A 72,089-nucleotide genomic window follows, 5' to 3' on the forward strand; every position below is an offset into this window, starting at 1 on the left:
ATTCCTCTCTTAGCTGAAAAACTTAGCTTTTAAACCAGTTTGACCATGCAATCTTGATTGCACATTAATAGGATAGCTCCTACTTGAATCTTGAAGTGGAATTGTTGGTTTTCTCTTATTTTGAATTTTTTTTCAAAAATTAAAATCAAATTTCATTGTTAATTCATTAATTAAACTGAAATTTCATTAATTTTTTCAAAATTAATTCAATAATTAATTTTTAAATAAAATTAATAATTAATTAAATAATTTAATTAATCTTATTAATTTAACATCAAATATTAAACTAATTAAATACCAATTTAACAACCATGAATCTCTATTCATGTAATTAAAATTAAAATTATATTTATACATTATCCGATTCTCCAATTTTGTTTAATTTGGTAATTAAACGTGTTTATATCACATATAATTACTAATTCCCTTAATTCGAATTTGAACTTTTCAATGCTCTTCTAAGGTTTGTTCCGTTTGTGAGCTAGTAAGGGAGCCTAATGGACCTACAGATGCTCCAACGATCTAGGATTAACTGGCTAAACTCTTTAACCTAATTAACCACCATTTATTAACTATCGGGTCACTCCACTAAAGCCCAATAATTGCACTCCCCTCACTGTAGATATTTTGTGTCCACTCGATATACCATAATTAGTAAGTTAACTTTTCACAGGTTTTTCGTAATAACGGTTGGGCCAATGGCTATTTTACCCCCAAGATTATATCTTGTTCCTTAAGTCCCACTGATCCTTTAATGAACAATTGGTTTGTGATCCAATCACTAAACTGAGTCCATCTCGGGCCATTGAGAGGGGTAGAGCCTCTTGTTCAAGACATGGAGTTAGTATTTAAGAGAGTAACCTCTATACTATCCCTAATAGCGGATAGGAGTGAGTTCCATCTTGCACCATATGTCCCCAACTATCTACCTGATTTTACCCCTTAAATGGGAGGCTTATTGAGCCGGAGCTGTTTAGCCAACCGTCACCCCTGCAAATCTAAGCATAATTCTGAATAAACATGAGTTCATAGTTAGCTTAGGATTAAGGTCAAGTTACCTAGGTCATCGCTTTGAAATAGTCAGTCTTAAACAGTAAGCAGCGTTATAAAGTAAGAATGACTTGTTTTTTGGTCCGGTCTTACACAAACTCATTGCATAGGATGCCCTCACTCTCATGTCTCCACATGAACGATTTAGGATCACATCATTTGTACTAAATACAAAGTAGGTCACATCCAATAATGTCACCAGAATAAGGTATCCAACCTTATTCATATACTATAGACCGTTTTAGCTATCTACTCGAATTTGATCCATCTTTATGTCTCCACATAAAGTCTGAGTATTCATATAATAGCCATGGATCTTAGCTTATTGGATTTAGTCTTTACAAGTGTAATTTACATATTGAATAAACGTCAATAATGCCTTTATTGTATATAGAATATGTTTAATAGTACAAACTACGAGTTTTATGACATATAACCCAATAGTAAGTCAATATGCAGAACCTAAAAACTTAGGTTTTAGATACCAACCATAACGACCCGACCATTCGAGTGCTGTGACAAGGGTCATTACTCGTGACTAAATACTTTCATTCAAACATTTTGACCAATAAGGTACAAATTTATTGAAACAAAGTTGACTATTTCAAACTAAAATTTTAAATTAATAAGTATATCAAATAAATAAAACATTTGTTCGGGGTCCCCCTAAAAACATAAATTTAAAACTGGAAAACATCAAAGATCTTGAAAGTTTAACATAAAAAGTTCTAGAATTTCAAATAGCAAGACTCGTTTCAAACATGAAAATTATGAAAACATGGGCAGAAGCTTCTATCTGGTCCCAATAACACAATTACGGATTCTTCTTGTCATTCGCCAGTCCGTCCTTTCTCTTATCTGAAAAACATATCATGAAAGAGTGAGTATGAAATATTCAGTAAGTGACCTACTAGTGGGCCCTCTAGGTAACATGTTAAACATTTTATCTAGGCAACGATGTACACCCATATCATATCAGTCGTAGTGAACCCGAAGGTCACATATCAGTCATAAATGTGATCCTGAAGGAACACACATCAGTCATAGGTATATATCCGAAGGTATACATATCAATCGTAGATGTGTCCCGAGGGAGTACACGTCAATCATAGATGTATAGCCGAAGATACACAAATCAATTGTAGGTGTGTCCTGAGGGAGCACATGTCAGTCATAGGTGTATACCCGAAGGTACAAAAATCAGTCGTAGGTGTGTCTCGAGGGAGCACACATGAGTCAAGGTGTATATCATAAGGTACACAAATCAGTCGTAGGTGTGTCCCGAGGGAGTACACGTCAGTTATTGGTGTATATCCTGAAGGAATAAACAATCAGTCGTAAGGTGTACACTGCCCAAATAAAAAGGTTAACATGCACCATATATACCTAACATGCATCAGTCCACATTTAAAACTTTGATCATAAATACAGTCGTCGACACTTAAACCAAAATTTGATGGGTATTCAAGATCTTCCAAGAAAACCCATAAAACACCAAATAACTTACCCAAAATTTCAATTATAATGATAATGACGATAACGACGGTGGCAGTGGCGGCAACCATAGACGGGCGGTGGGCGTTGTTGTCGGACGACGCAAATTGTCTAGGCTAGCGGCTGGTAGTGAGGATCTTGCATAAGGAGAATTTGCAAGTGTAAGAGAGTAGGGGGTTTACAGTTTTACAGATTCTATTCAGCAGCAATTACGGACAAACTAGAGCATCAAGCAACAATCCAACCATTCAAAACGAGGCCCTATATGGGCAAATTTCAGCACGATCCAACTGTTCAAACTCCAACAATCAACAATTTTGTGGAAGTTGTCACTGAAAAACCGAACTGTTGTCTTTCTCTCTGATTTTCTACCACTTTTCACTCTCCTTTAATTCAAATATCCCAATTCTTTTATTTTATAAAAAAAGGTTTTAAAAGGACAAATCAAATATTTGATCGTGCAAATTTTAATTATATGTTCCATGCACTAAAAATTTTGGTACACTTTTACTTCTTAGTATGTGGTGGAAAAATATAAATTTTCTGCAAGAAAACAAGCAAGATCACAAAATATTTGTAACTTGAACAATCCAATATGTAACAAATTGCATAAAAATAATCTAAGGATTACCAGAGGAAGGAGAAAGATGCAATGTAATGTAATTTGCTCAAGAGTTTGAAAGGTTTAGCATTCTTGCAACTCAGTTTCTTCCAAAAATCAATCCTGCTTTATATAAGCGATCAAATAACTGTAAAATCATACATTAAGAGTTTACAACATTGTGGTCCAATATTATCACTTTGACCTTATATAAAGAAGAGAAAAGGAGATCATTAGAGTAGAGAGAGACACCATCCAAGCAACCATAATAACTCAATACTCCATTGATATTACAAACACCAAAAAAAAAATCGAAATTAAAGGGGTAAGGTTTTATGAAAATCAAAAATCAAGAAAATCCTGATCACCATAAATTATTAGCTTCCAAAAGCCCAATCAATCATTATGATACTCTAAATTAATAGCAAAACAAGATTGAAAATGAAACTCACAGAAATTTTCGAAACCGACAAATGAAATAACAAAATTTTGCTAAAACGACAAGTGAACCAACCTTGCAGAAAAAAAACTCGTGAAATGAAACTCACCAAGAGAAAAACCTTGTCAAATTGAAAAATCGGTCAGGGATTTCATACACACAAATACTTCCTCTCTTTTTTTTTTTTGTCACGTTCTTATTTCTTGTGAGGCACAGACACAGATACGACTATACGATATGAATACGATATGACGATCCGTCAATTTTTAAAAAATTAAGATACGAATATGTCTAATGATACGTCATTTTATATATATATATTTCCAAAAAACGAGGATACTGATACATTGAAAATAGATTTTCTTTTTCTTTAAAAAAATCTAGGATATAGATAAATTTAGCATACAAGTTAATAACAATAGCACAAAATAGAATGTAAACACTAACAATAGCACAAAATAGAATAAAACACTGAAATACAATACGGAAAAAAAGCAACTAAGATGTTGAAATACAATAGTTAATAAAATATAATAGAAAAGTGACTCATATTGCAAAGAAGAAGAAAAATAAGATTAAAGGGAGAAGTATGTAGATAAACGAAGAACTTCTTCATTGAATTGTTGAAGATATCAAAATGGTTTATATTTTGGTGGATTTTGTGGGGATTCAAATGTGAAGGTGAAGATTAGATGATTCTATTATAGGGTTTGATCCGTTATTTTTTTATATTTTTTTATTTTCTAGTTTTGGACTCGAATAGTGAACTTTTTAAATAGCTTACCTAGTTTTAAATTAGAAAATATTATATGAATTGCTTGTCTTTTTTATTTAAAAAAAAGTACGCATAGAAATAGATACGTCAAATCGCGTGTTAAAGGTATCCGATATGTCTGATACGGATTTTTTGCCTCACATGAAGTATCTGTGCTTCATAGGTTATTTTTCTTTCTAGAACAAGCAACTTCACATTTTATTATACAAAATTTTCAAATAAAAGATGCAAAGCAATTACTCTGCATGGGAAAAGAGCATATTTCTACAGCAACCATGTTGAAAGTTTTTTATTCTCGTTCAGAAGATCAATTAACATAAATTAGACCTTGAAATGATATTCATGGAAATGATTAACAATCATACGAGAATGAATAGAGAAATACAACTGAAAACTAGAAATACTTATGAGTTCTTTAATCATGTTCTTATTTCTTTCCAGAAAATCTAATTAATCAGGAAACAGATCAACTAACTGAACCAAACACCAATTTCGACCTAACATCAGTTCAAAGATTATCATTATCATCTCTCTTTTTTCTATAAATCACATAATTTTTCTACTTCCACAAACATTAAACACATCAAAATATGCTGCCTAGATAAATGTTATCAATTCTTTCATAAAACATACCTGTTCAACATCCCACAAAGAAAGGCCAGAGCTCTCAAGTTTATTAGTAGGTTTGAAATACATCAAAGTATACTTTCTTGGGATTCCAAGTCTACAAATAGGTATTTCCATGAAACCACACTCAGTGGCAAACATTAAATGATATTTGACATAAGATTCTATATTTTAGTACTAAAGATATGGAAAGCCACTATCAACTAAATGGAAAAATGATGTTTTTAAGATGAAATTTCGAGATTTAACTAAAAGAAAAAAAAAAAAAAAAATTCTCCATGGTATCCATCAACATTTCATCTTTCAAAACTAACACACTTTTTGAAAAGTTGTTAAACTAGTTTTTTTCGATGGATCTCGAGTGAAATCGATCACCGAGATAGGAAGATCGCATAATATTTTGGAAAAATTACTAAGTGTAGTCCCCTACCAAGAAAGACCAAAAGAACCAAAATAATCGATAAGTTAGAAAAAATTAATTTTTTTAACCAAATCTCGCTCGTCAATCTAGTCCGAGATGGACCAAAAAGCTATCTGAACGAGTTTTGATTGACGCCATGTTGGCCTTTACATCATTTGAACGGCAATCTGACATATCAAAAGGTTCATTTTTTAATTCAAACTCCACAAACATGAATCAATAGAACAAAAATCTTTGATTAACATTTCTAAGCACCATCAATTCATCCCATTTCCCAATGAATTTAATTAAAGTAAACCATATTTAAAAGGAGCTCGGTAAGTAAAATTATTGTCAAGCAACCTTGGTTGTCAATTCTAATTTTTTAAATCATATACTTAAAAGACAACCTTGCAAACCAAGAACCAAGAACCACAGAGAATATTCTTAAAAGAATGAAATACTTAGGAGAAGTATGTTAAGTTTAGAAAATATTATAGAAATCAAGTGAGGGTCTATTGCAAAATGGTAATCACATTAGAACTGCTAAATTGGAAACAAAAGACATTATTAATAACTACTAATGACCATCTGACTTAAATAATTTTTCAAGATGTTAGCTCCATTGACATTTAGAGCATAAGTAATGAGAGATTACAGAAAATAGTCTAGGCTACTATACGATTAGTCATTGAGACACAATTAAACTATAGTTTGAAGAACTTATCGGTTTTATCCATCCCTAACGATACCACTCATTCAAAAGTAGAAAAACTAAATCTTGAACATAAACCATTAATGGCTCCCAATTTGAAAATAATAAAAACTAAACAATCTCTGATATCGAACCTTAACCCCCTAAAATGAAAATGACAGCACTCCCTCTTCAAAATCAACTCTTTGTCTCACAAAATTGAAACAAAACAATCTTTGGAATCTAAATCATATGTGAAAGAACTCTTATTCAAGAGAGTCAGTGAGTGGAAGCAAAATCTTTTCAAGTCCATTGTGAAAGAATGAAATATTTACAAACAATCACAGTTATGCATCTTAGAGAAAATTACAGCATGCTTTCTTAATTTAAATACTAATGACATCGAGAGACATACCTTTGAAAAACTCTTCTTCACGTGTTCCCTTGATCTACATGGTCAGGCGTCTCAGCAAACTCTAAACGATCACGAACGCAACGATCACCCAGTATAATCACGAACTGTCTGATCCTCGAACGACAACCCTCGACACTACTACTAGATTACCTTGGTATTCTCGGAGAGAGAATCCAGGAGTTATGGGCTCAGTGTGAATTTGGTAGAGGGAAGGAGGATGTATACGTCAAGTAAAACGATCGAGTAAGTGGGAGAAAGGTTTAGTCTATCATATAGATAGTGGGTACTCTATCATTTAGTAAGTGAGGAGCAATCATCTAGCGAACTTCACTCGGTCATTTAGTCTCTCAAAAGCGCTATCGTATAGCTTTCTTTCACTCGATCGATTGTGTGCGATAATAATGCGATCTTTTAAAAAAACGAAAACTCTTTTCATTTTATTCTTCAGTTATTAAAACTAAAAATAACCTCTCCCACTTGCACAGTTAATGGAGAAAAGAAAATAACCAACTAAAACAATTATCTCATAATTTGTTTTTATTATAAATAAATATAATATCTAATTTATCATATTATATTTATAACCTATAGTTTTAATATCACATCATATGTAATATTTAAACCATAGTTCTTTTCTCCTTTATTTAATATAAATCATATTTATATCAATTCCTCCAATTAATGTATCTAATACATCAAATCAATTATATCACATATAATGGAACCAATTTAATTATATCATATATAAACAAATTCCCTCTTGTTAATTTGAACACTTCAAACTGACCCAAAAATTGATTCTCAACTTGAATCCATTGAGCTACCAAGGGGACCTTATGGACCTATGGCTTAAAGTTCCAACGGTACGTGAATAACTGACTAAACTCTATAATCACGATATCCACGATCTACTAACAGCCAGGCACTCCAATAGAGACCGACAACTGCACTTTTCTCATTACAGACATATTTCTATATCCATTGGATATAACTAATCAACAATATGATAACCCTTCACAGATCGCTCGTAAGTACAGCTAGGCCAATTTACCGTTTTGTCCTATAGTTACATCTAACTCCTTAAGTACGACTGATTCCTCTAATGAACAATACATCATAGTCCTACTATGAGTGAATACTTCTTGGGGCATGAGAAAGTGTGTGGCGCCACATTGTTCAAGCCTTAGAATCAGCTCTTAAGGGAGTAATCTATCTATTTACCCTTACTTCGGGGAAGGCGTGAATTCCATTTTGTGTAGCTAAGTTCTAAGCTCCCCAATCAGATGAATCCCCAAAGTGGTAGGTTTGAGTTGGCAATCTGGCCACTCGAACCCATGCAAATCAAAGGACCACCCTCATAGGCAGGAGTTCCCAACTCACTAGGATTAAGGTCATGTTACCTATGGTCATCTTAGTGAAATGAAAGTCTCTATCATGAACAACGTTATATAACAAGACTAACAATTTCGTGATCCAGTCTTATATAAACTTATTTTTATAGGATACCCCCGCTAGCATGTCTCCACATTAATGATTAGGATTAAACAATCTGTAGCACTTTGCAACATTTGTAACATCTACAAAGCGGATCGTATCCGTAGTGTCATTAGAATAAGGTTTCCCTCCTTTATCCATATATTACAGACCATTTGGGTTATCACTTAAGGCATGATCTACTTGTATGTCTCTACATACATGCTTAAGTTACAACGACAACCAGGTAACTTAGTTTATTGGTTTGTAGTTAATGCAGCTAAAATATCTCATATTTCATAGACAACAGTGAAGAAAATATCTCATATTATTATATCACAAGTGTTTGTTCATACATGTGTTTATAAACTACAGGACCCTACGAGATTTAAGGCATCAACCCAAACAATCTTTCACTTATCCTAAAGCGAGTGGGTGTATAAGATAAATACAAGTACAAAACAATAAACTAGGATACTAAGGCCCAGTACAAAATCTCCCACTTTCCTTAGTTCAGCCGCGGACGGTCCCGTAGACCCGTGCTCTGTAGGTGACCCTAAAAAACTGTAGCCGTGAGAGCCTTCGTAAAGGGTCAACAACATTGTGCTCCGAAGCTATGTTCGTAACCATCACGTCCCCTCGATGCACAATCTCGTGGATGAGATGATACTTCCGCTCTATTGGATTTTATGTCCTAAAAATCGTGGTTTGTAAACAATAAAACTTATTCTGAAAATTCAATAAGTTGTTATTGAATATATGTATTGCTTATTAGAAATCCAATAAACTTAAAAGTCCATTGACTATTACATGAGTACTTGAACTTTATGTGGAGACATAAAAGTGGATCAGGTTCGAGTAAATAGTCAAAATGATCTATAGTATATGAATAAGGTTGGGTACCTTATTCTAGTAATACTATTGGATGCGGCTTACTCCATAGTTGTTACAAAAAGTTATAAAGTGCTACAAACGAAGTGATCCTAATTCGTACATGTTATGACATGAGGAGTGGGGGCGTCCTGTACAAATGGGTTTGTATAAGATCAGACCACAAAATCAGTCACTCTTACTTTATAACATTGTTTACTGTTTAAGACTACTATTTCAAAGCGATGACCTAGGTAACTTAACTTTAATCCTGAGCTAATTATGAACTCTTGTTTATTTGAGATTATCCTTAGATTTGCATAGGTGAGGGTTAGCTCAACAGCGCCGGCTTAATAAACTCCCATTTCAAAGGTAAGACTAGGTAGATAACTAAGGATATAGGGTACAAGAAGGAATTTACTCCTACTTGCTTTTAGGGATAGTAGGGAGGTTGTTCCCTTAAGTGCTGATTCTGGGTTTTGAACAAGGGGCCCCACCCTCTCATTGGCCTGAGAGGGACTCGGTTAATTGATTAGATCACAAATCAATTCTTCATTAGAGGATCAGAGGGACTTAAGGAACAAGAGGTAATCTCGGGGGTAAAATAAACATTTAACCTAACCGTTATTACGAACAACCTGCGAAGGGTCAACTTACTAATCATGGTTATATCGAGTGAACATAATATATATACAGTGAGGGGAGTTCAACTATGGCTTTAGTGGAGTGACCCATTAGTTAACGAATGTGGGTTAATTCGATGTAATGAGTTTAGCTAATTAATCTCGGATATTTGGAGCTCATGATCTGTAGGTTCACAAGGTCCCCCTACTAGCTCGTAAATGAATTAGCTTTAGAGTAGCGTGATAAGTTAATTTGAAACACTCAAATTAGAATTAAAGGAATTAGTAATTATATGAGATATAATTACACGTTTAATTTTAAGAATTAAACGAAATTAGAGAATTAATATTTAAATAGGATTTAAATATATGGAGGTGGATTTGTGTAAAATTAATTTAATATGTGATATTAAATTAATTAGAATTGTTTAAATTGTTTAAATAATCATTTATTAATTTTATTAGAAAAATTAATTTCGTAAAATTAATAATATTTTAATTTTTGAAAACAAATTGATTTTTGAAATCAATGGAAAAATTGAAAAAGAGAAAATCAAAAAATGGAATTTCGGTTTTTTCCATTATCATATTCAAAGTAGCTCACACAAAACCCATCTCTTTAGGCTTCAATAACTCCAAGCATGAGCTGAATCTCATCCAGCCATTTTCTTTGCATGATAGTCTACAATATATTGAGAAGATTGGAGTGGAATTGAGGCATACAATCTATAGAATTTTTGTTGAAAATTTTGTGTTGAAGGAGTTCTTCAAGTGGGTTGCTGCTATGAGTTCTTCTACAAGTTCCCTTCGTTCAAACTTATTTTAAGTCCCACAACTCAATCTAGAGCTCCAAGAGAATATTGAGAAAGATCTTTAGGTGGTCTACAATAAGATTTGGAAAAATTTGCATCTGGGAATCAAGATTTCAAAGGTATGACTTGAAACCCACTTGTTTCAGTATGAGCATGCTTTAGTTATTGCCAAAATTAATGAATTAGAGTACTTATTGATCATTGTTACTTCTGTTGCTTGCTGATACACTCCAACAATTGGTATCAGAGCATCATATAAGCATTCAATTTAGTTTAATTTTGGTGCGGTGGGTGTTTTTCATGAGTTATATGAAACTGGTGCACTGATATGATTTTTTGAGTTTTGGCATTAATTTCTCTTTGATTTCTTAATGAAATTTAGAATTGGATCTTGTTTGATGAGCTTATATGTGTTCTCAAGAGTTTGTAAGTTATTTGGAGTTATTAGAGTTAAAATTAAGATGTAATTGAAGAAAAAAGTGAAGAAGGCCGAGTTGCAGATTCCAGTTTATTAGCCTCTGCTCAAATCTGGGCATTGAAGTGTTGCGTGCTACACGATCGTATAGCTTCAGATGCTAAATAATGACAAGAAATGCTAGACGATCGTGTAGCTATGGGCGTTGATTGTTGAAGTGATGTGCGCTAGACGATCGTGTAGCTACGGGAGCTAAACAATGTGAAAAGGCGCTATATGATAACACTCCATGATCGTGTAGCTTTATGCGGTAGCTAAACAATGTGAAGAGGTGCTATGCATAACACTACACGATCATGTAGCTTTGTGCGCGCGATAAATGATCAAGAAGAGGCAATGTACGATGGCGCTAAGCGATTGTGTAGTTTTGAGCGGCATTAAACGATGGCATTATACGATAGATGGATGACACTACACGATCGTGTAGCTTGGTCAGGCGCTATACGATGGTGCTACACGATCAGGCAAACACTAGACGATCACTCTACATGATGAGCCTCAGCGAGATTTCGAGCATGGAGCGAGAGCAGCCAGTTTTCTTGAGGTTCTGTCCGGTTCAGCCTCAAAAGGTTTTTGGCTGGTTCGATTCAGACTTTTCTTGTCCAGTTCAAGCTGTTTGGGTTCAGTTTGGAGCAGTTCGAGCAGTTCAGTAGCGGTTTTGAAGCTGATTTGTAATCATTAGGCTTTCGTTTGCTTGTTTATGCCAAAACTAAAATCATATCAGTTTGTCTTTAATTATTTATGCATTTGATGTATGTTATAATTAAATAAATCTTGTATGTGCATACAGTATGCCATGTAGATTTAAAATCCCATTATAGGAAGCATGTTACATGCATTGAAAGTATGTTATAAAATGTTATAATGTATAGTATGCATGTTTAGTGTTTCTTATATTTAATATAATTGTTACATTAAATATTGAATGCCTTTGATGTATGTTGTGGATTTTTAGCATGTCTAAAATTTTGTAAGTTGTTATAAAATTAGGTTAGACATTTAAAATCCATAACAAAGAACAACTGCATGCTCACGTAGGTTAACCACTCGTTTTAATAGTTAAAATAGATCTTTAAACTTGTAAAACTCAGGTTACAAACTCAACCAGTATATAATCCTGTCTAAGGCTGGGGGTACTTAAGTTGATGGTCTACGGAACACCTTTTACCTGGGGATCATGGCCGAATTATTAAGTGTTGTTAACCGGTTTTATGAGCATACGTGTGCAATATGAGGTAATAAAACGTGAGCAATATGAGGTAATAAAACATGAGCAATGTGAGTGTTGTTAACCGGTTTTATGAGCATACTTGGATAAACCACTTAGACTTATGGTTGTTTTTATTAGCCGAAAAGAACCTAAGTAAATTTACCCAATTAATATAACACTTCAGTGGGAGTTTAATAACTTCTATATGATAAAGTTATTAGAAAAATTCAGTGGGAGATTAATAACATATACGATACATTATTTTTGGCTCTCACGTCCCTAAGAGTTCACAATCCAGATTTAAGCAGTACTTCGTGTCACCCTGGGGTTGACCTCCATACGAAAAATATTTTTTGCATAAATCTAGATTTTGGTGAATAAGGGGAAGTTGTTCAAACATAAATAAAATATATGATATATAGATTTCAACTACCATGTCTCCACATAGTTTACACCATGAGATTCATATGACGCTTCGTGTCACCCTAGGAGTGACCTCCATACAGAAAGTGTTTGTATGAGTCAATAACTAGGTAAACGGGAGAACTAGTTCATAGTAAGTGGGTGAGGGATATGTGTCAACATAACCTGCAGTCTCTTCCGTTGATTGGACTGTGAGATTCCTATGTTGCGCCTACTGGTATGCTTTAAGCAGCCCTTTGCTAGTCGTTTAACGACGGCTATCCCCACGGAGGGTTGTAACATAGAATTCGACAAGCTCTAGAAATGGATAGGATTTCTTAGGTCCATTCATAACCTTGACTCTCCACTTCGGTAGCATAGTTGGGGCCGTCTAACGTCTGAAAACGGAGGGTTACAATTACAGAATTATTAAAGTGTTAGTAATTTCTGACCAAAAGCAGTAGCTAAATGACTATCGAAATATGAGTTATTCTGCAGATAGTATTTAGTTAAGAATGTCATGTTGTAGTATCATTAGAAAAGAATAAATCTTGGGTATATTATTACTTTGCTAAAACTTGATTGGGTTTAAAAGCAATTCACTTATAGAATTTGTTTATAATTTCAGAATGATGAGTTCCTTAGTACAATTGTTGGCGTCTAATAAACTGACTGGGGATAATTATGCAACTTGGAAATCAAATTTGAATACTATACTGGTGATAGACGATTTACAGTTCATCTTAACAGAAGATTGTCCACCCATTTCGAGCTCTAACACAAATTGAATTGTTGAGGATGCGTATGATAGATGAATCAGGGCAAATGATAAAGTTCGTGCTTATATCCTCGCCAGCATATCTGATATTTTGGCGAAGAAACATGAGGATGTAGGCACTGCCAAAGAGATTATGGAATTTCTACGAGGGATGTTCAGGCAACCGTCCTTCTCCCTAAGGCATGATGCTATAAAGTACGTTTACAACTGCCACATGAAAAAAGAGGGCTTCTGTTCGTGAACATGTCCTGGACATGATGGTCCTCTAAAAAGCCTGATATTGCTTCCTCTTTACAGAGTAAGAGTATTCCTGTGAAGAAGAGCAAAGAGAAAGGGAAGAAGAAACCCGTTGGAAAGAAAGACAAGAACAACGCTGTAGACAAATAAAAGTGTTTTCCCTGCAACGAAGATGGACACTGAAAGAGAAACTACTCTCAGTATCTTGCTGAGAAGAGAGCCGAGAAAGCTAAACAGGCAAACTAGTTCCTGAGGACCGTTTGCTCAGCTTTACTGTGGGAGATGTTGCTACTTGATCTTACTTGCTTTTGTTATCTTGTAAAGAACAAAATGTATATATTTTTGTTGTAAATGAAATGTTCAATTTAAAAAATTATGTTTGTTCTATCTCATAGCAACTTTTGTTAAAAATTAAACTGTTAAAATCCATTTGCAAATATTCAGATATTTAAAACGGCTACAAATCGATTAGATCAAAGTATAGAAATTTTAAAGATTTCTAGATCTATTTAATAAAGAGTTATTGAATTAACACTGTTAACAAGAGTTGTTAAGATAGGTCAGATGCGTCTTACTCAAAGAGTTGATAGTACCTCAATGTAATGGGAGGAAAGTATGACTTCCTAGTCATTATTGAGAATAAGATGCATTCCCCATTTTTTTTTATAAATAAAAAGTCTATTGTACACTAACATGTTTACAATGATTCTCTCGGCTAAAGTGTTTAAGAATCATCTAGTAAGACTAGGAATACTAGGTAAATAATCTAGGGCAAGTGGAAGAAATATTGGGTATGGGATGCCGAATGGTAAACCATGGGTATGGAATGCCCTAGTTTATTGTATTTCTCTATAAAACTTAGAAACTCAGTCTTATATATTCAAATATATAAGTTACTACTGGAGTTTTAGTCCAAATGGTAGTTTGTTGGGTATTATGTCCTAAAACTCGTGGTTTGTAAACAATAAAACTTATTCTGAAAATTCAATAAGTTGTTATTGAATATATGTATTGCTTATTAGAAATCAAATAAACTTAAAAGTCCATTGACTATTACATGAGTACTTGAACTTTATGTGGAGACATAAAAGTGGATCAGGTTCGAGTAAATAGTCAAAATGATCTATAGTATATGAATAAGGTTGGGTACCTTATTCAGGTAACACTATTGGATGCGCTTACTCCATAGTTGTTACAAAGAGTTGTAAAGTGCTACAAACGAAGTGATTCTAATTCGTACATGTTATGACATGAGGAGTGGGGGCGTCCTGTACAAATGGGTTTGTACAAGATCAGACCACAAAATCAGTCACTCTTACTTTATAACGTTGTTTACTGTTTAAGACTGACTATTTCAAAGCGATGCCTAGGTAACTTAACTTTAATCCTGAGCTAATTATGAACTCTTGTTTATTTGAGATTATCCTTAGATTTGCATAGGTGAGGGTTGGCTCAACGGCGCCGGCTTAATAAACTCCCATTTCAAAGGTAAGACTGGGTAGACAAACTCCCATTGCATAGGTGAGGGTTGACTCAACAGCGCCGGCTTAGATTATTTATTAATTTTATTAGAAAAATTAATTTACGAAAATTAATTTTTTAAAATTAATAATATTTTAATTTTTGAAAACAAATTGATTTTTGAAATCAATTGAAAAATTGAAAAAAGAGAAAATCAAAAAATGGAATTTTTGTTTTTTCCATTATCATCTTCAAAATAGCTCACACAAATCCCATTTCTTTAGGCTTTAATAACTCCAAGTATGAGCTGCATCTCATGCAGTCATCTTCTTTGCATGATAGTCTACAATATATTGAGAAGATTGGAGTGGAATTGAGGCATGTAATCTATAGAATTTTTGCTGAAAAATTCATGTTGAAGAAGGAGTTCTTCAAGTGGGTTGCTGTTATGAGTTCTTCTCCAAGTTCCCTTCGTTCAAGCTTATTTTAGTCCCACAACTCAATCTAGAGCTCCAAAAGAATAGCGGGGAAGATCTAGAGGTAGTCTACAACAAGATTTGGAGAAATTTGCATCTGGGAATCAAGATTTCAAAAGTTTTACAAAGATATGACTTGAAACCCACTTGTTTCGGTATGAACATGCTTTAGTTACTGCCAAAATTAATGAATTAGAGTGCTTATTAATCTTTGTTATTTCTACTGCTTACTAATACACTTCAACACATTCTATATGTTTATCGCATTTGTGACTCCTAGGCTGCCTAAAGTTCGCCACAACCACTATTATCACAATAAATTGGCCTAGACATGTTTGTAACAACTTTCAAATCAGTCAGGAACTTCCTGAGCCAAACGGCTTCCTTAGCAACTTCATAAGCAGCTACATACTCGGCCTCCATCATGGATCAGCGTTGCACCCCTGCTTAGTGCTTCGTCATATTACAATCCCTCCATTAAAAGTGAACACTAATCCTGAAGTGGATTTCCGAGAATCCTTATCTTTCTGAAAATCAAAGTCCATGTAACCAGTAAGGATCAAATCCTTAGATCCATACACAAGCATGTAGTCCCTTATTCTCTGAAGATACTTGAGGATGTTCGTGACGGAAATCTAGTGACCCTATCCTGGATTAGATTGATATTTACTGACTATCCTCACATCGTAGCAGATGTCAGGTCTAGTACATAACATCACATACATCAAATTGTCAACGACAGAAGCATAGGGGACCCGTCTCATTTCCTCAACCTCTTGAGGTATCTTCGGACACTGTTCCTTAGACAATGTAACTCCATGCTGAAAATGCAGTAGGCCCCTTTTGGAGTTCTGCATCGAGCATTTGATAAAATCTTGTCAATATACTATGCATGAGACAGTGCTAGCACTTTGTTCTTTCGATCCCGAAAGATCTAAATACCTAAAATAAATTGAGTCTTTCCCAAATCTTTCATTTGGAATTGGGTCACTAGCCAATTCTTAACTGAAATCAATAAATCTACATCATTCCCAATAAGTAGGATATCGTTTACATACAACACTAAGAAAACTACTGAACTGTTAATGATTTTCTTGTAGACACAAGACTCATCAACGTTTTGATCAAAGCCGTAAGATTTGATCGCAGTATCAAACCTTATGTTCCAAGATTGAGACACCCGTTTCAGTCCATAAATGGACCGATTCAGTTTGCAAAACCTTTTGCTCTTGATCTTGGGCTATGAATCCCTAGGGCTGCATCATATAAATGGTCTCCTCAAGATTACTATTTAGAAAGGCAGTCTTGACATCTATTTGCCATATCTCATAGTGATAATATGAGGTAATGGATAGGAGGATGCAGATAGACATCAAGTCAACTTCCTCCACCTAGGTATAACCCTTTGCTACAAGTTTAACCTTGAAGGTTTGCACCTTCCCATCAGTACCTCGTTTCCTCTTATAGATCCTGGTAGAGCAATCAACTATTAACTGACTGGTCATAGGTTCAAATCCCTTTTCGACATGAAATTATTTATTGAGCTTGGTGTGTTATCATAAGTACCAAAGTGGTTATGGGAGTGATACGCTTTGGTTACTGGTGAACGCTCTTTCTGTTTCTATATATATGGGTCTGTGCAGTATTTCCACGATATCAGTTCCAGTGTGATCTACGCCTGTTAGACTGTCAGGCTATAGTTAAGTCTTCTCCTGATGCCTAGCTGGGAGTGGGTGGAGGGCTCACACAAGTAAGTGAAGAACCCCTATAGGGCCTTGAAGAAGAATAGATTTTAGGAACTACTTAACCTAGTTTGGTGAATCAGTCAATTTTCTCCCATTCAGACAGCCTTAATTAGCTACATCCCTCAAGGTTTAACATCTAGAAAGTAGCTTTTAGAATGTTATGTTATGTCTAGAACTGGCTGAAATATTATCAAAAAAGATCTGAGCGGTCTCGTTGCAAAAAAATTGCACCTAAGGCAAGCCCAAAAGAAGATTTTCCTCTTCCTCACATTGATGTTCTAGTGGACTACACTACTGAACATGGGATGCCTAGCTGGGAGCTTATCCGGGAATGATTGATCAACGACTAGCTTCTACTCTTATTCGTTCCGGAAGGGAAAAAAAAATATATCCCCATCATGGTGAACCTCTCATTGTGATTGGGATTCCAGGAGAAGGTGAATCGGGCGAATAAGGCTAAGGCGCATTTGGGTATCGTCATTCCATCCGCCTATTCTCTTCTTCTTTGAGCTTCGCTATATAGCACTATTTATCCCCTAAAGTGTTTTCCCTCTGCTAACGTGAGTAATAGCGAAACAGTTGCCTAACCGATCACGACATATTGTTGATATTGATTGAGTTTAAGGGACTTTCGTTGACTGAATCAAAATCTCGAATGTTTCACTTGCCCTACCGCTTTCATTGCCCTTAAAGACTCAAGATCTACAGCTGCCTTCTCTTTCCTTTTCATTACAAACAAAATATCATTTCCTGAGAAGACGCTAGCCTTTGGCAAATAAAACTGATACCCATTGTAGGCTTTTGCCAGATTGAGCATCAATTTCTCAGTTTTAGCACACTGTATGATTGATCTTGACTCGAGAGATCGAGACATAAAGGTGCAATAAAGTCCTCGGTGCTTTGGGCGTGGCACTAGTCTGACTGTGTTTTCCTAGCCTTTGGCAATGCAGCACTATGGTCATCTCCTTCTCTTGAACTGTATAGTGGCGCTCGATATCATTCATAGATAGTAGGTTGCTTCCAAGCTCAAACCATTGGAAATGGAATTGCAACTTTCTTCAGCACACAACTAGAGGATTTTGGCAGAAAATGGATTCTTTTATATTTGCATGGCTCTAATTTAATAGTCTTAGTAAGAGTGGGAAGGGTTAAGGATTTACCCGGTGTGAGATACATTCAATCGTTGTAAGTAAGAGAATGTACCCATTCCATTTCATGTTTTATTCAAAACTCGAATAGGGTGAAAACTTGAACTAAGCACATACATACTTTTTTTTTTAAAAAAAAAAGGTAAAGCCAACAGACAGTGAAGAACAAGTATCCCATTCCCTTGATTGTAGACTTGTTTGATCAACTTGGGGAAGCGAGTGTGAGACTGAGCATTTCGAATGATAAAGACAAAAAAGTGTTTAAAACATAGATAGAGAACTTTTTGGTAGAAACAAAATGATCCCTCGGCTTCAACCACCGATACAGTTACCATGCTTACCAACTCTGACCATTGCTGCTTATAGATATGGGGGGTAGGCAATTCAGTTGAAAGTGGTAAATGATCGATTCCTCTCTTATTGTCTTGGCACGAAGGCCATGACAATCACTGATTAGGAACGAAGGGAGGCTCACTCTTAAGTCGGCTATCAGATAAACACTAGAATAAGTGATATTCACTAGGACAAAAGCCCCTTATCTCCAAAAGCTTCTATGCAACCCATGTAGCTATTTATTGGTGCCTTTGCTTCCTACGCCTTCCCTTTCACCGGTCATGGAGCTCTCAACTAAGTTGTTCAGGTTCTGGAATTCCATCTGATGTTGGGGGTTTTAATTCGAAGGTTATAAAATGTATGTGGTACACCTTTTAGGTGTTGAATACTCGTATAACCTTTATATTCATCTCGTTCCATAAAAGAACCTTGATTCATTCCCATTGTACTCGCCTGCCTATCTTCTTTGCGTTACGCTGCTGTTCTTAGTGCTACTTCCCTTGTTTACAACCTATCGGTTTAACCCCATCAAGTTGATTTACAAGATCCCATACTAAGTTGAAGTACATAGACTCCATCTCAAGATCCATGGCTTTGACACATTCATCACAGTCAACGTCCTTCATTCCTTCTTGTAAGACAACGGATCCTCAACTTGACATCGGCTACCATAGCCAGGATTTCAGTGAAACCCATATAGCGAACAGATGGGTTGCAACCCTCCCACGACGTCGTGGTTCCTTCAACTCTTCAGATGAATTTGACCTACTAGATGAACTTCCATCAACAACTATTGTTGATGTAGCAGGCTCTTCAACAACTCTTATTCAAGTTTCAGTAGTTTCATTGGAAAGTTCATGCAACACGATTTTAATACGTGGACTGTGCTCCCTCATATGATCCTCCTCAAGGAAGATAACATTTGTCGACACAAACACTTTGTTTTCCTTAGGATCATGAAAGTAACTCCCTCATGTCCCTTTGGGGTAGCCTACAAATAGGCACAGCCTCGAACTTAGTTCTAGTTTCTTAGGATTAGCTCAAGCACATGTGCTGGTCAACCTCTGATGCGGAAGTGAGCAAATTAACTTTACATTCGTTCCACAACTCCAAAGGTGTTCTGGTAACACTCTTGGATGGAACACAGTTGAGGATATAAGTTGTAGTCTCCACTGCAAAACCCCAAAACGAGTCTGGTAAGGAAGGTAACTCATGATCGACCGAACCATGTCCAACAAGATTCCATTTCCTCTCTCCAATACACCATTCTATTGAGGTGTACTAGGCGCCGAGAGTTGGGAAACGATTCCATGTTCTATCATATAGTTTTGGAACTTAGAATCCAAAAAATCTCCATCTCGATCTGATCGAAGTGTTTTAATCTGTTTATCCAATGCATTTTCAACTTCAGCCTTGAACTCTTTGAATTTTTCAAAGGATTCTGACTTTTTTTGCATCAAATAAACATACCCATACCTCGAATAATCATAGTAAAAGTGATGAAATACTCGTAGTCTCCCTTTGCTCGCACATTCATCGGACCATAAAGGTCTGAATACACTAACTCTAGATACTTTTTGACTCAATAACCTTTTCCAGTAAAAGGCCTTTTAGTCATCTTGCCTTCAAGGTATGACTCGCAAACAGGTAAAGAATTTTCTTCTAACTTGTTTAGAAGGTCATTCTTCACCAACCTCTCAATCCTATTAAGATTGATGTGTCTTAATCGAATATGCCAAAGTTGGGCATTTTCCTTAGGAGAAACCTTAAGTCGTTTATTTTGAGTTACGAAAGTTCTAAACATCTTTATGTTATGAAGAGAATTTTTTGCTAACGGACTTAGTACAAACAAATTGTTTTCCAGTTTTACTGAATAAATCTCAACACCATCTTTCAGAATTAACACTTTATTCACCGAAAAGTTGAGAGTATATTTACATTCAATCAAACACTTTACATAAATTAAGTTCTTCTTTAACTCATGAACTACATATACATCATTCAAAATGATAAATTTATTCTGTAAAGTCAACTGGAGCCCTCCCACTACTACGACTGGGACGACGTGCCGAGTGCCTACTTGCATCGTCATCTCACTAGCCTTAAGCTGCCGCTAGGATCTAATCCCCTGAAAATAAGAACAAACATGATTAGTGGCCCCAGAGTCTATAATCCAGCCAGAATCATCATTTTCCACTAAACAGGTTTCCAAAACTAGTAAATCATATTTACTTTATTTTTCCTTGGCCTTAGCCTTCTTCTTCTTCTTTAACCAGTGAGGACAGTTCCACTTCCAGTGCCCATCCTGGTTGCAATGAAAACATTTTCATTTTTCAACCGGCATTGGTTTCCTACCCCACTGTGCAGCAGGTTGTGGGTTAGTCGGTGCCTTCCCTTTCCCCTTGCCACCCTTCTGTAGGAATGTATCAATAGTAGCGGAAGCACAAGGATCATCTAAGCATTCAAATTGACTAATTTTGGAAAAATATAAAGCATGCTTTTGCAGAAAAAGTGAGTTTCAAGACATACCTCTTGCAGAACTTCTTCAAAGCTCCTTCACCAACTGCAATCTTCTCCAAATCTTGTTGTTGACCATCTCAAGATTTTCCCCACTATTCTCTTGGTACTCTAGATTGAGTTATGGGACTCAAAACAAGTTTGAATCAAGGGATAAAGGAGAAAAGCTCACTGCAGCAACCTTGTTGAAGAACCCTTTCTTCAACCCGAATTTTCTCTAAAATTCTCTATAGATTGGATGCCTGATTTTCACTCCAATCCCTTCATTATATTGCAGATCAATATGCAAAGAGAAGAGTTGCATGAGTTGCAGCTCATGCTTGGAGAAGACAAGGCAAAGACATTGCTTCATGTGTGAGCTACTTAGGTGATGGATAATGGAAAAATCTTTTTTTTTTCCATTTTGTGTGTTTTGTTTGTTTTTCCTTTTTCAATTTTATCATAAATTAATTATTAAATAAAACTTAATTAATTTAATATCAAATATTAAATTAATTTTAACATATATCCATCTTTATATATTTAAATCATATTTAAATATATAAATTCTCCTATTCCGTTTAATTCTAAAATTAAACATATAATTATATCTCATAGAATTACTAATTCCCTTAATTCTAATTGGAACGTTTCAAATTAACTTATCACACTATTCTAGAGCTAGTCCGTTACGAGCTAGTAAAGGGACCTTGTGGACCTATAGATCATGGGCTCCAATGATCCGAGTTTAATTGGCTAAACTCATTAACCAAATTAATCTCCATTCGTTAACTAATAGGTCATTCCACTAAAGCCCATAGTTGCACTCCCCTCACTGTATGTCCACATGATTTAACCATAATCAGCAAGTTGACCCTTCACAGGTTGTTCGTAATAACAGTTGGGTCAAATATTTGTTTTACCCTCAAGATTATGTCTTATTCCTCAAGTCCCTATTGATCCTCTAATGAACATCTAGTTTGTGATCCAATCACCAAACCAAACTCTCTCAGCCCAGTGAGAGGTGGGGCCCCTTGTTCAAGACCTGGATTCAGTACTTGAGAGAACAACCTTTCTCCTATCCGTAAATCGGGTAGGTGTGAACTTTATCTTGCACCCTATATCCCCAGCTATCTATCCGGTCTTACCCTTGAAATGGGAGTCTTATTGAGTCGACGCTGTTGAGCTCAACTATGCAAATCTAAGGGAAATCTCGAATAAACAAGAGTTCATAGTTAGCTCAGGATTAAGATTAAGTTACCTAGGTCATCTAGGTGAAATAGTCAGTCTTAAACAGTAAACAACATTATAAAGTAAGAATGACTTATTTATTGGTTCTAATCTTATGCAAACTCATTGCATAGGACACCTTCACTCCTCATGTCATAACATGTATGAATTAGGATCACATCGTATGTAATACTTTACAACTCTTTGTAACAACTACAGAGCAGGCTGCATCCAACATGTACTATAGATCATTTTGACTATTTACTCAAACCCGATCCACTCTTATGTCTCAACATAAAGTTCAAGTACTCATACAATAGTCATGAGTCTTAGTTTATTGGATTTAGACTTTCATACATTTTATGAGATCAATAACAAGTATATTGATTATAGAAAATGTTTATTATTTTACAAACTGCGAGTTTTTAGGACATAAAACCCAATAATACTCCCACTTGGACTAAAACTCCAGTGGATCAATATATACAAATTTATACAATGTTAAGTTTATATGGAGAGAATAAAATGTACAAATACAATAAACTAGGGTATCACAATACCCATCACCTTTTTCTTCTTCCATTTGGTAATGTTAGACATAAAAGGTGCAAACTTATTTCTTGAGGTCGAACTTCGATGGTACTTCTTAGATGATGAAGCAACATTTGCCTCACCAACCTTCTTCTCCTCGCTTTTCAGCAAGAATTGGAATGTTTGCAACTTGTTAAGGAGAGTTGTAAGGGTATAATCAACTTTGTTCAACGCAACATTGCTGACAAAGTGAATGAAGCTATCTGGCAACGTGTGCAAAATAAAGATAACCAGGTTGCCTTCATCGATGCGGGCCTCATTCATCTCCGCCACATTGAAGTGGACCATGATGTTCAGAACGTGTTCTCAAATAGATGTACCCTCCTCCATTTTGGAGCTGAAGATGAATTTCAGAGCTTCGTGCTTGAACTGTCCAGACGATTGTCCGAACATTCCCTACAAGGACTCCATGATCCCACGCACAGAGACCATAGGCTTATGTTTCTTAGCCAAGATGTCATTCAGACTGACCAAGATGTAAGTTGGGCCTTCTCGTTTTCCCGTGTCCATTTCTCATATGCCTCCTGAATATTTCGAATGGCGGTCTGAGTTGGAATAGAAGGACACTCTTCCATAAGGACGAACCTCAGGTCATCGATGATAAGAATGGTATTAATCATGTTTTTCCAACCAACGTAGTTTTTGCCAATTAGTTTATCAACACTTATTAGAGCTAACGTGGCTATTGCCATTTTAAAGTTGCTAAAAAACATGAACAAACTTAATAAGTCTATGCATTACTACTTTTAACACTAATTTTAGTTTTAGCAAAATAGTTCTAATGTACCCTAAGTGAAATGACATCTATTTTGCAATGATGCCCTAGCGAGGCAGGACAAAAGTCACCGGTGGGGTGAACAAGTGCTCATTCACTGGGATGAGACATTCTCAACCATTAGACAGAAATAACTCTTGTAACTGACTCTAATGGTCACCATTTTTCGGTACAGAACTGTTAATCTTTAACAATTCTGCATGACTGTAACCCCTCATTTTAGTCCTTAGAGTCTCGCCCTAATGCACCCACCATAAGGAAAAGATAGTTAGGACAAGAGACTAAACCGACCATATCCTATACACGAGATCAGATAAAGAGTCGTGCAAAACTGCCATCCTTTAGGGGGAACTCCCAGGGTGCCTCGAGGCGATGCATAAAACGTTGTCCAACCTAATGAGAGAGACCGTGGGATATGTTGTTGCACATCCCGCTCCCACTTACTATGAACATTCTCTCCATTTACCTTGGTATTGACCTACCCAAATACCATCTTTTAGAAGAATACTCCCAGGATATCTTGAGGCCGAGGATAGATCTCACGGTGTGAACATTAAGGAGAAACGTGAAGAGGTTTAAATGAAGTATCATATACCCCAAGTACCTTCTACTCAATATTCTACTTAGGGATTCATTAACTTAGACAATCCGGCTACTGATTTTATCTAAGTGTGAGTTTAATTTGCTAAAAAAAAACTATTGCTTTTGATAGTTGAACAAGTTCGAATCAAGTCTCATTAAACACTTTAACAGACTATCATCAAATTTGCATGCATGCATCAAATCTATCTAATTCACTATTCCAGTAGGTTCCTAGGTAGGGGTGTTATATTTCCGTCAGCTTAAATACCCAGCCTAGACAGAACACGTCTTAGACAAAAAGTCCCTAATAGATAGATTTGGTACATATTTAATCTTCTATTAGTCAATTTAATTCTATTAAACTGATTAAAAGATTAAACTCAAGTTTCTAATCTCATTAGAACCGTGATCTTAGATCTATCTCAATCAAATTTTAAAACTCTTTTAAAACATAATTCAACCTAAGTTTGCATGCATGTCTTTCTTATTGATTTTAGTTCTAAATTCCATTATAACTCTTATAAAAGGAAACAACCAAAATCATCCATATTGCTAAGCTAGACGAGGTATTTATAACTCTTATAAATTTAACCTATGTGTCATGTTTCATGCAATGTTCATCCATTACTATATATAACTCTTATACAAAAAGTAATGAACTAAACATACATACTTCCATACACCTTTATACTATAACACTTATAATATAAAGATGAAGCATGAATATGCTTAATGCATGCATAAATATAACTCTTATATTATATGATGCATGAGCATACTCTTGAAGTAATTTAATCATGAAAGCTACTATATCATAATTCTTACAATATAGAAATGATGCATGACAAATGCATAACCTATGGTGGGATTTAAAGTATATGGCATACTATATGATATATAATTTAAACATACATCTCATGTACATTCACCAAAAAGGACTGGGATGATTGACCTAAAAATCGGAAATAAAAACTATCTACTACATTAAACCATTGAGTAAATCGGTTCAAACAGGCGAACCAGGTCTTGAACCACTCAAGCAAAGCCTCGCTCTCTGATCGTGTAGCTTTTCCTTGTGATCGTCTTGTAAAGTTGGTCAAGTAACCCCAATCGTGTAGCAACGATCGAGTACCTTTGACTATGCAATGAAGCGTGAAGGCCACTCAACCGTACAACGTACCAAGTATTAACACTTACCTAAATGATCGAGTAAATGACAACTATGCGATGAAGTATGATCGTCTAGACGATCGATGAGCAAGCGCCAAGTAACACTTACCGAGTGATCGTGTAGCCAGTGATTATGCGATGAAGCATGCTGGCCCATACGATTGTTTAGTGCATGCGCCTACCATGCAACGAGTATCCCATACTCAACGATTGTTTATCCCCATCGTTTACACGATCGAGTAGCCAATGCAAACTGATTAAGTAAACACTTTACTCGTTTGTTTAGCATCAGCCATACGATCGTTTAGTAAATGCTACACGATCGAGTTAGAACTTTTCTACTCGATTGTTTAGTCAAATCTAAATGATTGTTTAGCCTGGGCTACAAGATCTGAACAACTCTTGGTCTTCTTCTTCCTTGAAATAAACTGCAACTCCATGCCTTGAAGCTTCATCACGAGCGACTTTTACAGACTCAAACTCTTTGAATTACAGACTCAATAGCAAATTAATATGCCCAAAAACACAGGGGCCCTTGCAATTAACTTTGAAATGTAAAAGAAATTAATAACCAGAGGCAATCATCCCAGAAACTCCATTAATCCACATCCACAAATACATTTAATATTTAAACATAATGTAGACATGCTTAAAACCCACCAAGAATTTAAATGCAATTCAATACATTAATGGATTTGGAATATCAGAACAACCTGGCTTTTATACCAATTGAAGGAACTCTTATTCCAGAGAACTAGTGAGTAGAAGTAAGATCTTTCTAAGCCCATTGTGAAAGAATAAAACATTTACAAACAAACAACCACAGTTATGCATCTTAGAGAAAATTACAACATGCTTTCTTAACTTAAATACAAAGGACATCGAGAGACATACCTTTGAAGAACTCTTCTTCACGTGTTCCCTCGATCTACACTGGTCAGACGTCTTAGCAAATTCTAAACGATCACGAATGCAACGAACCCAGTGTAATCATGAACTGTCTGATCCTCGAACGATAACCCTTGACACTGTCACTCGGTTACCTTAGTATTCTCGGAGAGAGAATCCAGGAGGTGTGGGCTCTGTGTGAATTTGGTAGAGGGAAGGAGGATGTATACGATCGAGCTAAATGATCGAGTAAGTGGGAGAAAGTAAACGAGAAGCAATCGTCTAGCAAACTTCGCTCGGTCGTTTAGTCTCTCGAAAGGGCTATCATATGGTTTTCTTTCACTCGATCGATTGTGTGCGATCTTTTAGAAAAATGAAAATTCTTTTCATTTTATTCTTCAGTTATTAAAATTGAAAATAGCCTTCCACTTGTACGATTAATGGAGAAAAGAAAACAAACAACTAAAACAATTATCTCATAATTGTTTTTATTATAAATAAATATATTAACTAATTCATCATATTATATTTATAACCTATAGTTTTAATATCACATCATATGCAATATTTAAACCATAGTTCTTTTCTCCTTTATTTAATATAAATCATATTTATATCAATTCTTCCAATTAATGTGTACATCAAATAAATTATATCATATATAATTGAACCAATTTAATTATATCATATATAATCAAATTCCCTCATGTTAATTTGAACACTTCAAACTAACCCAAAAACTTATTCTCAACTTGAATCCATTGAGCTACCAAGGGGACCTTATGGACCTGTAGCTTGAAGCTCCAACGGTACGTGAATAACTGACTAAACTCTTTAACCATGATATCCACCATCCGTTAACTGTCGGGCACTCCAATAAAGACCAATAGCTGCACTCTTCTCACTACAGATATATTTCTATGTCCACTGGATATAACCAATCAATAGTACGATAACCCTTCACAGATCGCTTGTAAGTACAGTTGGGCCAATTTACCATTTTGCCCCTGTAGTTACATCTAACTCCTTAAGTACCACTAATTCCTCTAATGAACAATACAACAAGTCTTACTATGAGTGAACACTTCTCGGGACATGAGAAAGTGTGTGGCGCCACATTATTCAAGCCCTAGAATCAGCCCTTAAGGGAGCAATCTATCTATTTACCCTTGCTTCGGGTAAGGAGTGAATTTCATCTTATGTAGCTGAGTTTCTAGCTCCCCAATCAGACGAATCCCCAAAATGGTTGGTTTATGCAAATCAAAGAACCGTCCTCATAGGCAAAAGTTCCCAACTCACTCAAGATTAAGGTCATGTTACCTAGGGTCATCTTAGTGAAATGAAAGTCTCTATCATGAATGGCGTTACATAATAAGACGAAACATTTCATGATCCGGTCTTATACAAACTCCTTTGTATAGGATACCCCCGCTCGTATGTCTCCACAGGAATGATCAGGATCAGACCATCTGTACCACTTTACAACACTTGTAACATCTACAAAGCGGGTCGTATCCGTAGTGTCACCAGAATAAGATTTTCCTCCTTTATCCATATACTACAGACCATTTGGGTCATCACTTAAGGCATGATCTACTTGTATGTGGCTATATATTTTCATAAATTTCTTTAAATTTCATTTTTTCAAAAAAGTCTTTTAGTGTTTTTTTGGACAATTTTACATTTTTTTCATTTATTTATATCCAATTTATATATATATATATATATTCCTATTTACGAAGCTATCTTAATGATGAACAGAGAAAATGTATTTAATATAATTTTTCTTATTTTTCAATTGGAGAGAAAAAATACATTTATTTTTTTTTCATTTTTCAATTTGAAGAGAGAAAATGCATTTAATATAATTTTATTTTCTATTTACGTTGGTTTTCACGTATCAACTTATTGTTTTTTTTACGGACTCATGTTTATTTTAGATATACCTTAGAACATTTTGTTAGATATTTGGAAATATTCTAACCAATATATGAAATATATTATAGTTTATAAATTAGAAATTGACTCAATACTTGACATAAATCACAGTATAAATCAATATATGAAATATACCAAGGTATATAAATCTTCATAAATTTCATTTATATCACAACCTATATATCATATAAAACATTTTGGTAATAAAAAATTACGACAATCAAAATTTGTATATATCATAATACATTAAGTCTAAAAAAAAAACCTCTCGTTTATATCAAATAAACAAGCATATATATCACAATATATATCAAATTTCCTACAAAAGCTAACAAAAAAAAAAAAAAGAAAAGAAAAAGTACATATATATCACCGTATATATAAAAATAGGAAAAAAAATAAAACTAAAAGTTGAATCAGGTTCGTCGCTCGTCTGCACTGAATCCACCGTGTCGTTCGTTTGCTCTGAGTCCGCCATCGTCGTTCATTCGCTCCAAGTCCATCGTCGATGTTCTTTTGCTCCAAGTTTGTTCGCTTAGAGTTCGCCCATGTCATCCGCATGTCGATTGCCCCACGTTGTTCGTGTTGTCCCGTGCTCGCTCCGCGTCTTCAAGCTCCCGCTTGCAACTCACACCGTCGGAAAGAGACAAGAGAGGAAAGAGAAAGGATAAAAGAGAGAAAGAAGGAAGAAATAGCCTTGAAGCACGTGATGGGAGAATATATGCATGGATAACCACAAATATTAGTGAAAATAGAGAGGTCAATTGGTCTTTTTTTTGTAAAAAATGAAATGATAAGACATTAACGTAATATGAGCCTATTTTTAAGGCCTTTTATATAGAACCCCCTAATTTAAGTTATTTTTAATAGACTTTTATTTAAGTTTGACCCAATATATTATAATAAACCCAGGCTGATCCAATAATCACTTGGCACAATTTGATTGTATGAGCTAACATTGCCCGATAAATCAATGCTTAAACAAGTGGCATTATTTGATTTGCCAACTTGTATATCTTTTAATTTAATTTGAAGACACGTGTAAATTTGTAATTGGTCAAAAAATTTATCAATCATTAATTTAAACTAATGATGTGGTAATTTGTAATGGGTCAAAATGTGTTGGTCAACAATAATAAAAAGTTTACAAAAACGTCAACGACAAGAAAATAGTAGAAACAAAATTTAAGATTTCTTAAAAGTACGTGACCTAAATTTTGAACAAGCTTCAAACTAGTCTACCACCACCCAAATGTTATTTTTCTAAAAAAAAAATTTGTGCACACAAACATAACACTAGAAAAGATTAACTTGCTTCCACAAACCCTAAACAACCACATTTCAATGAGTTTTCAAGGGTATTTTAGGGATTTCAATTCTAGGGTTTTGTTGCAGGTCTATAGATTAGCGTTCTCGCAATGCCGCCGCAAGCCAGAGCATGCGTCGGAATTGTCCCGACCCTATGAACTTCTTCAGCGAAAATAACCCCCATTCCCATATGCAAATGAGGTTCAATGTGGCAATGGAACGCCCAAACGCCTGGATTATCCGCTACGAATCGAATCGCCGTCCACCCACGTGGGAATATCACCACCGTGTTCTTCAGCGGCGGATTTTCCAGATTCAAATTATTCTCATCCACGTCGGCGGAAAATTTCCCCTCTCCATACCCCAAAACCCAAAAATCATGCCCGTGCAAATGCCAAGGGTGAATGTCGCTTGTGTTCTCTTTTAACATATTGGCATTTTGTAGAATCACATCCACTACTTCCCCCAATTCGAACTTATAAACGCCGTTTCCGGTCGTCGTGTTTGGGTTCGGCGGTGGCTTGTTGATGTCGTAGTCCTCCGGGAATGTTTCCGGTGGGGGATTCTGGTCGAAGGTGGTTTTTAGACCGATTTTAATGGCGCCAAGGTACGGCGTTGAGGGGAGGACTAAAGATACGTTGTTGATTGCCCATTTTATAGAGCCACCCTTCATTAGATTTTGCGTGTTGAGGAGGAAGATGCGGCGGTTGAAGTTTACCGGTGGCTTTGGGATGTCTTCGGTGGCTAAGATTCTGCCTGTGAAGCGTTTGCTTCGGGCGAAATCGTCCCATTTGGGGGTTTCCGGCGGCGGAGAAATGGGTAATTTGTCGACGGAGTTGGGGAGGTAGTTGAGGAGCGTCAGTGCAGGCGCCGTTTCGGGAAGCCGCCCACGGACGCCGACGGAAACCCAGTAGTTCTGTGCTGGGTCTTGGTTGGTGGTGATGAGGACGGAGTAGGACTCGCCGGAATAAATGTCGATATCGTAGGTTACAAATGGCGCAACGTAGTTACCGTCGGCTTCTACCACTAACAAAGAATGATTCTGAAGAAGAAAAGAAAAATGATTAAACAAATTATCATTTTTATTTTATTATTATTATTTAAATACAAGAAAAGAATGAGAAAAATTGATGAGCTAGAACATTGAAAAGGATCATTAGTTTGTTTTAGGTAAAATCATAATGTTCTTAATAATTTTTCAATTTAATTTATTACTTTTTTTTTCTTCAGAATATTTTTTTAGTACAATGGAAGGTAGGAGTGATTTGGTTATAATACACGAGCATGCTACTTCAAAATTTTCCATTGTGTCGAAGATGGCTTCCTACCCCATCCTCACTCCCATATGCTTCATCTTTGTAAAATTTTCCTTGGTAAATTTATGGCGATCGAGTTTCTCATGGAGAATTTTTTCTTATTTTATTTTTCTTTAAAATCAGTCAACTCAAATCAAACTACTATGGAAAAGCTTTAGATGTTAAATCACTCACTTCATAGATAAATCACTCTAATTTTTTAGTCAAAGGAAATAATTATTAATCAAATTATTCATAAGGCTATTATAAAGAAAAATGAACCAATTTATTGTAAATATAACAAAATGTCATTAGTTATCGATGTTTGTCAAAATATTTTCAGTAGTTTTACTATTTAAAACAATTACCCTTATTCATATATATAATCTGAATGTAAATATTTGATTCAATCATATTCACTAGGTTAATCATCAAAGAATAAAATTTGAAATTGTAATACAACAATAATAACAACAACTACATAACATAAAATTAATAATAAAGAAAGACTAATGGGGCCGAGGAACCCCATTTAGTCTACAGAAATTTTTTTTTATTCTACATAAGGTTTTAAAAAAATTAAAACTACAAATTCAGAATCTAAACTTTGATAAGATTTTAAAATTTAGAGATCAATAAATTCAAAGTTGAACGTTCATAATCTCGTTAGGTATAAAAGTTTGAATTTATAACTAATAGATCAATCAATTTTGAAAATTTTGAAAATTTTCAAGAATCTATTAAACACAAAACTTTTAACGTAAAGCTCAAAATTCAATTTAAGGAGATTAAGTTTGCTATTATGCATCTAGTGAGTATGATTGTTTTAATTTTTCTTTTCCTTTTTGAATAAAATAGAGATAATTATTCAAGTTGAATTTGGATTTTTCTTGAATAAGAGAGAAGAGAGAGTTACCCCAATGGCTAAGTTGAGGGCAGACAATGAAGTGGTACTTGCAATTCTTATCCTATAAGTCTTCTTGGGTTTGACTTGGAGAATAAATGGTGCACATTCTTCATTTTCTTTCAACTCACATTGCTCCAAATTGTTGTTGTATTTAGCTGCAATTGAACAATTGAATTGCCCTCTCCCATTTATCAGTATGCTCTGAAAAATAAAATAAACAAAGTACCTTATGTACGGTTGCGATATATATTATGTATCGTTTATTTCTTTTCAAAGTTATGATATTATCTTTGACGTTTTATAAATATTTCAAAACTAGTTATGGAATAGAAATCATTTAGGTCACTTTTTATAACTATTTAGACCTCGTTTGATAATCATTTCATTTTTGTTTTATTTTTGTTTTTAATTTAAGTCTATTTCCTTCACACTTCTTACATTGATTTACATTTGAATTTTTAGTCAAATTCTAAAAACAAAACAACTTTTGAAAATCTACTTTTTTTTTGTTTTCAAAATTTGACTTGGTTTTTTAAAGCATTAGTAAAAAATAAATAACAAAGTAAGAAATTTAGAGGTGGAACTAGAGATGTTCAATTTCCCCATCGGGGTGGGGATTCCTCGATTAGGTGGGGAATGGGGGAGGGAGTGGGGGAAAAATTTTCCGATAACTAAATGGGGACGAGGGTGGGGAATGTATTCCCAGCTCCCACCCCAATTAGCTTCTACATATTTATTTAGTATAGTTATCTAATGTTATGTTGTTATTATTATTATATAAATATTGCATATAAATTTCAAATTTGATTATTTATTGAGAAAGATAATGCATATGTTTAAATTGAAGATTATATATGTGAATAATTTGATTTATATTTATTTCTTTCTACCAAAAAAAAATTAATTAGTTTTTTTAGGCAAACTTTGAGTAATTTATTTTTAAATCAATTTGTCATGTAAAACTAACCATAATAAACAATTTAGTGATAAAGTTAATTATTTAATTAAAATTAAAATTGTCATGTACCATAATAAACAATTTATTGATAAAGTAAATTATTTAATTAAAATTGGCTCACATTAATTATTTAAATTAATTGACTTTTTACAAAAAAAAAAAAAAAAAAGTAATGGGAAAATTTTCCCACGGGGAATCCCACCCCAATGCTTGTGAGGAATTTCACGAGAATGGGGAATGAAATGAAGAGTGGAGATGGGGATGGGGATGGGGATTGGCATCCTTGACCCTACCCCGTGGACATCTCTAGGTGGAAGTATGTCCATAGATTTAATTTCAAAAATAAAAACAAAAAACAAAGGCCCTGTTTGGTAACAATTTTTTTTTTTTTTTTGAAAATTAAGTTTAACCAAATTCCAAAAACAAAAACAACCTTTTGAAAACTACTTTTTTTAGTTCTCAAAATTTGGCTTGGTTTTTTAAACCTGAAAAGTAGATAACAAAGAAAGAAATTTGGAGGTGGAAATAGTATTCATAGGCTTAATTTTCAAAACAAAAACAAAAAACAAAATGGTCACCAAATAAAATCTTAACTGTTTGAAAGCAAATTGGGACTAGTTGACGGTATGGGTACAACTGTAATTTAGAATGGTGTGACAATGTTCAAATCTCAATTTAGTTCTTGCTTTTCATCCAATATTTTAGAATTTCTATTCTAAGAGTAGTTTTTTAAATGTTTATATAAGATTGAGGGTAATATTGTAATATGTTTAAAAAAATATACAATATCATAGTTTCTCTCTCACGCATATATAATTTGAAATTAAAAAAAAAAAATTTACACATCACTAATTTAAACTTTCGAAAAAAAGAATTTATACAATAGTAGTCTAATATAAAAAATAATTAATATATAACAAAAACCATATTTCAAGCAAGGAAGGAGTTTAGAAAAAGGGGGAATGTTTTTGTTCAGCACGTATTCTTTTGTTGGAAATTACACCTTAAATTACACACACGTCTCAAAAAGATGTGTGTGTTTTTTGTTTTTGTTTTTGTTTTTTTCTTTGACATTTATGTGTTTTTTATTTTTTATATATATATTTTGAGCTTTGTGTATTTTTAATCTTGAATTATATAGTTTGGAATACTTAACCTCTTTAAGTTTGTTTAGTTTAAAGAAAATTATTTTAAATGACAAAACTGTTAAAAAATTTTATAAATAAGACTAAAATATTACTGTCTATCTGTGATAGACCGTGATAGATATAATTATAGACATAGATAGTAGTTTATCGCGATCTATCGCAGTAAAATGACAGTAAAATTTTGTTATTTTTATAAATATTTTGATTCATTTTCTTATATTTGAAAACAATCCTTTATTTAGACGGTTATTAAATGGATTAACAATAAAATGGATGTGTGTTCATATGTATATATATAACACTAGTTAGATTATATTTGATAATCTTTTCAAGGCCAGATAGATTGAGGATTTTGATTGGGTGGGGTAATTAAGAAAGGATGGGGATAATTTTTATGCCCACCAATCAAGTTTTTTCAATCAACTCTTTCTTTTTTCAATCAGCTTTAAATTATGTCATTTTGTCTAAATTTCAAGAAATGTGTCACATGGATTTTCCCTACATTATTGTTAATGCCACAAATCATTATAAAACTCAAAATTTGGAGCCAACCTTTGAAAAATCAGTAGGCATAACATGACTATATAATTAATAATTAACTTAAAAAAAGAGAGTAAATTAGGTTTTTCATATTATTTATTTGTAGAGTTCAACCAATATGTCGGAGGAAAGATTTGAATATTTGAACTCTTGATCAATGATATTACTAGTTGAATAATGCTCAAGTCAATCCATAAATTATTTTCTAAATTCTTACCAAGTTTATAATTGAACTTTTAAATTTGAATCTAATAGAACTTTGAACTTTAAAAGTTTTTAATAAGTTGTTGAACTTTTAATTCTATATCTAATAATCATTTTTAACTTGTCCGACGTTTTTTAAAATTCTGGAATTTATTATATGCAAAGATCGTAAGTTTAGGTTCTTGTATTATATCCAAATTTTCTTTAAAAGTTCTCTCTTCCACCTCTAATCCTAAGAAGGAAGGTTGTATTACTTATTACGAGTTTGATTACTTTAATTGAGCACCCGAAGACTAAGATTTCTAATTCAATTATGGTTTTTTCCCCCCAAAAAAAAAATAATAATAAAATTCACACAAACTTCAAAGATGGAAATGTTGAAATATTAGAGAGAGGAGAGAATATTTTATTGACATTTTTTTTTTTTTTTGCGGTAAAGCAGGAAACATTTTGAATATTAAAAATGAAATCTGTCAACATTTTCTCATGTCTAAAACAACATAAGTTGAAAAGTTTGTTTGGATGATTATTAAGGTGGTAATTCAACATTTTTGGTAACTATTTAGACTCTGTTGAAATAGTTACAAATGGGATCTTAGTTTTTTATTTTTAATTTTTGAAAATTAAGCCTATAAATAATTATGTTGAAATGGTTATAAATGGGATCTTAGTTTTTGGTTATTAATTTTTAAAAATTAAGTTTATAAATAATTACTCTGTTGAAATGGTTACAAATGAGATCTTAGTTTTTGGTTTTTAATTTTTGAAAATTAAGCCTATAAATAATTTTTTCACTTCTAAATTTCTTGCTTTGTTGTATGTTTTCTATCAATGTTTTAAAAAATCAGATCAAGTTTTGAAAACTAAAAAAATCCGTTTTCAAAAAATTACTTTTATTTATAGAATATAACATTGGGAGGAAATCAACTTACTTTATAAAAAAATCAAATAATTACTAAATGAAGGAATTGTTTTTTGTTTACTTTAAAAATTCAGGCTTAAAATACTTTTTCACCTCTAAGTTTCATTGTTATATGATTCACTTTCTATCAATGTTTTAAAAAATAAGTCAAATTTTGAAAAAGAAAATTGAAAACTAGTTTTTGTTTTATGAATTTAACCAAGAAACTATACATGAATATGTATCAATATAATTGAACAAAATATGATATTTGATTGTCAATCTGCATAATTTGCTAGATAATACATAAAGTACTACCTCGGGCTCTCCAATCCAACGGAATGGATTAGAGTTCAGACCAACTTCTTGTTTGTGAACACTTTTATGCCACCAATCACTAAGCAATAAGTTGATCTCTTCGTCATAGTCGAAGGGCTCTTTCTTTCCTTCTTCTAAATCCACTATCAAGGATCCATACAACCCTGCTGATCTTTGCATCCCTAAATGACCATGATAGAAATATGTCCCAGCCTGCGAAAAAAAGTTCAACAAACAAATAAATTTTATCAAAGACATTATAACACTTCCATTGGCATTAACATTTTAAATCATTCACCTTATCCACTACGAACTGGTAAGTGAAGTTTTCACCTGGGTTAATGGCACATTGTGAGATGGAAGCAGTGCCATCGGCCCAGGGAGTTCCCCGCTGCAGGATTCCATGCCAGTGAATAACGACGCCTTCGGTGGAGAGCTTGTTATTCACATGTACAATGATAGTGTCGCTAACGTTGGCTCTAATCGTTGGACCGGGAAATTGGCCGTTGATTCCCATGATGATGTTTTCGACACAGTCTGGGGACCAAAACATGTAGTCAATTTCCCATGTATGGTTTCTGATTTGGGAAGCTGCCTGAGAGGGAGTTATTCCAAACCCAGAAATGATTGACAAAACCAAGAAGATGACTGGAAAAGGCATAGGAAACAATGGCCGATTTGCAACTTCTGCCATATTGTTATTCTCTAGGCTAAGAGATGGAAGGGAAGAATAATAAACAAAGCCAATGAGTAAAAAGGAGGAAAGAAGTGGAGTTTGTGGAAGATGCCACTGCAATTTACAATTGGCTCCCATTTATAGTGAAAATTTGAGATTTTTATTATTGTTATTAAGGAATAATATCTTTTTGTCTCTAGATTTTTGTCTAATTTTTATTTGGTCCTTAAATTTTAAAATGTTATACATTTAGTTCTTAAGTTTTGAGTTTAGTTTCAATTTAGTCTCTAAGTATCACAATGTTGTATACTCTTGAGATTTGAGTTTTCTTTTAATTTCGTCCTCGAATTTCAAAATTTAACATTTTTAACTCAAAATTTCATTAAATACTCACATTGATGTCACTTTCTATTAAAATTAAAAATAGATATGAAGTGAAATCTTAGATTTAATTTTAAAAGTGATAAAAATAGTGAAACTTAATTAATTATATTTTTTTAACGATTTTTAATTTATTAACATAAACTAACTCTAAAAAAGGAAAGTACGTATTTAGTGAAAGATCGATGTTAAAAATATAATCTTGAAACATAAGAACTAAATTGAAGCAAAACTCAAATGCCAACAGTAAAATTATAGCATTTTGAAATTTAGGACTAAATTGAAACTAAACTCAAAACTTAAGAACTAAATGTGTAACATTTGAAAATCTAGGGACCAAATAGAAACTAGACCTAAAACCTAGAGAACAAAAAGGTATTTTTCTCTTGTTATTATTATTTTAACAGGTGGGTAGAATCACCGCAGCGAAATTGATGGTATAAATTCATTGCAGTTGAGCAATGCTTATGTTGGTTTTTTTTTTCCTTTCAAGTTTTTTTCTTTTATTATATGCCACCTATTAAAAATAAGGAAAAACAAAAACTTGATGGGAACCTAGAACTTACCTATAATGTTTTATTTGTCTAATAAAATTTTTATTGGTTTCTGGATCTTAATCCTAAATTAATTATTTTTTATAAAATAATTAACTAATATTTTAATAATGACAAGTATATTTTTATTCACCAACAATTTTAGTGTTTGAAAGGGTTTATTGTATAGAGCTTTGAACAGTGGTTTCAATACAATTTGACTCAATCAAATCGTAACTCAAATGAAGAAGATATAATCAAAACAATTTTAACGAAAAAAATCTGACAATCAAATAATTTAAGTGTCCAGACACATATGTATATATATAAGTTAACATGTGAAGCAATAAAGGAGTGACAGGTGATGGACGCGTAGTTTTTGTTTAGTTTTAATTTAAAAACAAAATGAATTAAAATATATATATATCTTTATGTAGTGTGTGACATATGGTTATTAAAAAAAATCAGTGCAATTAATGCACATGTTACCCCTCACACACACTCTCACTATATATATATAGAATAACAAACCGTCAACAATCACATAGATAAATTAGCAAATCAATCTCAGCTAGACAACACAATCATTGAGGAAAATAATCCTGTCAAACTTGAGATTGATGTTGGATCGAGCAACTCTAGAGGGGTGAATAGGGTTTAATTAAACTTTTTTTCTAAATTAATCTAATTAAACTAATTAATATATTTTATAAATAATAAGAAAAATTCAATTTATGCAACAAATAAGGTGACAAAAAATGTGATAATTTAATTCTATCAAATTTTAGCAAATAAATAAAAACAAACTAAAACATACAATAAATTGCTTAAATTAATTGCAAAAATAAAAAGGAAAGAGTTAGAGAAGAAGACACCGTAATTTTTATAGTGGTTCGGTCAAACTCGACCTACTCCACTCCCCAAGCGCCTCTTGGGAATTTGAATAAAATCTTTTCGACTCTTTCCACGGATTAGAGCCCAACCGTTACACCACCGCTCCTTTTACGGGTTCAAGAGCAAACCCGATCCTTTCCACGGTTTAGGATCAAACCGTTACAAATGTTGGAATTTTTTAAGAACACAATACAACTCTCACTAGAGTGGATTTACAAGTTTAAGCACTCAACAAGTTTATCCTCACAATACAATAACACTCTCTCAAGAATAAGATGAAAAGAAAAAAAAATTGGGAACTTAGAGAGAGCAACAATGGAACTTTTGAGTTTTGGAGGATTATGAAATGTAAAATTTGTTGGTTTAAAATTTGGAGAGGAAGATGGTTTATATAGAGATGGAAAAATTTTTAGAAACCACAATTAATTTGGACCATTGGATTTTGGAAAAGAAAAATCAATGGTGGAGATTTTAAACTAAATTAGTCGTTAGATACAAACAAAATATAATATTAAATTCCTTTTCTTTTGAAATTCATTTTCTTTTTAAAATTAATCCAAAAAATAAAAAAACATACAATGTGTTAAAAACTAGCCGTTAGGCACAAACATAAAATAATATTAAATTTATTTTTCTTTTAATTCATTTTCTTTTTAAATTCATTCTCTTTAAAGTCAATCCAAAAATAAAAAACATACCATGTGTAAAAAACTAGCCGTTACAAACATAAAATAATATTAAATTTATTTTCCTTTTAAATTTCTTTTAAATTTCAATTTTTTTATTTTAAATCAATCCAAAAATCAAAAGTTCATCATATATTAATCTCTTAATGATCAACCATTCAACCAATATGCTGCCACATGTCTACATGCAAATGGTCTGGTTATGTCACGTCATCCACCACAATATTTTATCTATAGACTTGTTTCGGTCATATCGTCTTCATTTTAGCTTTGATTTGAGTGTTTCAAGAGGTGTTGGAATCGTTGTTCCGAGCTCTATACTATGAATATATTAAAACACTAAGGGGGTGTTTGATAAATAGGTATGAGTTGAGTTGAGTTGGGTGGATATTTATTACCCATGTTTGTTAAGTCCATAAAGAAAACCTATGAGTTATTAAAATCCCCCTTTTTACCCACTCAAAACTCTCCTTTTTTATCTCCTCAAAACTAGGACCTTTTATATTAATATGGTTGTTTTCAAAAATTATTATATTAGAGAAATATTAGACCTTTTATATTAGAGAAATATTGTTGTTTTGCTAGAAGTCGAGGGTTGAAAATTGGATTAATGCAGAGGTCGAATGTTGAGAACTCGACAAACAAAGAAAAACTTGGAAACAATATGTATATTAGGGTTGTCGTAGGTTGAAGTTTCGACATACATAACTCCACAAACAAAGAAAAACTTGGAAAAAAATATGTATATAGGGTTGTACATAAGTCGAAACTTCAACCCTGGACAAGTGAAATCTCGCTAATTTTGTGATGAGGATCTCGCTCTAGAAGTAAATCTCGCTAATTTTGTGATGAGGATCTTGCTCTAGAAGGAAATCTGGCTAGAAATGTAGGCTGAATCTCGCTAATTTTGTGACGAGGATCTCGCTCTGGAAGGAAATCTCGCTAGAAATGTGGGCTGAATCTCGCTAATTTTGTGATGAGGATCTCGCTCTGGAAGGAAATCTCGCTAGAAATGAGGATCTCGCTCATGAAGATCCTCATGAGCGAGATCTCATTTTTTTTTTTTATGAAAATATGTTATTTCTATTTACTTGACTTTACTATTTGTATTTACTTGACTTTACTACCAACGTGGTTGCTACTTACTTTCAACTAACACTCAAATTAATTTCATTCTTTAATTAATGATGTTAAATTAATTTCACTCTTTAATAAATACACCAAACTCTCTCCAACAACCACTTCTTTCTTCCTCTTCTATTTATAGCTGACTTCCCACACATACGATTTATATTTCCACTGTATTTTTCCACATTTCATATTTTCACTGTCTTTCTCCACTAAAAAAGGTATGCTTTTGTTGGTTACTCTTTAGTTCAATTTTTTTTTTTTTTTGTTGGTTACTCCTTAGTTCAATTTATTTTATTTTATTTCTAATCTAACTATAATTATTTTGTGTTTCTTGTGGGGTCCAAACTAATTGCACAAATTATTTCTAATTAGTTTGAATAGGTTTGTTATTTTGAGGTTTAGAGTATCTCCCTTTTTTTAGGACTTATTTTTTTTTTTATGAAAATATGTTTTTTGTTAATTTTTGGTCACATTTTTTGGAAATACTAGTTCACAAATTTTTTTTATTAATGGTTGGCGACATTATATTTTTTTAATCTGATACTTCTCAAATTTTTGATGACTTATGAGTGAAATAGTACTGTTATGTAATCTTTTTTATCTAATAAAACGCTCATTTCAATGGGTGAAAAAAAATCTCGCTCTTCATGAGCGAGATCCTCCACATGAGCGAGATCCTCATTGTTTTTCACCTCCTCTGATACTTCTCAAATTTTTGATGAATTATGGGTGAAATAGTACTATTATGTAATTTTTTTTATCTAATAATACGTTCATTTTAATGGGTGAAAAACAATGAGGATCTCGCTCATGAGGGGGATCTCGCTCAGCAAGATCCTCCTCATGAACGAGATCCTCATTGTTTTTCATGTCCTCTGATACTTCTCAAATTTTTGATGAATTATGGGTGAAATAGTATTGTTATGTAATTTTTTTTATCTAATAATTCGTTCATTTCAATGGGTGAAAAACAATGAGGATCTCGCTCATGAGGGGATCTTCTCATGAGCGAGATCCTCATTTTTTTCCACCTCCTCTGATACTTCTCAAATTTTTGATGAATTATGGGTGAAATTGTTATGTAATTTTTTTTTATCTAATAATATGTTTATCTCAATTCTTTTTTTTCCAGCTTCAATAAGATCATATTCTATACATTTTGGTGTGTTATTATCAAGCTAGTTTCAGGATTAATTTTAGTATGTCTTACTATCGTTTCACAATCAAAATTGAATTTTTTTTTAAAAAAAATTATGTAATTGTAATGAAACGATGGTATTAATATTATAACCAATGTTTAATTTCTGAAAAATATAGTTTCTAATCGGTGATATAAGAATTAAAAAAATATTGCACACCAATATTCATACAATCGGTTCACCAAGTTTTGAAAATATAAATTTTTTTTTTTTTTGAAAACATCGTTTTACACATCTTTCGGTGGAAATTTGTTGTCCTAGGAACTAGGAGTATGACAAGTTTAGATTATTATAGGTACATTGGGCCCTTAAAAAAAAAACCCCACTAGACCCTTAAAAAGACTTAACTAAAATACCCTCAACCCTATCCTTAGGAAAAAAACTCAATATGCCCAATACTGACGCTTGGCATCGTTCGCTATTCTTTCTTAATCATGAAACATAATCTGCCAAATACCTTACCCTTTTAGGAACAACTTGTGCATCCATTTTCTTATAAAGATGGATACTGTTGAAGACCTCTTTTCGATCATGAGAATTATTTTGCACTCTCAAATACAGTTGTTCATAACACTAACCATGTTATTGAACAACTACCGAAGGATAGAGAGACAACCGACATATGCTAGGCACTGCATTAGGCAGTTGACCTTCTTTCCCCTAATTTACGAGAGTTACTTGGCATGTCGTGAAAGCACTCGAATGGATAGACGTACCTTTACGATTCTATGTAATATGCTACGGTCGACTGGTTGTTTGGAACCAACAAGATGTATGGACGTCGAAGAGATGGTTGTGATATTCCTACACATTCTTGCACACGATGCCAAGAATCGAGTGGTACACAGAAACTTTTCAAGGTTTGGTGAGACAGTTTCGAGATATTTCAACGCAGTTCTTAGGGCAGTCTTAAAACTTCACACTGTTTTGTTAAGAAAACTAGAATCGATCACAAATACATGCACCAATGGAAGATGGAAGTGGTTTCAGGTACAAAAAGTACTCAGTTTTTTATATGAATACGTCATAAATATGCATGCAACGATAGATTTTTTTTTTTAATTCATTCTGATCACTTGAGAGAAACAGAATTGCCTAGGTGCACTAAAAGACACATACATTAAAGTGAATGTTAGTGTCGTCGATCGACCTCGATATAGGACGAGAAAGGGAGAGATTGCCACAAACGTTCTTGCGGTTTGTGATCAAAATGGGGAGTTCGTCTTTGTTTTGCCAAGGTGGGACAAGGATTATTAGGGATGTGGTTTCGCGACTGTACAGATTGAGGGTTCCAAAGGGTATTATAATAACCGTATACATTATTTAAACATGCGTACATGCCACAACACATGTGCATGACATTTCGAAACGTGTACAGGATACTATTACCTATGTGATGCTGGATACCCCAACGCTGAAGGATTCTTGGTGCCGTACAGAGGGGAACGATACCATCTCTCCGATTGGCGTGGAGCAGGAAACGCAACGAAACTACAAGAGAATTTTTCAACATGAAACATTCTTCAGCAAGGAACGTTATCGAGCGAGCGTTTGGGTTGCTAAAGGGGGCGATGGGCTATTCTTAGGGGAAAATCATTTTACCCAATACAAGTCCAATGTCGAATAATAACTTCATGTTGCCTTATTCACAACTTGATCACAAGGGAGATGGGAATCAGTGCAATGCTTGACGTGCCCGATGAGGAGAATTCTGCATCAGTTGGTCTTGATGGGGATCATATTGAATTTGTTGAATCATCAGAGGAATGGACCAAGTTTAGGGATGACTTAGCGGTCGAAATGTTTACTCAATGGCAAAGAGCCTGATTATTCAATTTTCATTACTTACTTTTCTTTTACTACTGAATGGAATTTAATTATAGAACATTCCAAGTATATCGTGAAAATGTTTTGTGCCAAGACTCTGTGTGAACAAGTTAAATTGGAACATATAATTTCAGCAGTTTATCCTTTGTTTGTGCATGTGTTTAATTTATAGCATCTTTTCATTCAACAAACGTATGCATGCAGCATAATGGTAGGTAATGGTAAGAGGTCTAAACACGTATGGTCGAAGGTGGAGGACGCTAAGTTGGTGGAAGCTCTATTGTATTTGGTGGAGACTGGTTGGAGGTCCGATAATGGGATGTTTTGACCAGGATACTTACAAATTTGGAGTGAATTCTGCATAAGAAAGTGTCCAGGTGCGCACTGAATCAGAACACCATTGAATGCAAGGTGAGGAGTCTGAAGAAACAATACAACGCAACATTAGAGATGTTAAGTCAGTCAGGGTTCGGCTGGAACGAGGAGTTCAAATGTGTCCAGGTTGAGAGGGAGATTTTCGATCTTTGGGTTCTGGTAAGATTCTAGAAAAAAAAATGTACGGATATGTGTTATAATATAAATATTAATAATGTGTATGTGTATCAATGTAGAGTCATCCTAATGTGAAGGGGATGTGGAACAAGCCATTCCCACATTACGATGACCTCTTCACCGTATTTGGGAAAGACAGAGAAGTAGGGCAATCAAGTGAGGACCCATACGTGATGGCGATGAATGCATTCAGAGAGTTTGAAGATGAGATTCAACTTAGATCACAGGACTGTCACACCCCTGAGGTTCGCCAGACAGAATCACCAATAAATCAAGATGAAATAGATGAAGAGCCAGCAGAGCAATCTACAGGTGGAGTGAGTGTACCTGCTGAGTCATCTCGAGGCAGTAAGAGGAAGAGGTCATCATTCCAAGCTGAAATGATTGACATCATGAGATCGACAATTGAAATGTAGAGCACACACATGGGTAGACTTGCATCGTGGCAAAATGAGAAGTATGAGTTGAAGTTCGGGCATCGGAAGGAAGTAGTAAATGTCATATACAACATTGATGGCCTGGATGAGAATGATCAGGTCACCCTTATTGACCTCGTTGTCACAGACATTCAGAAGACAAATTACTTCCTTGCAGTACCAGAACACGCACGGAAGAGGTACTACCTCCGTCTACTAGGAAGAAACATATAGACTGACCACACCCCTATATTTTGTTTATAGTTCTTTTGGATAACAACAAATGGATAATGGACTGTCATGTTGAAAAGAATGATAACTTTTGCATACTTGAAAACATGTACTTTTTGTGTTTGTAAATATAACTAATATTATAAGTATCGAAAAGAACATATATTTTGTGAATTTTTTGTGGATATATATACATACAAACATTCAATATGAAATATATATACCTTCAATATATATACAAACATTCAATATATATATATATATACAATATACCAATTAATTGAGCAGCAATATGAAATATATTTTGTTGGTATGTTTTATCGATTGAAGAGAATTAAAATTATTACAGTTTTTGAAAAGAATATATGAAAAATAATCTATTATGTTCTACAAATTGAGAAAAAAAATTGAGATTGTTCTGTTTATGTCATGAATGATTTGAGAAAATACGTGTATATTTGAAAATTAATCAACAATAGCAAAGCATAAAACTAAAAAATAAAAGGATGAAATAAAAAAAAACAGAAAAAAATAAAACTAATCTCATTCACAAAAAAACTGCATCAGATCTTCTAACTCAACTCAACTCTGCACAACAAACACAGACAATAATTACCAACTCAACTCAACTCTACACAGCAAACACAGACAATAATTACCAACTCAACTCAACTCTGCACAACAAACACAGGCAATTTAACTCCCCATATAATTTAACTCTCCAGATAATAATTACCAACTCAACTCAACTTAACTCTCTACTTTTATCACATGCCAAACACACCCTAAGATTTTCAGTAATTAAAAATTGAGTTTGTTATCATCAAAACATTGATTAATTAATTAATTAAAATTAATTAATTTGAGATTAAGGGCCAAAAAGCCAACAATCTCCCCCTTTTTGATGATAACAAACCATTCAAGAAAAATAGCTTGAAGTACATGTAGACCATATGTAACACACAATAAACCATTCAAAAAAATAGTTTGAAATACATGTAAATCATATGTAGCACATAATAAAATTCAACATATCACCATAAAGATCATTCTTGAAATTCACTCAAAAAAAAAAAAAAAAAAAACTCCCCCTAATTAATACAATCATAACAAATTTATAGCATATTTTTCTTAAACTTCTCCCCCTTTGGAATCATGAAAAATTTAGAACTACATAAATGTTTCCCTTTAAAATATGAACATAAATTTAGCACAACTCCCCCTAAGAATATTAACACATGCTTTCCATATCTCCCCCTATCAAAATGCCTTCTAAAAGATTTAACAAATAAAGTATAAAATCAAGAGGCATCACAATGAATAATACCGAGCTCAAGCCTATTTTTGCAAAAGTTTTCTTCATAATCTATTCCTTCCTCTTAACAATAACCTTGAGGTACAAGTCTAGCTTTATTTCTAATGATATTTCCATTTTCGTCCTTTTATTTCTAAAGACCCATTTAGTTCTAATTATAGAAGCATGAGAGGACCTAGGGACTAACTCCCAAACTTTATTCCTTTCAAATTGATTTAATTCTTCTTGCATAGCTAAAATCGAAAATTCATCATTTTCGGCATCTTTAAAACTTTTTGGTTCAATTTGAGAAACAAAAGCAAGATTATTAAACATATTAAGAGAGGAACGAGTTTTCACACCTTGTTCGGGATCACCAAGAATTAATTCTTTGGGATGGGAAGGAGCATACCTCCACTCTTTAGGCATGGATGAAAAACCAACTTCGTTCTTTTCGATTAAGCTCACCTCTTGCTTACTTGAAACAATTTCCTTGCCTTTGTCACTAACAAGTAAATCTCCAAAATTTTCTTCTAAAACATCACTATAAATAGGCTCATTAGAAATAACATTACAAGATTCATCAAAGACTGCATGCATAGATTCCGCATTTACTAAAGTTCTTTTATTGAAAACTCTATAAGCTTTACTAGTAGAGGAATAGCCAAGGAAAATACCAACATCCGTCTTAGAATCAAATTTTCCAAGTTTTTCTTTGTTATTCAAAATAAAACATTTGCAACAAAAAACTTTGAAATACTCAATATTTGGAATTTTGTTATGCCAAAGTTCATAAGGAGTTTTATCTAAAGAATGTCTAATTAAAACTCTATTTAAAACATAACAAGCAATGTTAATGGCTTCCGCACAAAAGTATGTACGTAAACCATACTCATGCAACATTGATCTAGCAAATTCTTGCAAAGTACGATTTTTCCTTTCAACTACACCGTTTTGTTGAGAAGTTCTTGAAGCGGAGAAATTATGAGAAAAACCATTTTTTTCACAAAAAGTTTCAAAAACATTGCTATCAAATTCTCCTCCATGATCACTCCTTATTTTAGAAATAAAAAAACCTTTTTCATTTTAAACTATTTTTGCAAAACTAGAAAAACTTTTCAAAGCATCATCCTTATGTTTTAGCATCAAAACCCAAGTAAATCTTGAAAAATTATCAACTATCACAAAGACATAGTAGTTCCCTCCAAAACTAGCAATTCTAGAAGGGCCAAATAAGTCCATGTGTAATAGTTGAAGGGGTCTAGTTGTAGAGATTACATTTTTAGATTTGAAAGAGGACTTAGTTTGCTTACCCATTTGACAAACATCACAAAATTTGTCTTTTTCAAATTTAAATTTGGGAAGACCTCTAACCAAAGAATTCTTGGAAATATTTGAAATTAAGTGTATGCTAGCATGTCCTAGTCTTCTATGCCATAACCAAGAATCATTATGCAAAGCCGATAAACATTTATCATTAATAGGACAATCATTCAAATCAATAGTATAAACATTTTCATCTCTATTTCCAACAAATATAACTTTTCTATCACTAACATTTTCAATGATGCAATTCTTTTTATCAAACACAACTCTAAAGCCTTTATCACACAATTGACTAATACTAAGTAAATCATGCTTCAAACTATCAACAAAAAGTAAATTTTCAATTAAAATAGAAGATTCATTACCTATACCACCTTTACCAATTATTTTACCTTTCTTGTTGTCACCAAAGGTCACAAGACCTTCATCCTTTTTGGAGAGAGAGACAAACTTGGATGGGTCGCCCGTCATATGCCTTGAGCAACCACTATCCAAGTACCAATTTTTTTTCTTAGAGGCTTTCAAACAAACCTACAAACACAAATGTTCAAGTTTGATTCTTTGGTACCCACACTTGTTTGGGTCCTAGATGGTTAGCATTGACAAACTTGGGAATCCATTTCATTTTTGCATAGACATTTAAGGCATTGAATTTAGACAAGTAACAAGAATAAGTTGTATGTCCAAACTTGCCACATGAGAAACAAACAACATTGTGTAAAGATTTATCTCTTACAATAAATTCATGCACTCTACTTTTCTTGGAGAAATTATTCCTTGGAGTATTGTGAAACTTTGCCCTTTGAGAAAAATTTCTTCTTGGAGAAGTAGTATGAGCATATTTAAAATTAAAAAACATAGGTCTAATATGGCCTTCAACACTACAATAATGACATATAGGCACAAAGTTAGATTTAACATGCTTAGACACAACCTTAGGCATATTAAGCTTAGGCATATTATGAGATGCTTAACAAAGATAGTTTTAGAACTTGAAGGAGTAGAACATTCATCAATATAGCCTAAACCTCTTTTATCACCAAAAGGCTTGCCTACTTCAATTATCTTGTCTAATCTTTGAGCATCTATTGTCAACTTTTTAATAGATTCTTTAGCCTTATCAAGTTCTTGCAAAGCACTAAATTCTTTTTCTTTGAGTAATTTAATCAAATTATCTTTTTCACAACTATCATGCTCAAGAAATTTAACTTTGTCAAGCAAGACATTTTTCTCATCACAATCAAAAGTATGCTTGTCACAAGAGATATTCATTTCATCAATATGCATAGCATCGCTCATTCTCTTTTAAGCAAGCAATTTCTTGAAGTAAAGACTTATTTTTACTAGATAAAACAATGTATTTCTTTTTAATCACAACATACTTAGAACTAAGTTTTTCTAAATCATTTTGTATATTTTCAAAAGCTTCGAACAATTCATTATAAGAAAGAGGTTCTAGAGTTACCTCATCATTTTATTCATCCTCTTTGTCACTATGAGCCATGAAGCAAAAATTGGCCACTTCTTCATTATCACTCCCACTTTCGCTTTCATCACAATCATCCCAAGTAGATTTCATTGCTTTCTTCTTGGATTTCTTGGATGATTTGAGAAAAGTACAATCGAATCTAATATGACCCGGCTTCTTGCATTCATAGCATATTACCTCATCCTTTTTGCTCTTTTCACCTTTTGACGTTTTTTGATTGAAGAAATGCTTCTTGAATTGCTTCTTTCTCTTGATGAAGTTCATATACTTACGTGAAAAATAGGCAACATCATCTTCATCAAGGTCATCTTCATCTTGGGAGTCAACTTCTAAAGAGATGGTCTTTAAAGCTATACTCTTTTCTTTCTTTTTCTTCTCATCCTCCATGCTTTTCTTGATCTTTATCTCATGCGTCAACAACGAGCCCATGAGTTCATCAATGGAGAGAGATTTGAGATCCTTTGCCTCTTGAATGACGGTGACTTTAGGCTCTCATTGTTTAGGCAAAGACCACAATAGCTTCTTTATCTTCTCAAGGTTTGAGTACTTTTTTCCAAGTCCTTCTAAAGCATTGACAATGTTAGTAAATCTAATAAACATATCGAAAATAGCTTCATTTTCATCAATTTTAAACATTTCATATTGATGAACTAACATGTCAATCTTTGTTTCTTTTACTTGACTAATTCCTTCATGAGTAATTTCTAATTTATCCCATATCTCTTTAGCGGTTTTGCAAATAGACACTCTATTATACTCACTTCATTCAAAACACAAAATAAGCAATTAATAGCTTTGACATTTAAAGAGCATGATTTCTTTTCATTTATTGATCATTATTCCTTAGGTTTTATAGTGCTAACACCATCAACATCTTTTGTTGGAATTTTAAAATCTTCCTCAATAATATCCCATAAATCATAATCAATAGAAAGCAAGAAAAATCTCATTCTATTTTTCCAATAACTATAATTAGTATCATTAAAAAAAGGAGACTTTGTAATAGATTGACTATCGGTAAAAGGGATAAAACCTACAGTTGTCATAGCTAAAAAACAATTAAGTTTATCAAGAAACAAATATTTCAAGAAGAGCAATCTGCTCTGATACTGGCAACCATAGAAGAGGTGAATATGGTTTAATTAAACTTTTTTTTTTCTAAATTAACTCAATTAAACTAATTAATACACTTTTTATAAATAATAAGAAAAATTCAAATTATGCAACAAATAAGATGACAAAAAATGTGATAACTTAATTCTATCAAATTTTAGCAAATAAATAAGAACAAACTAAAACATACAATAAATTGCTTAAATTAATTGCAAAAATAAAAAGGAAAGAGTTAGAGAAAAAAACACCGTAATTTTTATAGTGATTCGGTCAAACTCGACCTACTCCGCTTTTCAAGCGCCTCTTGGGAATTTGAATAAAATCTTTTCGACTCTTTCCACGGATTAGAGCCCAACCGTTACACCACCACTCCTTTTATGGGTTCAAGAGCAAACCCGATCCTTTCCACGGTTTAGGATCAAACCGTTACAAATGTTGGAAATTTTGAAGAACACAATACAACTCTCACTAGAGTGGATTTACAAGTTTAAGCACTCAAGAAGTTTATCCTCACAATACAATAACACTCTCTCAAGAATAAGATGAAAAGAAAAAAAATGGGAACTTAGAGAGAGCAACAATGGAACTTTTGAGTTTTGGAGGTTTATGAAATGTAAAATTTGTTGGTTTAAAATTTAGAGAGGAAGATGGTTTATATAGAGATGGAAAAATTGTTAGAAACCACAATTAATTTGGACCATTGGATTTTGGAAAAGAAAAATCAATGGTGGAGATTTTAAACTAAATTAGTCGTTAGATACAAACAAAATATAATATTAAATTCCTTTTCTTTTGAAATTCATTTTCTTTTTAAAATTAATCCAAAAAATAAAAAAACATACAATGGGTTAAAAACTAGCCGTTAGACACAAACATAAAATAATATTAAATTCATTTTTCTTTTAATTCATTTTCTTTTTAAATTCATTCTTTTTAAAGTCAATCCAAAAATAAAAAACATACCATGTATAAAAATTTAGCCGTTACAAACATAAAATAATATTAAATTTATTTTTCTTTTAAATTTCTTTTTAATTTCAATTTTTTTTTTTAAATCAATCCAAAAATCAAAAGTCAATCATATGTTAATCTCTTAATGATCCACCATTCAACCAATATGCTTTATTTATTTTTCTATTGACCCATGCAAACACTTTCTGAATGAAGGTCACTCCCAGGGTGACATGAAAGGAAGCATAAATCTCACAGTGTGAACTTTTAGGGACGTGAAAGCTAAGAACAATATACCATATATATTATTAATCACCCACTAAAGTATTTTATTTTTTTTGGGTAAATGTTTACTTGGGAATATTTCGACTAATAAACAACCTAAGTCTAGGTAATTATCTAAGTATAACATTTATATTTGGATTTAACCTACAATGTCTAGGTGATAAACCATTTTCTTACCTCATATTGCTCACGCATGCTCATAAAACTGGGTTAACAAGGCTCAAGAACCAGTTAAAATCCCTAGGTAGTAGGTGTTCCGTAAATCGTCAACTTAAGTATCTTTAGCCTTAGAAAGCATTTTAGCCCAGTGAGTTTGTAACCAAAGTCTTACTAGATAACGACCTATTTTAACTATTGAAACAAGTTGTTTTTTGTTATCTCGGTGAGCATGTATCTTATCTTTATTATGTATTTTAAATGTCTAATTCACTTTTATAACAAATTATAAAACTGTAGACATGCTTTTCATCCATAACATACATCAAACATTTCATAATTTAAGATAACATTTTATATTAAAGCATGAAACCTTAACACATGCATACTATATATTATAACCATTTATAACATACTTTTAATGCATGCTACATGCTTCCTATGGTGGGATTTTAAATCTACTGGCATACTATATGCACATACAAGATTCATTTAATTATAACATACATTCATAATGCATAAATAATTAAACACTAACTGATATGGACCAATTTTGGCATCATAAGCAAGTAAACAACCTAAGTAACAGCTTTAAATTGCCACAGGGACCGTATGAACCAACTTGAACCACTCAAATCGGACCTCTAGGGCTCCAAAAAGGGAAGAATCGGTCAAAACAAGGCTGAACTGGACCTCCTTGACATGAACTGACTAAATGGTCCAGTTGAATCGTTGGTCCGTTCACGCGTGCGCAGTCTAGGTTGGTTGAAGCAGAGCATTGCATACTTCTAGGAGTTTCTTCATTTGTTGGGCTGTCTAAAGAATAGTGTTGCAATTCTCCAAGGGCAGCGTTGCAATGTTGCGAGGCAGTAGCTTTAAAGATATTTTTCTGCTGTTGAGTGGCAGGTCAGCGAATTCACCGTCATTCGTAAGCCCGTGCCTACATAAATAATATTTATAAATCACCAAACTAACTACTTATACTAATTGGTAGTACAAGCGACAAGTCTGGGATCGAACCTCAGGGAAGCACAGAAGATTAGATCATCAAATTTTTTTCAGTTAAAGTGATAAATAGAGGGATTTATATGGTTGGATATTTGAAATTGCGTGAAAATAAAAATGCAAGAAAAGTAAAGACAGAAGCGCAATTAACCGAGATGTCTTAGTTTAGAGGAATGGATTGGCCAAATTAATTTAGATCATCGACCCAATTTACGACTTAAATTCCTTGTTTATGCATAGCTCAATTGATTGGAATCCCAACCAATGGTCTTGACTATCTAATTAGTCAAAATGCAAAGAAAATGAATCTGCTCTATCCAAATTAATGAATCGGATTAAGATCTAGGGATTACACTAAGATTAAAGTTAATTTCCAACGTATAATTAAACAATCAATGCGGTTTTTCTCTAGGTTGCTAGGAACAGTCCTTTTTGCCTAACTAATCTATTGCTTCCAATGGGATTATCCGATAAATACGTATAAGATATTACAAGATAATCTCATAAGCATTAAAATTACATGACAAAAGTATTGGGCATCAATCAACAATCAAAATCATGCAATTCATACATATAGATTTAGATCAAAAGCCATAAACAAGTTCGAATAAATCATTAAATTAAAATCTCATAAATTACATCGAGTTCCTCCGAATCCCTAAACTAAGAAACCAAAATCTTACCTTCCCATGGGAGATGAGAATTTACAGTCCGACATTACCCAATTAACTACTAAAGAAATGCCTCAAAGTACAAGTGGATGAGGGAAAAGAAAGGGAAAATTGGCTGGAAGCCGATGGTGGGCGTCTCCTCTTTTGACCTAAAAAAGGAAGAAATTATATAGGGCAGGGTCACAGCGTTGTAAAGCTGCCTAGCGTGCGCGTCCGTCATCATGTATGTAGCATTGCAACGTTGCCCTGTTTTGTCCAATACGGGCAGCTACTGCCTTATAACGTTGTGCAATGCTCGTTTGAGCATTGCAATGCTCTGTCTAAGAGTGTTTTCATCCATTCATGTCCCTTTGAAGCCCGATTACGCAAATTAGTTCCTAACTACTTCAAATTCCCCAAATAGCTCGTAATGACCAATTCTACCTCCAAGATGCTCGATACCTACAAAATCATCAAATAAACACATTAAACATAGTAATGACCGAGAATTAAGCAGAGGAAAATAACACATTTTCGGTGCTATCAAATACCCCCAACTTAACTCTTCATCATCCTCGAGCAAGGTAAAATCACACATTCACAGAAAAGATTATGCTTGCTCAATCACAAGGGTCGTTACTCTAGTTTCAACAGTCTATAAGGACTAGATTTGCAATTAAAAATATAATCAGATTACAATAAATTAATGAAGCATGTTTAAAAATGATTCTGATCCTACTCATGCATGAGTGAGTCAAAAACCCTACTAATTAAGCTCGCAAAACTCGGAATAGTTTTATAAGGCTCTCAATTCGTTTTCCCCTACACTGGCTCGAAGGCTCAAGGGTCAAGCTTCCTAGACTCGACTTTATAATGACATACTTAAGGAAACCAAACTTTTATTTTACCCCTATTTTTTTAATTATATTTTATATTTTATAATTTTTATTTATTTTGTTATTTTATTTCTTTTTTACAAAAGAGGAAGCCTTATCCAGACACATCACCTTCTTTTTGGCTTGCCCACATGGGTGTCATTCGAGTCATTCAACTACGAGCAATGTCGTCTAACAACGTGCCAAAGCATACTCATTTCTTGGGGTACTTTAGCTCAGAGGGAAACTACGGGTGTCATAGCCGCCCCAGGTTAATCATAACCCAAGAAAGAGGAGTAATCCTCTTCAAAAATGACATACAACTTGCTTCTACTTTGCAACACACTATGCCTTTCACAAACTTACTATTTACATACTCTACACTTTGCTTTTACAATACAAACAGAGTTTGGCAAAAACTTGGGCATGCATTACTAGGTTGATCTTTCAGTCACTTAACACGTATCACCTAGGCCTTTCGGGGTGACAACAAAAATACAAGCCCCATAATAGAACTCTAAGCATGCAAGTCCTAATTTCATTGGACAAGGGATTTAAAAATGAATAAGAGATAAGAAAAATTTTAAAAATGGGCAAAAAATCATGATCATGCTCTTGAAACATAGTTTCATGCAAACTTAATCACAAAAAGGGTGTGTCATCAACTACTTCATTGTAACAAAGCAAGCAAGCAAATTAAGCACACAAACATCGTCCGAGCAGACCGCTCAAGGACCCCGACAACCACCACATAGCCTCAACCCCAACTTAAAATAATGCATTGTCCCTATTGTATTTCCTAAATAAAGCTCAAGGAAATAAAATAGTCTAGGGAATAGAAAACCTTCCCTGATAACGTTTCTGCACATGGGATGGTAGTAAGAGGGCTGCATTAAGTTGATCTTCTTCCTTGGCACCAATTTGGCTGGTCGATGGATTCACTGTTGTTTGTAAACCCGCGCCGAATAAATAAAAATTTGTATGCTTTGAACTAACCCCTTGTACTAATTAGTAGTATAAGTAGTAAGTCCAAGGTCGAACCACAGGGAGCCGAATATGGATTTCTCAAGGATTGGAACTTGTAGGAAGTAACAAAAAAAGGGGGAGAGGGTTTGTTGTGAGAAATTCTAAATTGAAATTGTTAAAGAGCAAAAGTGCGCAAGTAAACGAATGTGATAATTTATCAAATGAATAAATACTTAGCTTGGATGATTATAGTTTAGTTCATTCCTTATCAATTCTATCACAGACTATTCTAAAGATGCGTGAGAATATTCGAATTAAAACTTAGCGTACTCAATTAGAATCCTAACTGATAGTCCATAAAATCAAGTTAATTAACAAAAAAGTGAGAATCCTCAACCAATCAATCAATCAACAGACATTAGCCAATTAATTGATATCCATCATCTAACCAATTAATTGAGCGAGATTTAGAAAGTAAATGCTTGCTAATTGAAATCCCAAATTAACACAACAAACCAACTTAACTCTTGCTTTTAGGTGACGACTACCTAACGATTACAAATTAGGGCCAATCAAAGCAATCAATTAAACATGCACAATTAATTTTTCTGATTATCCCATACTAAAAATTGAAGAATAAATTCAAGATAAATACTCATATATTCATAACAAAAACTCAAAGAATTACAGTACGAGTCTCAAGAATTGAATTGGAACCTAACTAAACTAACAAACCCAAGCTAAGTTCTTACCCTTTAGCCTCTGATCATGCTCGAATTCAATACAATTGGCAAAGGGGAAGAATTTTTACAAAATTTTGGTATAAAAAGGTAGCTAAAGCATGTTGGATAGAGTGCGACGTTCAAGAATTTGTGTACTTAGGATGATGTTGATGATGATCCTTACGGATGACTTAAAATTATTCTTTATAAAATTATCGCAGTGTCGCAACGCTAGGAAGAGTGTTGCAATGCCGCGACACATAATGGCCAAGCATCAGGTGTGCGTTGTAGTGCTAGCCTAACGTTGTGTTGTGCGTGCGCTGGGGCTATGCGTCTGTCAAACTACGTAGAATTGCAATGCTCGTCAGAGGCATTGCAACGTTGCCTATTCTGTCTTAGAGCATTGAATGGCAACATTGGGGAGCGATGCAAAAGTGGCGTTGGAGTATCTTTGAAGCGTTGCAACGTTTGGGGCAGCATTGCAATGTTGCCTTGCACTCAAGCATTCTGCCTTCTAGCGTTGAACTTAAGCTTATTGGGAGCGTTGCAACGCTTGGCAGGGCAACAGTCTTTATTCCTTTGTCATTTAATAAATTTAGCTCGTAACTTCATCATTTTAGCGCCCTTTTGTCCCGAACGGTTGATCCGACTACTTGTACACTCGATTCCTACAAAATGATCAATTAACCAAATTAAGTAGCTAAACAACCTGGAGTTAAACGGAAGAAGATAGCACATTTTCAGTGCTATAGTTGAACATATAGATACCCTCTTCAAGATAGCCATTCAGAAAGGCTATCTTGACATCCATTTTCCATATTTCACAATCATATAAATTAGTAATGGATAAGATAATTCTACTATTCATGGCAACTGGAGAGAAGGTTTCTTCATAGGCCACCCTCTCTCTTTGGGTAAACCCTTTTGCCACGAGTTTAGCTTTGTAGATCTGTACCTTACCAGCTTGGTCTCGTTTTCTCTTGTAGATGCATTTGAAACCAACAGATTTTACCCCTTTCGGTTGATCTACAAGTTTCCAGACAGAATTGAAGTACATAGACTCCATTTCGAAGTCCATGGTTTTTATCCATTAGTCTCTATCCACATCTTCCATTGCTTGTTTAAAGGTTATTGGATCCTCTAAGCCATCATTAGGTATGACGACCTGAGTTTAACGGTCAGACTATTGAATAACCCTTTCAATACGTCTAGGCACTCTCAGCTCTTGAAAAGGACGTGAAGTACAAGTTTCGTCAACAACTCTTATTGAATGACCAACTTGGTCAACAACCTTTGTTAACTTTTCTGTAGCTTCTGTGGACATTTCATTCAATACTAGTTTACTGCGAGGTTGGTGATTCTTTATGTGTTCTTTCTCTAAGAAGGTTGCATTTGTTGATACAAATAGTTTATCTTCTTGAGGATCATAGAATAGACCACCTTTTGTCTCTTTGGGGTAGCCTACAAATAGACATACTTTTGAATGGCATTCCAATTTATTTGGGTTTTGTACCAACACATGTGTTGGGCATCCCCAAATCCTAAATTGACGTAAACAACCTTTACATCCTTTCCATAATTTGTAAGGTGTATCTGAAACACTTTTCGAGGGAACCATGTTCGAAATATACACAATAGCCTCTACCGCATGTCCCCAAAAAGAGATAGACAACTGAGCATAACTCATCATTGAACGAACCATGTCCAACAGGGTTCTATTTCTCCTTTCCGCTACCCTATTCTGTTGAGGTGTACCAGATGCCGTGAGTTTCGAGTGAATTCCATGTTCTATCAAATAGTCCTAGAATTCTAAGTCCATATACTCATCACCTCGATCTGATCGAAGTGTTTTAATCTTTTTACCTAACTAGTGTTAGGAAACTGATTCTTAAAAATCTTTATTATCGTAACCAGTTGGTACAATCTTCTGGAAAAGCAAGTAAACGATGAACGACTTCTTTATTAAACGATAAGAATCAAACAATACTAAATGGTCGCTTATAGTTGTTACGCGATTGCTTACCAAATGCTAAACGATCGTTTATAAGTCCTACACGATTACTCAGTATTACTAAACGATCGCTTACAAAATACTCTGGGATCGCTCATAAACTCCTACACGATCACTTACCAAACTATTACACAATCGCTTACCAGTTTCTATACGATCGCCTTCTAATTGCTATACGATCGCCTACCAAATGCTACACGATCGCTGAGCTCTACTACACGATCACCTAGTAGAAGTAGACGATGAATGGAATATTGCGATGACTTCTCTGCGATAGAGACTTCCGAACTCCCACTCTCGAGAGCTTTTCTTCCTCACTTATGATATTCAGACTTCACTGCCCTCTCTTTCCGTTTCCTTATTCTTTTAAACCTCCACTTCTCCCGACGAAATTGGACGTCGTCCTTAACCGATTCAACCGCCTTTCCTCTATTATTTCTTTCCTGATATTGCCACATAATTGGAGGCCTATCATTACCATCCCCCTCCATCTTTACCTTGTCCTCAAGGTAAAGTTCTGGCTGTCTAACCCATTTCTTTAGCTGCAACACATGAAAAACTGAACGTATCGACACTGTTGTCTGAAGGTTCCACTTGTAAGCTACTGATTTGACTTTGTCCACTACCTGGTGTTCTCCATAATACTTGGGAGATAATTTCACATTCTGCTTTTTTGGAGCTGAAATTTGGCAATAGGGTCGAAACTTCAGCCATACCCAATCATCAACATCATGCCGCTCCTTGTCAACAAACTTCTTCATTTTCTCTTGAGCCAACCTCAAATGCTCCTTAAGCTCATGCAATGCAGAATCTCTGTCTCGCATTTGTTGGCCAAAAGTCGCATTGGCCGTACAATCCTTTCCATAGTAAATCAACACTGGAGGTTGTCGTCCATACACCATCTAAAAAGGGGCCACACCAGTAGAGGAATTATATGCAGTGTTACTCCAATTGTTCGCCCAATGCCACCAGTTCATCCATTCTATCGATCGCTCACCACCGTAGCACCTCCAATTCATTTCCACACTACGATTCACCTTCTCTGTCTGACCATCCAACTGAGGTTGAAAAGCTAATCTGCAATGGAGTTTGGTACCCGATAGTCGGAACAACTCTTGCCAAAAGTGATTCGCAAACCCCTTGTCTTGGTCCGAGACAATGGACTTTGGCACCTCCACAAATTGATATGCTTTCACAGTCATTTCATTGTTTAGTAGTCATAAATCTCCCACAGATCAATCCTTTTCTTAAAGATCGAAATCGGGCTATCATCCTTTTCTTGAAGTCTTCCTAATCTTCGAACGACTCTCTGTCAACCTCCAATCGATACCAGTCTAATGCGATGCCGTCAAAATTCACAACCACCACCGTCATCTTCTCAGATTTAGCCAACTTGTGAACTTAAATAGTGGTCTGCTTTGTATAGCCACGCGTTTGGATCGCTTCCACTAAACATCGACATTTCCACTTTCTTGAATTCACTCCAATCACCATTCGCTTCTTCACTGGGTGCTTTCACCGAACTATTTGTTTCGCGCACCTTATTGGCATTCGATCCTTTTGCCTCTTCCGTCAACTTTGCTTTTTCTTTGGCCATTCTCACAACATAAGAAACGAGCATTTCTTGATGTTTCTCTGCCTGCAATCCCAATTTCTCAATGCTCTTCGCTATCGACACCAACTTTTGTATTTCGACTCTGAATCCCAAGATCTCTTATTCCAGTAATTCCATTTTCTCTTCAAAATGTTTCTGAACCATGTTTGCCCAGGTGATTGCTCTGATACCAATTTGTTAGGAAACTGATTCTTGAAAATCTTTATTATCGTAACAAGTTGGTACAATCTTCCGGAAAAGCAATTAAACGATGAACGACTTCTTTATAAAACGATAAGAATCAAACAAGACTAAACAGTCGCTTACAGTTGTTACTCGATCGCTTACCAAACTATTACACGACCAATTACCAGTTTCTATACGATCGCCTACCAAATGCTAAACGATCGCCTACCAAATGCTACACGATCTCTGAGCTCTTCTACACGATCGCCTAGTACAAGTAGATGATGAACGACACATTGCGATGACTTCTTGTGACAAAAACTTTTGAACTTCCACTCTCGAAAGCTCTTCTTCCTCACTTCTGATATTCAAACTTCGTTGCCCTCTCTTTCTATTTCCTTCTTCTTTTAAACCTCCACATCTCCCAATGGAATTGGACGTCATCCTTAACCGATTCAACTACCTCTCCTCTATTCTTTCTTTCTTGATATTGCCACATAATTGGAGGCCTAATAATTGGTTCTCAACCTCTGTCTTATATTCCTTGAACTTTTCAAGGTTGTCGGACTTATGATACATTAGGTAAATATAGCCATATCTAGAATAATCATCTATAAAACTGATGAAATATTCATATCCTACTCGTGCTTTAACATTCATAGAACCACAAAGGTTTGAATGTGCTAGCTCTAAGGGTTCTTTGGCTCTAAGGCCTTTTCCCTTAAAAAAATCTTTTGATCATTTTACCTTGAGAACAGGATTCACATGGTGGTAGAGAGTTGTCTTCTAAATGATGTAGAAGTCTACTCTTAACCATTCTCCCAATCCTATTGAGATAATGTGGCTAAGTCTTAAATGCCAAAGATTGGCATTAGATGAAACTTTTCATTTCTTATTTTAAGTTTTAGCTGTTTTAAACATCTCAATATTAAGAACAACTCTTACCTCAGTTGGTTTTAACACATATAAGTTATTTTCCAATTATGCATAACATATTTTAATACCTTTATACTTTTATTCTAGAAAACATGAGATAGATATTAAATTCCTCCTCATGGCAGGAATGTAATAAACAATTTCAAGTAAAATGAATCTATCTTCAATAAATAATTTTATATCTCCCACTGCTTTAGCTGAGATAACCTCCCAGGTCCCTACCTTAAAGATTGTCACACCTTTTGTAAGTTGCCTCTAGGAATTAGTGTCCTAAGCAAAAATGCAAATATAATTAACTGCATCTAAATCTAATATCTAAGTTAATTTATCATTTTCCACTAAACATGTTTCACTGATAAGTAAATCATATTTACTTTGTTGCGCTTTCTTAGTTTCTCATATACGACACTTGTGTTCATTACTTTTAACATATCTAGAACTTGTTCATTAAGAGAGGTTCTATCCTTTATGTCATGGTCATAAATGTTTTCAAGAACACCATTGCTAACCAATTATCCAAACAATGTCTATAACGAATCATTGATTTCTCCAGCAGAAACCATGTTCTTGAATTTCTTAGCTAATATATCATATATATTTTCTAGGATATGGATTCGAGCCTTTTCATTTGCCTTAATCCATCTGTCATATGCATTTGAAACTTTTTGGTTTGCTGATGAGCTGGGAGATGGAGGACATTCCTCTATTAATTTTTTTTTTTTAAAATCATCATCTGCTAGTATTGTGTTTATATTTGTTGTTGAAAAATTAAGACTGTTAGACTTATCGGAAGCGAGTAATTTAGAAGAATTCGACATGCTGAAAATATAAATAAATTCTAATCAGTAAATTGCTTTTAAATCCAATCAAATTTTAGCAAAGTAATAATGTAACCAAATTTCATTATTTTATTTGCAACGATACTTTAGTGAGTTAGAATAGATGCTACTGGGTGGTAGTCAAATACTCCTTCATTGAAGCAAGACATTTTTTACTAAATACTAATTTCAGAATAACTCTTATTCCTATAGGCATTTAGTTGCCGCTTTTGGTCAAGAACTTACTAACACTTAGTAATTCTCGTAAGTGTAACCCTCCATTTTTAGGCCTCAGAGGTAGATCCCAACGATGCTACCAAATTGGAGAGTCAAGGTTGGGAATGGACCTAAGAAATCCTATCCATTTATGGAGTTTAAGTATTTTCGAATACCATGTTACTACATTCCGAGGCAATAGCTATCGTAAAACGACTAGCTTATGTTGCCTAAAAACAACAAGCAGACTCAACATAGGAATCACACGGTCCAAACTAATGGAAGAGACTGCAGGATACGTTAACACATATCCTTCACTCACTCACTATGAACTACTTCCCTTATTTACCTTGCTATTTGTTAGGGTTGATGCCTTAAAGTCTCGTGTCCTGTAGTTTGTAAATAGTTTGTACGAACGCTAATGATAATAATATATGATATTTTACTTCACTTCTTGATTTTGCTCAGTTAAATGTTTTATTTACTTTACAACAAACCAATAAACCTAAAATCCCTGGTTATCTGTATGTAACTTAAGCATGTATATGGTGACATACAAGTGGATCATATCTTAAATGATAATGTCACACCCCACCCCAGATCACCCTCTTAGCCTAGAGAAGGGTGTGACTGCAGTAGTTATCAACCCTTAGGATGACACTTACTGCCTAAAAACTGTTGCAGAATAACTCTGATACCAAATACAAATTATATGCAACGGAACGGCTGTAGGCCCACAATTTATTAACTTAGAAGCTTAATATGTTTAGAGTATTTACAACATTAGATTTACAAGTCCCAAAACCCACAAACCCTAGTCCCTATATGAACAATAGTAACATGTGTACAATATTAACAGTAACCACCTAGCAAACGGTTACAAGTCTTTTGGTCCTTTAGTGGCAGAGTAGATACTGAGCTGTCTTCAGAGGATTTGACCATTACCTGTGGGGGGAAAAACAAAAACATTTGAAAATGGGGTGAGCTTATGCCCAGTGAGTGACCGAGAAAACATAGTAAATTCTCATGCATAATTTCAGAAAATAGTTTTATCTGAAATATAAACTTTTGCAGCATAAATATTCTCCAAGCGTAATGTATATAAAACTGTTTTAAACATAAAACAGTAAAATCATTTCTCAAATCAAAGACTGTATAGCTGGTAAAATAATCCCAACACCAACTACTAGTCCAGAGAGAACCCTTTTGCTCAATCTCTGACTTTATTCACCTGTGGCCACACTAAGTACCTTAACACATTAGGTACTACTACTCAGATACCTTCTCCTTGTACTTCAGTATCGAGCTACTAGGATACCTTCTCCAACGTACTTCAGTATCCCGTTGACTTGGTACCTTCTCAAATGTACTTCAGTACCAATAGATACCTTCTCCTTGTACTTTAGTATCTAGTTGGGTGGATGCCTTCTCCTTGTACTTCGGCATCACATTTTACCAAAACTATTTATAAACAACTTTTCTCTTTAAAGCATGTATAGTATAACACATATACAACATAGCTTTAAAGATGGTAACGCATGCTGGATAAAATCAATACATATACATATGTAAATAGTTTTTCAAAAATATGCATGCGTTCAAATCACAATTCAAACTTGCTTGGAAACCACTTTATAAAACTAGTAGGCATGAGAATTATTTTCGCAAACATGCTTTCTGTAAAACATTTGTATTCAAACAGTTTAAAAACATTTTAGTTCGAAAACATTTTAGCCACTCACCTCGAACTCTTAGGAACTTTTTCACTCTAGTAGCTCCTCGGGTCCCTTTTTCACCCCTTGAATCCAGATTCAACTTACAACTTAGATTACTTATAGTTCCGTACCTTATTTGGAAATACTTCCTTCTACAAAATTATTCTAAAATGTCTTAGGAATCGTACCCTAAACTTTCAGCTCATAATTCCTCGTGGTTTAGCCGGAATCTCAAAATCTTCAAGACTGACCCAGACTGATCCGACAGTCTGACCCTTCTGTCTTTTTCTCAACCTCCAGCACAGTTCCTTTGAGCCTTTTCCTCCGGCAGCCCTACTCTGAAAACTAGACTTCCAGAGCTTTCAGATGGCTTTGGAATCACTCCAAACTCATGAGTATATTGGAAGATCTCCTCGTCCAAAGTTGACACATTTCTCTGAACCCTCACTGCCCTCTACTTTCTCTACGAAATTTATGATTTTTGTGTGATTTGAAAATGAAATCCCAACTCCCTATTTATAGGCATTCAAATTTCTCGTGGGATTGATAGCACCTACTTGGCTGCATGGCCAAATGTTTAATCCTCCTTTTATCAACGTAAGTTGACTTCACCTTAGTTCAATGTGTTCTTCCCAAATGCATCCAACACAATTTCTTAGGGTTTAAGAATTTCTCTTAATCGGACACCTAGATTTTAATTGACGTTTGCCCTTATGTCTCCAAGCTTTGTTTGTATTCAAGTTATGGTTTTTAAATGCATAATCTACCCCAACGCATCCAAATACATCGCCCAGAAGCTTGCTCGGCCGTTCAATGCATAGGCGAGGTGTGGGCGTGACGTTCGAATCGGAAAAAGCAAGGCTAATGCATAGGCGCTCTCGCTCTTTCCGCTCTCGACAGTGTCGCTCTCTCCACTCTCGGCATTGTCGCTCTCTCCCACTTTCTCGTTAGTCTCGCTCTCTTTACTCTCGCTCTCTCCAGCAATCTCGCTGGTCTTGCTCTTTCCAACTTTAACTTTTCTCTCCACTCTCGCTCTCTCCAGCTTTTTCGCTGGTCTCGCTCTCTCCCATCTTCTATCCAATCTCGCTTTCTCCACTCTCGCTCTCTCTAGCTTTTTCGCTGGTCTCGCTCTCTCCAGCTTTTTCGCTGGTCTCGCTCTCTCCCATCTTCTATCCAATCTCGCTCTCTCCCATTTCCTCTCCAGTCTCGCTGGTCTCGATCTCAATGATCTAGCTCTCAACGATCTCGCTGATCTCACTCTCACCGATCTTGCTCTTAGCTACTGCGAACGTTGTTCTCCGTATACATTTGCTCACCACTTTGATGATACTTTTACATGGATTTTCCAAATTTTTCCAAAGTAATTTCCCATATTTTTCGCTTTTCACATAAATTCCATTTTTTCCTCAGTCCTTCAGCCATAACGCATTTCACATAACTTCTCTATACTTAGCCGAAATTTCATAAACTCAATTTCCATATTATTCCACACTAGCTCAACCTACTTATTATTTTTCCCCAACTTTCCAATATTATTTTCTCCTTTCAAATCTCCATTTCTTCTTTCACCAATCACACTAACTGTTTTCAACAACCTATTTATTATACAAATTTCATTGCAATTTTACCAATTAAAGCTCAACTTAAATTATTCAAGGAAAATCTACTTAACACTTGTAAATTTCCTTCCCCTTAACTTAGGATGTAACTTTCACTTAGTTAATTCCTTTTATCACTTGCTTAAGTAAGGAAAATAGAAATCCGGGTTTCATAGATAACCAAAATGGTTTGTAGTATATGGATATAGGAGGGAAACCTTATCCTGGTAACGCTGCGGATGCGGCCCGCTTTGTGGAATGGTCACAAGTGTTGTGACTTATCACAGATGGTTTGATCCTGATCATTCGTGTAAGGGACATGCGAGCGGGGGTGTCCTATACAAAGAGTTTGTATAAGACCTAACCACGAAGTGTTAACGTTTCGTTATATAACACAATTCATGATAGAGACTTCACTTCATTAAGATGACCATAGGTAACATGACCTCAATCCTCAGTGAGTTGGGAACTCCTGCCATTGAGAGCGGTCCTTTGATTTTCATGGGTGCGAGTGGCCAAGTCACTGACTCAAACCTACCACTTCGGGGATTCGTCTAATTTGAGAGCTGAGAACTCAACTACACAAGATGGAATTCGCTTCTTCCCTGAAGCAGGGGCAAGTAGATAGATAGCTCCCTTAAAGGCTGATTCTTGGGCTTAAACGATGTGGAACCACACACCTTCTCTTGGCCCGAGAGATGTTCACACATAGTTGGACTATGTTGTATTGTTCATTAGAGGAATCAATGGTATTTAAGGAGTGAGATGTAACTATAGGGGAAAAATGGTAAATTGGTCCAACTGTACTTATGAGCATTTATGAAGGATTATCGTACTCATTATTGGTTATATCCGAAGGACACTGAAATAATCTATGGTAAGAAGAGTTTAGTTGTTCGTCTTTAGTGGAATGCTTGACAGTTAACAGATGGTGGATCTCGTGGCTAAAGAGTTTAGTAACTATTCACGTACCATTGTAGCTTCAAGCAACAGGTCCATAAGGTCCTCTTGGTAGCTTGGATAAAGTTGAGAATCAGTTTTTGGGTCAGTTTGAAATGTTCAAATTGACTAGAGGGAGTTCGATTATATTTGATATAATTGAACTGGTTAATTATATATGATATAATTGACTAAATGTATGAGATACATTATTTTGGAGGAAATTAGATACAAATATGATTTATATCAAGTAGAGGAGAAATTATTATAGTAGATATGTGATATCAAACTATAGATTAAGAATATAGTATGATTATATTCATTATTTATTTAAATAGGCGGTTATGAGATAATTGGCCGAGAATTTCTCCTAAATCGTGCGAAAGTGGGAAGATTGAATTCGGTTCTTGTAACTGAAGAATAAAATGATTTTTTTTCATATTATAAGGAGTTCAAAAATTTGCTCACGGTGTGAAAACTTCACGATCATTTAACGTTGAGAGCCTATACGATAACGCTCATCATCCTAAACGATTGCAAACCCTTGCAATAAACGATCGCATGCAATTTCTATACGATTGCTTACCTTTTGTAAACAATCGCTTAGCACGCCGAGCTGACCTAAATGATCGCTTACTATTTACTAGACGATCGCTTAGTAAAACCTACATAATCGTGTACCTTTATCTAAACGAAAAACACCCGACTATACGATAGTCACCTACTATCTCCCACTTGCTTTTTTGTTCTACACGATTGTCTTTTCCTCCTTCCTTTACCAATTCCATCAAAGTCCACTCTTTGGATTCTCACTCCAAGAATATCGAGGGCTTCGAGTGGTGGTGTCGTCATCGGTTCCTGTTTGTTCGTGCGCTGCCATTCGTGTAGACGATTGTGGTGCTGCTAGGCGACTATTTGCTGGGCGATGAGGAGCGTAGAGGAGTTCGCTTCCACTGGATTGAGTTTGAGTGACGATTGTCTTCAACTGGTACATTTACTCAATCTATTGTATTTTAATTGTTAAAGCATGCCTATAATTAGCATTACAATGCATATTTATTTGATAGAATGCATATGTGGTAATTCAGTCACAATGAAATCGGAAAGATCCAAACCCACAAAAGGATACTCTTGTTTAAGAGTTCCTTCAATTAGTATCAGAGCTATGTTGAAGAAGTTCAGAGCAAGGGTTGTTGTTCTTCAAGGAAGAAGACGATCAAGGGTTGAATAGGTTATGTAGACGATGGGGTAAGCGATTGCTGAGTATCGGATGCTTGGGTGTCATTTAATGCGCGCGCGCTCTAGACGATCGTTTAGCTCAGCTAGCTTCTTTGCTTCGTAACTGACTAAATGATCACGGAGTAATGCACAGTAAATCATTTACCTTTTTCCGTGTTAAACAATCGCCTAGATGATCAGGCTTCGCAGCTCGTTGTTGTCTAAGTGTAGCTTTTCGCGCTATCATCTAGTGTGCACTAAGCGATCGTTTCCTGCAGCGTCTACTAAACGATGAAGTTTCTATTGGTGGTTCAAGACCCGGTTCGCCTGTGAACCGATTTGCTCGATGGCAAATGTAATAGATAAAGTTATTTCATTTTGATTTTGTAAAGGTTCATCCCGGTCCATTATGCCTTGTTTATTACAAGAGATGTATTGTTATTTATATGTCATATGGTATGTACATATAGTAAATCCCACCTTAGGTTATGCATTTTTCATGCATCATCTCTTTATTGTAAATGTTATAATTTAGAGAAGCATGATTTAATTATGTAAGAGCATGCTCATGCATCATATAATATAAGAGTTATATTTATGCATACATAAAAAGCAATGACATGCATCATCTTTATATTATAATTGTTATAGTATAAGGGTTTATGGAAAGCATGTTTGTTTGGTTATTACATGTATATAAAAGTTATGTATAATAATGACCGGACATTGCATGAAGCATGACACATAGGTTTCTTTATAAGCGTTATAAACACCTAGTTATGTGCAATGTGCTTTAGTTGTTCTTTTTAAAGGTTAAAGAGAAATTAGAACTAAAAGAAGTAAGAAAGACATGCATGCTCACTTAGGTTTTATTCATGGTTTTAAATTGTTTAAAACTTGGATGACATAGACCTAAGATCATGGTTCTAATATGATTAGCAACCTTAGGCTTTAATCTTTTAATCAGATTAATAGGATTAAATTGACCAATAAAAGGTTAAAGTGTAGAAATCTATCTATAAGGGATCTTTTGTCTAAGGTGGGTTCTATCTAGGCTGGGGTATTTAAGTTGGCGGAAACGTAACACCTTACTTGGGGACCTACCTAGAAAGGTGAATTAGATAGATTTGATGCATGCGTGCAAGTTAAAAGCAGTCCATTAAAGTGTTTAAATGTGACTACTTGAACTTGTTTATTTCATGGACAAAAGTTGTTTAGGAGTGGTCTTAAAAAGATGACTTAGACTAAAATCAGTAGTCGGATTGTTTATGTTAACGAACCTCTAGGTAGAACATTCAGTGGGAGGTACTTGAGGCATATGATGCTTCATTTAAACCTTTCATGTTTCTCCCATATAGTCCACACCGTGATATCTACCCTCGGCCTCGTGGCACCTTGGGAGTGTCCCCCTAAAGGATGGTGTTTGGGTAGGTCAATATCAAGGTGGTGGAGAGAGTGTTCATAGTAAGTGGGAGCGAGAAGTGCGACAACATATCCCATGGTCTCCCTCGTTGGATTGAATAAAGTTATTGCATGTCGCCTCGACGCTCCCTGGGAGTGTCCCCCTATAGGATGGAAGTTTTGCGCGTTTATTTATTTGATCTCCTGTAAGAGGATAAGGTTACTTAGTCTCTTATCCTAATCTGCTTCTTCCTCTACAGTGGGCTCATTAGTGCGGGACTCTGGCACCGAAAGCGAGGGTTCACACTTGCATAGAATTGTTAAAGGTTAACAGTTATGGACCAAATAAATGGTGGTTGTTAGGTTCAGTTCCAAGAGTTGGTTCTGCCTAATGGTTGAGACGGTCTCATCCTAGTGAAGGGGCAAATAATCACCCCACCGGTGACGTTTGTCCTGCCTCACTAGGGCATCATTGCAAAATAGAAGTCTTTCACTTAGGGTACTTGAAACTGTTTTGCAAAATTAATTGGTTAAATTGTGGTTTAACAATATCTAATAAAATTTTTGCTCATTTTTCAGCAACAAATTTTGAAAAATGGCCACAACCACAATTGCTTTGCTTAGCGCCAAGAAGTTAACCGGCGATAACTTTTCGACATGGAAACACATGATCACGATGATACTAATCATCGAAGATCTCATGTTTGCCCTTACGGAGGTTTGTCCTCCTATTCCAGCTCTGAATGCCGCTTGAAATGTTCGAGAAGCAAATGAGCGATGGACACGGGCGAATGAGAAGGTCTGAGCGTTTATCTTGGTAAGTCTTAATGACGTCTTGGCCAAGAAGCATGAGCCCATAGTCTCAGCGTGTGAGATCATGGAGTCCCTGCAGGGAATGTTTGGACAACCGTCTGAACAGCTCAAGCATGAGGCTCTTAACTATATATTCAACTCCAAAATGGAAGAAGGGACCTCTGTTCGTGAACATATGCTTAACATGATGGTCCACTTCAATGTGGCGGAGTTGAATGGGTCTACCATCGATGAAGGTAGCCAAGTTAGCATAATCCTGCATTCATTGTCGGAGAGCTTTCTGCACTTTGTTAATAATGTGATTCTTAACAAAGTGAAATATACCCTTACACTCTCCTCAACGAGTTGCAGAACTATCAATCTTTACTAAAAAGTAAGGAGAGGAAGAAGGCTGAGGAAAATGTTGCTTCATCTTCTAGGACATTCCATAGAGGTTCGACCTCAGGAACAAAGTCTCCACCTTCTAATTCTAACTCTGTAAAGGGAAAGAAGAAGAAGGGTGGTAAGGGGAAGGGAAGACGCCTACTAACTCGCCATCTGTCGCCCCAAGAAGGCGTCTGCCGCCGGTTGAAAAAGGAAAATGTTTCATTGCAACCAGGATGGACAGTGGGAGGGATCCAATTAACTTTACAGAATAGGTTTCTTGTTTTAAATGATGTATATATTGTTCCTGAACATAAGAGGAACCTCATTTTTGTAAAGTGCTTGCTACAATGTAAATACACTATTTCGTTTAATGTGGATAAAGCGTTTATTCATAAAGATGGTGTTAATATTTGTACAACGTATCTGAAAAGTAATTTGTATGTGCTAAGACCGTTAGCCATTAGTTCCCTCCATAACATTGAGTTGTTTAAAACTATCGTAACTCGATATAAACGTCAACGAATTTCTCCAAAAAAGAAGGCCCAACTTTGGCACCTTCGATTAGGGCACATCAATCTCAATAGAATTGCGAGATTGGCAAAGAATGGACTTCTAAGTCAGTTAGAAGAAAAATCTTTACCGGTGTGCGAATCTTGCCTTGAGGGTAAGATGACTAAAAGACCTTTTACTGGAAACGGTTATCGAGCCAAAGAGCCTCTGAAGTTAGTACATTCTGACCTTTGTGGTTCTATGAATGTGCAAGCCCGAGGTGTTATGAGTATTTTATCAGTTTCACTTATGATTACTCTAGGTATGGGTATGTTCATCTTATGCAACGAAAGTATGAATCCTTTGAATAGTTCAAAGAGTTCAAGGCTGAAGTTGAAAACACATTGGATAGACGAATTAAAACACTTTGATCGGATCGAGGTGAAGAGTTTTTGGACTCGGGATTCCAGGACTATTTGATAGAACATGGAATTGTTTCCCAACTCTAAGCGCCGAGTACACCTCAGCAAAATGGTGTAGAGGAGAGGAGAAATAGAATCTTGTTGGATATGGTTTATTCGATGATGAGTTATGCTTCTTTACTAGACTCGATTTTGGGTTTCGTAGTGGAGACTACAGTATACATACTCAACTGTGTTCTCTCCAAGAGTGTTGCGAGAACACCTATGAAGTTGTAGAGCGGGCGTAAAGCTAGTTTACATCACATCCGCATTTGAGGTTGCCCTGCACATGTGCTTGAGGCAAATCCCAAGAAGTTGGAACCACGGTCGAGATTATGCCTCTTTATAGGCTACCCCAAAGGTACACGACGGGGTTATTTTTATGATTCATCGGAAAATAGGGTGTTTGTTTCTACGAACGCTACTTTTCTAGAGGAGAATCATATAAGGGAGACAATCCACGAAGTAAAGTCATGTTGCATGAGCTTTCCAATGAAACTACTGAAACTTCAATAAGAGTTGTGAAGAGCCTGCTTCATCAGCAAGAGTTGTTGATCGTAGTTCATCTAGTAGGTCAGTTCCACCTCAAGAGTTGAGGGAACCTCGATGCAGTGGGAGGGTTGCGAACCCACCCGTTTGCTATCAGGGTTTCCAGAAATCTTTGCTATGGTAGCAGATGGCGACGTTGAGGATCCGTGGTCTTATCAGAAGACAATGGAGAATGTTGACCGGGATGAATGAGTCAAGGCCATGTATCTTGAGATGAAGTCGATTGACTTCAATCAGTATGGGATCTTGTAGATCAGCCTGATAGGGTAAGATCTATAGGTTTTAAATGGATCTACAAGCGCAAACGAGGTGCTGATGGGAAGGTGCAAACCTTTAAGGCTCGACTTATGGCAAACGGTTATACCCAGGTAGAGAGAGTCAATTATGAGAAGACTTTCTCGCCTATTGCCATGTTAAAGTTGATCTGCATCCTCTTGTCCATTGTAGCTTATTATAATTATGAGATTTGGCAAATGGATGTCAAGATGGCCTTTTTTAATGGCAATCTTGAGGAGACCATTTACATGGTGCAAACCCAAGGATTCATAGCCCAAGGTCAAGAGCAAAAGTTTTGAAGCTGAATCAGTCCATTTATTGGCTGAAACAAGCGTCTAGATCTTGGAACATATGATTTGATACTGTGATCAAGTCGTATGGCTTTGATCAGTATGTTGATGAACCTTGTGTTTACAAGAAGATCATCAACGCTCAAGTAGTATTCTTAGTGTTATATATAGACGATATACTACTCATTGAAAATTATGTAGGTCTACTGACTGTAGTTAAGAACTAGCTAGCGACCCAATTCCAAATGAAAGATTTGGGAGAGGCTCAGTTTGTTCTAGGTATACAGATCTATTGGGATCGTAAGAACAAAGTCCTAGCACTGTCTCAGGCATCGTACATTGACAAGATGTTGCTCAAGTACTCGATGCAGGACTCCAAAAGAGGCCTACTGCCGTTCAGGCTTGGAGTCACTTTGTCTAAGGACATATTTCCTAAGATGCCTCAAGAGGTTTGAGGAAATGAGATGGGTCCCATATGCATCTTCCATTGGCAGTTTGATGTATGCAATGCTCTGTACTTGACCAGACATTTGTTATGTTATGGGCATAGTCAGTAGGTATCAGTCTAACCCAGGCCAGGGTCATTGGACCGCAGTGAAGAACATCCTCAAGTATATTCAGAGAACGAGAGACTACATGCTCATGTATGGATCTAGGGATTTGATCCTTACTGAATACACAGATTCTAACTTTTAGACTGATAGGGACTCTCGCAAATCCACGTCAAGGATAGTTTTTATTCTTAACAGAGGAGCTATAGTGTGGTGAAGCACTAAGTAGGAGTGCATCGCCGACATATATAGTCGCTTGCGATACTGCTAAGGAGGTCGTCTGGCTGAAGAAGTTCTTGACAGAACTAGAAGTTATTCCAGATATGTCTAGGCTCATTACCATCTATTGTGATAATAGTGGGGCAATGGCGAACTTCAAGGAGCCTCAAAGTCACAAGCACGGTAAACACATAGAGCGGAAGTATCACCTGATCCGCGAGATGGTGCATCGAAGGGACATGATCGTCACGAAGATCGTTTTGGAGTATAATGTTGCTGACCCGTTTTTGAAGGCTCT

The 72,089-nt window shown here is 34.8% G+C and overlaps 2 protein-coding genes across 2 annotated transcripts; both read right to left on the reverse strand.

Annotated features, from left to right (window-relative positions):
- Window positions 1-29,316: 29,316 nt before the first annotated feature.
- Window positions 29,317-36,550, reverse strand: LOC120071718 (L-ascorbate oxidase-like). Its single transcript, XM_039024100.2, has 4 exons — window positions 36,086-36,550; window positions 35,788-36,000; window positions 31,728-31,919; window positions 29,317-30,558 (listed from the first exon to the last, which is right to left on the reverse strand). Exons 1-4 carry the CDS (start codon window positions 36,479-36,481, stop codon window positions 29,587-29,589), a joined length of 1,773 nt encoding a protein of 590 aa, XP_038880028.1. The 5' UTR covers window positions 36,482-36,550; the 3' UTR covers window positions 29,317-29,586.
- A 20,920-nt stretch (window positions 36,551-57,470) lies between these two features.
- LOC150038005 (uncharacterized) lies at window positions 57,471-58,358 on the reverse strand. The gene is made up of 2 exons (XM_090311107.1): window positions 58,194-58,358; window positions 57,471-58,058 (listed from the first exon to the last, which is right to left on the reverse strand). Exons 1-2 carry the CDS (start codon window positions 58,356-58,358, stop codon window positions 57,471-57,473), a joined length of 753 nt encoding a protein of 250 aa, XP_090167233.1.
- Window positions 58,359-72,089: the final 13,731 nt, after the last annotated feature.

This window comes from Benincasa hispida, chromosome 2 (genome assembly GCF_027475165.1).
Source record: "Benincasa hispida cultivar pf3 chromosome 2, pf3_genome.v1.1, whole genome shotgun sequence".
Classification (NCBI taxonomy): domain Eukaryota; kingdom Viridiplantae; phylum Streptophyta; class Magnoliopsida; order Cucurbitales; family Cucurbitaceae; genus Benincasa; species Benincasa hispida.

Excerpts from the sequence above, each read along its gene's own strand:
- LOC120071718 (XM_039024100.2), bottom strand. The coding sequence starts at position 36,481 with ATGGCAGAAGTTGCAAATCGGCCATTGTTTCCTATGCCTTTTCCAGTC. Across the intron at positions 36,001-36,085 it reads ACCAGTTCGTAGTGGATAAG|GCTGGGACATATTTCTATCA; the intron begins GTGAATGATTTA and ends TTTTTTTCGCAG. Across the intron at positions 31,920-35,787 it reads GTTGGATTGGAGAGCCCGAG|AGCATACTGATAAATGGGAG; the intron begins GTAGTACTTTAT and ends TTTATTTTTCAG.
- LOC150038005 (XM_090311107.1), bottom strand. The coding sequence starts at position 58,358 with ATGACTGTGAAAGCATATCAATTTGTGGAGGTGCCAAAGTCCATTGTC. Across the intron at positions 58,059-58,193 it reads TGGATGGTCAGACAGAGAAG|ATGGTGTATGGACGACAACC; the intron begins GTGAATCGTAGT and ends GCCCCTTTTTAG.